The sequence below is a fragment of the Schistocerca americana genome, chromosome 4 (assembly GCF_021461395.2).
Source record: "Schistocerca americana isolate TAMUIC-IGC-003095 chromosome 4, iqSchAmer2.1, whole genome shotgun sequence".
Classification (NCBI taxonomy): domain Eukaryota; kingdom Metazoa; phylum Arthropoda; class Insecta; order Orthoptera; family Acrididae; genus Schistocerca; species Schistocerca americana.
The window spans coordinates 237,668,572-237,740,660 of record NC_060122.1 but is presented as its reverse complement, the minus strand read 5'-3'; positions in this window follow the sequence as shown (position 1 = coordinate 237,740,660).

The following is a 72,089-nucleotide window of genomic DNA, read 5'->3' as shown; positions in this document are numbered from 1 at the left end:
GGAAGCTTTTTATATAACTCCCAGATAATTTCTGAATCTGATCTTCGACCTCTTAAATGCGTTAATTTCCGGTACCAATACTCGCAGAAATCTTTCAGAGTTCCTGCCCCTGTTATCATGCTGTTTGGCCATGATGAACTCCCGCCATAAATGGTCCTGCTTTTGTTCAGACCAATATTCTTCCGTAAATTTCTGCCTAAATTCCTCGAACGTCATTCGTTCGGTATTTGAATTTATTCCCCAGCGCTTAGCATCACCCGCTAAGGCGCTAATTACAACGTTTATCTTCTCCTGATCAGACAAGTGCTCAGGAAATACTCTCTCGCAATTTTTGATAAAATCTAACGGATGCCACCCGTTATGTTTCTTGGCTGGATCGAAGCGTTCCTCGCCTTCTAACAGCTTCGTAATTGGTGTGCCATTACAGACAACACCAGGCCTATCTTTAATTTTGCTCTCCAGATCGAAAATGCTGCCTTGAATTTTCGTAGTATTTTGTTCACAATTTTGAACACATCCGGTTACTTTTTTACCTAAATCCCTTTCAGTGTCTAAAACTACCTTTTTCAATTGTGATATCCCGTGTTGACATTCGTTTACGATCTCAGTTTTAAGACCGAAAACTTTTTCGTCTGCTTTTGTTTCGACCAGAGGCTCTACTTTCTCTTGGATGTTGAGAATTTCAACATCAAATCTACTATTAATGTTGTCAATTTCCTCCTGCATAGTATCCATATTTTTGTTAATAACATCAATTTCAAATTTCAGAGTATTTACCACAGAACTTAAATTACCCACTTTTTGTTCTACCTGTTCTATTTATTTACTAATTTTGATTCCCTGTCCTTCGACCTGTGCTTTAATTTGATCCACCTGTGTTTTGAGCTGCTCGTCAACGTGTGTTTTGAGCTGATTAACCTGACTACCGACTTGTTTTTGAAGCTGATCATTCTGTGTTTTGATCTGCTCACTCTGTCCTGAAATTTGTTTGGTTAATTGTTCAATTTATGCTTAAAATTTTCACACTGTTTTGTTCTACGGAATCGATGTGTTCCGATCCTACTTCAAAAGTTTCTTTCGGTTCTTTCTTTATCTGTGGAGAATCAAACATGTCAGTGGATTCATTCACATACCCACTATCATCTACAAAGTCACCCTCTGCTTCCTGTTTTGTCCCTTGCTGTGTTCGAGGCGATCTCAACCTTTCAATCTGCTCATTGACGTGTTCGTGGTATTGTAAGCACGCCAATTGTCTTCCGCTAACGCCATCTGTTATCTGGCCGCGTAAACTCCGGCTACTGCCAGCCGCATTCTCCATTTCACTTGGCGCATCTACCCTGCCTACGTTCCTGTCCATATTGAATGCCAACTATACCACACTATTATACTTGACTCACACTGCAGTTTATTTTACTGACTTCTATTGCAATTCGTGCCACTGAACATCCACTGTTCGGTATTTACATTAATTTGTAACCGACAACAGCTGGATGTCCTGTCACCGGGAAGCCACTTGTAACGCTACCGCCCTACTCGGACGTACGTTAGCTCTATAAAGCCTGTACTGCAACAAGTTCACGGGCTTCACCTTATAAACAAGGATTTTAGTACATACGTTGACCGCGTGTACCTAATAGAAGCAAGATCGGACTTGTACTCAGTCAATAACTACAGTGATGCATCAAGCAAAAGCAAAGTATAATCACTATTTCGCATGGACAAGAAGTACACACAGTAGATGCTACCTATAATTAATAATTCGGTCGCCAGCCTACTTAGGCAATGAGTGAGTTTTTCCTTGTACAAGTGGGTGCATGTACAAGCATAGTAACACGTAGTAATGATGCGTTATATGGCAAAGTTTGGAACCGGAAAAATCCACTGAACTAAAGTTTTCTCTTTTTGTACTAATTTGGACGAGCTAAATTTGCACAACACCACACAGCAATGATTATTACGAACTGCATTTTGTATATTGATCAGACTGAAATCGGGCATAGATTGTCCTAGCATCGACAATCTTGAAAGTACACACACACAATGTCACTATTAAGGATGGAAAAACACTAATACACCTACGATTAATATAGAATTTAGCTTTACTGGTCAAATCTGATCAACACATTTCAAGGTTTGAAAGAATGGACAAGCGAAGGGGGGGGGGGGGGGCCTGAAACTGTTATGGTCGTTATACTGAAACTATTAAGTACTGAAGGCAAATTAACACTCAAAATTATCAATTTATGGATAACTAATCTTTTGTCTTACTTCTGAATAATTTACTGTCATTATTTCTGTCTCAAATTAATTAAATAACATCGCTAACTCAATTAAAAAAAAACTCTCTTCCAAATTAGTCATGCTTTTGTTCTTTACTAACATTTGCAATAACACACAGCACTTTAGATTCCTTTATGGCATAGATTAATCTGCTGATAATTTTCATTAACACTAACATTAAACTTTCAGTTTAGGATACTCGGGTTGCACAATACGAGGTAAGGATCCTGTCTAGGTCAGTGATCAGGATAAGTCATGGCTAAAGCAATTCTGGTAAAAGTCACGTTATTATTGAACAGTTAGAAACAGTTTCGACACTGGTCCACACAGATACACTTCTAAAGATGAAATAAATGTTTGACCTGTGCAAGTCGGTGCGGCGGTTGGCGGGCAGCGAGATAGCGGGCAGCACGGCACATATACAAGCACGGCTAAGGCTCACACAACATCGGCACTTTCCATCTTCTTAGCGTCGTAATCTTTCCAATTTTGTGCCTCAGAATATAGCCATGCCAAGTAGTCGTCGGAATCGGTTCATCCGAGGCTCAATGGAATCCACTTTTCCTGGGTAGCCTCCTCGGTACAGTACGTGTACTTCCGACTGTTGCTCGCCTCCGACTGTTATACTGTGCCCGTTGTGCCGAACCGCGCCAGTGTGCGTTTTCCCGCCTCGCCTGCCTCCACCTTTTCCCGCTCCCCTACAGGAATGGTATTCACCACAGATTTTCTACTACACATATCCTAATGCATTACCTACGTATGGACCAAGTGTATAAATTACAATTTTCACATCTTACAATAGTTTTAACATTAAATACACTTTCCTTTGATTATCACATTATTTGAGATCTAACATAAATAATAATATTCATTTCAAAAGTTGCTCACAGTCTCTTTAACATAACGATACGAACCGAAACATAAGTTCAAAATATTGCTTAAATTAATTTATCTAAATTCATAAAGAAAAAAAATAATATATGTACAGTTGTCGTTACAGGTCATCCACATGAGTGCTAAAAGGAACTCGTTAAACTTCGGTTACACGATAAATCAGTCTGACCTAAAAGCCGTAAATTCAACTAGATACCTAGGTATTACAATTACGAACAACTTAAATTGGAAGGAACACATAAAAAATGTTGTGGGGAAGACTAATCAACGACTGTGTTGTATTGGCAGGACTCTTAGAATATGTAACAGACCTACTAAGGAGACTGCCTACAGTACGCTTGTCCGTCCTCTTTTGGAATACTGCTACGCGGTGTGGGATCCTTACCAGATAGGACCAGCGGAGTACATCAAAGATGGCCAGCACGTTTTGTATTATCGCGAAATATTGGAGAGAGTGTCACAGTAATGATACAGGATATGGGCTGGAAATAATTAAAAGAAAGACGTTTTTCATTGCGACGGAATCTTCTCACGAAATTTCAATCACCAACTGCCTCCTCCGAATGCGGAAATATTTTGTTGACACCGACCTACATAGGGAGAAACGATCGCCACGATAAAATAAGGGAAATCAGAGCTCGTTCGGAAAGATATAGGTGTTAATTCTTTTCGCGCGGTATAGGAGATTGGAATAACAGAGAATTGGTTCCATAAACCCTCTGCTAGTCACTTGAATGTGATTTGCAGAGTATCAATGTAGATGTAGTGTCGCTAACGCTAATTTTATAAATGTTTCTCCAGTTACGAATCGACTGAAACAACGCAAGTCTTTCTGTGCATAGTTTTACATAAGAATACTTGTATAGAGCCGCGATGGACCAAATGATGTTAGCTATGATACACCCGGCCATTGGTTTTAATTTTACTTATAGAATAGAAGGTATTAGTTTTTATTATTGAATTTTAGAATAACTAACATAGTTTTTGTGTACTTTTTTATTAACTACATTGAAGTACAGAGTGCTCACATCGTACTGCCCTCTGTTTTTGAGATGGTTTGAAAAAGTGAGTCTTCCTTCTCTCAAGTCCCCAATCTCCGTTGGGTGCAGAAGGAACTAAGGTTGTTGATTAATTTTTCAGCGTTTTTCAGTATTTTCATTTTTCATTGTTGTCCGTCCAAGCGAAAATGGCTTGAGTATAAATTCATAATTACGGTACAAAGGCAGTTTCTCCGCGTTTACAAGAAAGGAGCAGCAGACGCCAAGAGGATTAAAGTATGGCATATGCAGTTTCTGAAAGCTGGCAGCATTCTGAAGCGGTATGTCAGGGTCGACATCTCTCAGAAGAACAAGTTGAGAATGCCCGCTAAGCTTTCCAACGAAGTCTATTCAGATCAGTTCGTTCTGCTTTACGGGAACTTGAGATGCCACGTGCAACTTGTGATAAGGTCCTTAAAAAGCGGTTGCGTCTGTTCGCATAGAAGGTGCTGATTTTGAAGGGCAACGGTGATTTATATTTGCATGCGACGCGTTTAACCGCATCACGGGTGAGAAGATAACTGGGCCGTTCTTATTCGCTGAGAACCTTGGCACAGGAAGAATTACCTGCACATCTCGGAGAAGTTTGCTTTACCCCAGGTTGATGAGCTGCAAAGAAACCATTGGTTTCAGCAAGATGGTGCTCCCTCTTACCGGTCGTAGCATGTTCGGACAGCTCCGAATCGAACATTGCAGGAAGCCGCATTGGACGAGATGGACCGGGGTGAGATGGCCTCTACGTTCTCCTGACATCGCACGATTAGATTTTTTTCTCTGGGGCTACGTAAAGGACACAGTATTCGCAACTGCAATGCGGAATCATAAAGACCTCCGTACTCATATTTTGTAAGTCATTCGTACCATCCCTTCGTTTGAAGCGAACCTGGATGGAAACTGAGTACAGACTGCCGTGGTCACGTGGAAGGGTTTAATGAAGTAATTTTATTTTGAAAACTTAGCTTGAAATACAACATATTTTTGAGAACACAAAAATTTATTTCGCGTAATTTTGCGTTGAGAGCAAGTTAAACATTGGACATTTCAGTGTAGACATCCCGTACTGTCAGTGTTATTTTATTAAGATGACATCCACACAGTTGGCAATTTTGTTAAGAAAGTGGCTTCACTAGAGATCTGAAATTTTTCTTCTCAACCATAGAGTAGAAAAACCTCTGGAGTGACCATTCACATGTGCAGAACAGATTTTGGTTCTCAGCATACATTGCCACCTTGGTCGCGTGATGTAGGAAAGACTTAGGTATGTCCGTAAAGCATCCTTAAGCTTTAGATTGTCATTACATCACAACTACATACAAATTCCCTCAGTAGATGCCATGAATTTTCTATAGGCATTTCGTACCCATTATAACGATTTGCATTTGGTGCCTGGAATAAATTAGTGTTTTTGCTTTGAAGGAACATTTCGTTTCTTTGCGGCAAGTGTCAAAGCTCAGATGCACCTATTTTTCGACTTCCTTAACAACCACCACAATTTTTCTGTTGTTTTCTTTTTTGCGTCATTGTATTGGCAAATCAGTTGTAGTTAATGTTCTTTCTCAAGGCATTGCAAGACGAACTGATAGTAGCCCACTACCTTAGAAACACTCTCGAGAAACACAGCATGTGTCGAACATTAAACAGCTGGTAAAAAACCTTAGCAGTGGATCCACCTTTCGTTTCTCGTACGTTTTGTTTGATACTCTTACACAATAGCCTTCAGAATACTCGTCTGAGAATTGTCTGTTATGTCCAATGTAGACCTCGGGCTACAATATAGACCAGTCTGTGACCACTACCAAGGCTTCAGGCTCACACCCCAGCCCAGCTGTCCCTTGTAACATTTATTTTAGCCCTTCAATGTTGGCCGGCCTCGGTGGCCGTGCGGTTCTAGGCGCTGCAGTCCGGGACCGCGGGACTGCTACGGTCGCAGGTTCGAATCCTGCCTCGGGCATGGATGTGTGCGATGTCCTTAGGTTAGTTAGGTTTAAGTAGTTCTAAGTTCAGGGGACTGATGACCTAAGATGTTATGTCCCATAGTGCTCAGAGCCATTTGAACCATTTGAACTCTTCAATGTTACCTGTTGTGTCGTAGATCGTTATAACGGCATTAAGTTAAGTAGGCAATACGACACACATAAAGGAGTTCACTGCCATCTTCAGTTAATCAAATGATGAAAACAATACGCTGAAAGAATTTCCAGCATAACAACTGAGTTTGTACTACAGTGAATACACTGTGTTTATTTAAAATTAAAATTACGCAGTTTGTTTACGATTACGCTTGTTTTGCTCGTCTGATTTTGTTCCCCCTTATTATTGTTATACTCATTCAATCTTTTGATATATAACTGCCTTATTTTCAAAGCAAAATATACAGCCTAGGACTGAAGTTGCAAACGTTGTCATAAAAGCAAGCACATGAAGTGTTCTGTAGCAGGAATTTGAAAAAAAATGTACTGAAGATACATGCTGAAGTTTCATCCTGTGGTGTCACCTCCAGACACCACACTTGCTAGGTGGTAGCCTTTAAATCGGCCGCGGTCCGTTAGTATACGTCGGACCCGCGTGTCGCAACTATCAGTGATTGCAGACCGAGCGCCGCCACACGGCAGGTGTAGAGAGACTTCCTAGCACTCGCCCCAGTTGTACAGCCGACTTTGCTAGCGATGGTTCACTGACAAATTACGCTCTCATTTGCCGAGACGATAGTTAGCATAGCCTCCAGCTACGTCATTTGCTACGACCTAGCAAGGCGCCATTATCATTTGCTATTTATCTTGTGATGCATGTACCGTCAGACCGATGTTCACCAATTATGGATTAAAGTTAAGTATTCCAGAAGCTACGTACTATTTTTGCTACTATAAAGACCTTGTCCTGTTCCAGACCTCACGCCATCCTGCGTGAGCTTAAACGCGTGCCTTTCGGCTACCTGTCATAGTGGATTGGCTGTCATGCCAGTCCACAACACACCCAACGCAGCATTTCATATTTTCCAATTTCTTTTGATTTCACGTTGCCAGTATCACATACTTAACTTCTTATTTACTTCCAGTTTTTGACAGTAAAGTTAATTAGCTTCCCCCCCCCCCCCCCCCTCCCCAACCACCACCGAACATGCCGATTTCTTCTATGGTGCATCATTTCAGACAAGCAGACAAGTGTGAAATATTTCCTACAACGACACGTACACGGCTACTATGCTAATCACACTTAAGTGTTCGGCGGAGGGTTCATTGAACCACCTTCACAGTAATTATCTATTATTCCACTCTCGAACAGCACACGGAAGAAACGAACTCTCATATCTTTCCGTGCGAGTTCTGATTTCCCTGATTATATTATTATGATAGTTTCTCCCAACGTAGGTCAGTGTCAACAAAATATTTTCACATTCGGAAAAGAAAGTTGGTAATTTCATGAGAAGATCCCACCGCAACAAGAAAAGCCTTTCTTTTTTTAATGATAAGAGCAGCGCCATATGTCACACTTCCTGCAGATAATTAGAAGCTCACTGGGCGCGGCAGGAAGTGAAGCCCTGATAAACCGCAATGGCGGACCGGAAGCTGATTTTTCTAGCGGATCGCGCTTAGTTAGATCTATAGCGCGATCCTCCAGGCGCCTCGTGCTGCGGCTAAGTCCCGTTCAAGGTCAACCGCGAATATGGCGGCGCATACAGCCATGCATGAACACCCACCCACCTCCCCAGGGGTCGGAACCCCTGCAACCCACAGATTGATTATAATTAATAATTAATTCATTTATAGATCTAAAAGATAAGAACTTAGAATTAAAAGAGAAGTATACTTATTAAAAAAAAATCTCACGAGATAGATAAGGATGCTTCGCAAGTTTATACTGAACAATGATATAAAAAATAATAGATAAACGAACAAAAACTGAGCCATATCTCCTCCTCCTGTACGGCATGGCTGTGTGCTTCATGCGGCCGCCTCGAGTGAAATGAGCGTGCTGCTGCCTGCATGGCGGATGTACGTCAGCGATAAGATGGGCGCGGCAGGAAGTAGCGCGCTGATAATCCAAGATGGCGGCGTGGAAGCTGATTTTTCCAGCGGATCGCGCTTAGTTAGAACTACAGCGCGATCCCCCGAGCCCTAGCGGCGGCCGAGCGAAACTCGTTCAAGGTCACCCGCCAGTATGGTGGCGCACACAGCCATGACCCATATCCTGTATCATGTCCGTGACATTCTCGCTATATTTCTCGATAATATAAACAGTGCAGCCGTTCTTTGAACTTTGTCGATTTAGTCTATTAATCCTGTCTGGTAAGGCAGCAGTACTCCAAAACAGGACGGTCATGCGCAGTCTATACAGTGGTCAAATGTCATTTGTTCAGTTTGTTTAGTACGAGAGATCTAATGCAAATTCTAATTGTTCTGCCAATAAAAAGCTCTCTTTGGTTCGCCTTCCTGGCAACATTTTCTATGTGGACTGTCCAATTTAAGTTGTTCGTAGTTGTAATTCCTAGGTATTTAGTTGAGTTTACCGTCTTTATATTTGGTTGATTTATTGTGTAACCGAAGTTTAACAGATTCCTTTTAGCACTCATGCAGATGACCTCAGACTTTTCGTCATTTACGGTCAATTTCCAATTTTCACGTCATACAGGTATTTTATCTACGTCGTTTTGCAATTGGTTTGACCTTCTGATAACTTTACAAGAAGATAAACGACAGCATCCTCTGCATACAACCTAAGACGAATGCTCAGATTGTCTCCTAAATCATTTACAAACATAGGGAACAACAGAGGGTTTATAACGGTACCCTGAGAACGCGAGAAATCAGTTCTGTTTTACTCCATAGCTTTCCGTTAATTACTACGAATTGTGACCTCTCTGACAGGGAATCAAGAATCCAGTCGCCTAGATGAGACGATTTTCCGTAAGTATGCAATTTGATTACAAAGTCCCTATGAAGTACTGTATAAAAAGTCTTGTGGAATTCTACAAATACGGAATCAATTTGAAATCCAACGTCAGCAGCACTAAACACTTCGTCTGAGTAAAGAGCTGGTTGTCTTTTACAAGCACAATGTTTTCTTTATACGTCTTGTCTGTGTGTCAATAGACCGTTCTCTTCGGGGTAATTCATGATGTTCGAACACAATGTATGTTGCAGAATCTTTCTGCATATGGACGTTAATGATATGGTCCTGTCGTTTAGAGGATTACGTTTTTTTGCCTTTCTTGAATATTGGTGTGACCTGTGCAACTGTCTAGGCTTTGGGAACAGATCTTTCGTCGAGTAAACGGCTGTATATGATTGTCGAGTATGGAGGCATTACATCAGAATAATCTGAAAGGAACTTCACTGGTATAAAACCTGGACCGGAAGAGTGATTTCTGTTTACTGATTTACACTGCTACGCTACTCCGAGGATATTCATGTTGGCAGCTGTTCTTGATAACTCAGCATTAGCAGCACTATCATCGGTAGTATTCGCATTGCTATCGTGCAGAGAAGGCTTTGATTGTATCTTGCCAGTAACATACTTTACATACGACCAGAATCTCTTTGGATTTTCTACCATATTTCGATTCAAAGCTTCGTTGTGGAAGCTATTATAAGCAACTCGCACTGAAATCCGAGCTAAGCGTCGAGCTGCTGTAAAAGATCGCCAGTCTTGGGGATTCAGCGTTCGTCTAAATTTGGCATGCTTTTTTCATTGATTCTGCAACGGTGTTCTGACTTGTTATGTATATCTTTGGGGATCAGTTCCATCTTTTGTTAATTTATTGGTATAAATCTCCTAATTGCTGTCGCCACTATTTCTTTAAATTCAAACCACATCTGGTCTTTACTTCACTGTTAATTTGGAAGGAGTGGTGTGTGTCTCTCAGGAAGGCATTAAGAGAATTTTTATCTGCTTTTTTGAATAGATATATTTCTCGTTTATTTTTGGTGGATTTAGGAGATACAGTACTTAGTCTAGCTACGACAACCCTGTGTTCGCTAATATCCATATCCTTGTTGGTACTCGTTATTAGCTCATAATTATTTACTGCTAAGAGGTCAAGTGTGTTTTCACAACCGTTTACTTTTCGAATAGTCTCACGAACTAATTGCTCGAAATAATTACCAGACAATGCGTTTAGCACAATTTCGGATGACGTTTTGTTTGTACCTCTTATTTAAACATGTAATTTCGCCAACATATCGAGGGTAAATTGAAGTCACCACCTGCTATAACCGTGTTTGAATATGACTCAAGTTTTCTTTGAATCATTCAGCAATTGCATCATCTGAGTTGGGAGTTCGGTAAAGGGATCCAGTTCTTATTTTATTCCGGTTTCCAAGAGTCACATCTACCCATACTAACTCACAGAAACTATCTACTACAATTTCGCTACAAGAGAAACTATTTCCATCAGGAACCAACATGCCATTGTCAATTACTTTTAGCCTGTCCTTTCTCAACACCGTTAGGTCAATCGCAAAAAATTCGGCTCTCTGACTTAGCCAGCTTTCAGTGCCTATAACGATTTGAGCATCAGTGCTTTCTATTAGCGCTTGGAGCTCTGGTACTTTCCCATCACAGCTACGACAAATTACAACTGTTACACCGATGGTTCCTATATCTACATTCTTCCTGTGTTCGTCCTGCACCCTTTGAGACTGATGCTCTTTTTGTGTTTCCCCGAGACCATGTAACCTAAAATATTGCCACTCAGCACCCGCTACCCGTGTAGCCGCCTCCTGCGTGTAATGGATTCCCGATCTATTTAGCGGTACCCGAAACCCCACTACCCTACGACACAAGTCGAGAAATTTGCTTCCTAAACGGCCACAGAACCGTCTGAACCTCTGGTTCAGACCCTCCACTCGATTCTGTACTGGAGATCCGCAACCGGTCCTGTCGACTACGGTGCAGATTATGAGCTCTGCTTTCATCCCGCAAGCAAGAATGGCAGCCTTTACCACTTCCGACAGCCGCTTCAAACCAGAGAGAATTTTTCCGATCCAAAGCGACACACAGGAGCCAACTCTTGCAACTGGCTGCACCCTGTGCTGCTCATGGCATGCGGAAGGACGCGTTCCGCGTTTGGAATGACTTCACCCGGGATGGAAACGGAGTTCACACTGCATTTTTCAAATATAAGAACACAAAACTGTTTCCTTATACTACAGAATACAATGCGGAAACTATATTACACTTTAAAACAGCCCTGATCTTAAATAATGCAAGTGTGTACAGCCAGAAGTATCAAGGGAGAAGATCTGGAAGTCCTACACAGTCTCGTTTTCAGTCTCACCACTGTGAGACGAAATGGGCATTTTTCAAACTGTGGATTTTGATTGCATTTCATATGTGTGCTCACCAACACGGAATTCAATATTAGAAATGACTTAGACCCAAATTACTAAATTATTTTGCATATGTAAGGACAGATTTAACGCATTTATTCAAAACGCAATCAAAATAGCACATTACATGAAAGTGGTCATACAACGCACACTACATCTCTTAGCATCCGGTAGCAGTGCCAGTAATTCACCATTGTTGCTATGAATAAATAATTAGTAAAAAAGCAGGAAATACGTCTAATGTTAATGTTTCAAACTCTGTGGAAAGAGAAGGTTAAAAGCAGTAGTATGCCGAGACTGCAAGACGTCCGTGTTGTCAGTTTATTTTGGTGATGCGGCATCACATCTTACTCCTGTCTGTCAGGTAATACCCTACGTGGCAGAACCACCCATCAGCTGCACCACTTCAAAACTATACACAATGGAGACCTGACTGTAATTAATATTTTGCCCCTAATGGTAAAACTGAAGTGGACATAATGTAAGAGACACGCAGTTAGTAGAGAGAAGTGTACTGCTCTGCATATTATCCTCAATTGTGATCAGTTAGATTAAAGAAATGCGAGTCCAAAAAACTATCTACATTTCAAGATCACGTGACACTTCCAGTTTAATGCTGACAATATGCAAAGACGAATTTCTTACCCCAGAGATATTTCTGTTCGATGTTCTACTCATAGACCATAGAAAACATAGACCGCGCACGCAACTATCTCTGCCATGCTGACGTTTTAAACCAACATCTAAGTCACGTGACTCGTGGAAGCAAGCTAAACTCGGTGCAGCAAGCCGAATCTCTGCCAGTAGGCGCTATGTTACGTGGAGCTAACAGTTTTTTCTTACTTATACCAGAAATTAAGCATTGATTTTGAAAATAAAATGACTTGTATTGCTATTCTACGTCATTTACTAGTACAGATAACCTAATTTTTTCCAAAATTCCTAATGTTAATGCGATGGTATTGACAGTTATTTTCACAAACGGCAGAATTACGGTTATTTGTTGAGTGCCTGTTTTTGTTGTACTGTCAGTCTTAATTCACTGCTTCCACATGAGTGGCAGGCGAACTATAGGTTTGACAGGCAGCATTAGTTTCCTGACGATTCCCCAATAATACGTATGAAATGCTTTATAGGAAATGAAATCCGTTTATATTCATAATGTCCTGTCTTTTTTATTTTTTCAAGATAAGCATTTATACTTTGTGACTTACACTTAATCCAGTACAGATATCAAAACAATGGACATAAAACATTAGAAAATATTGTAGAGAATTCCTGTAGTGAGTTAGAATTAACGTTCTGTCATTTTAAAACAGTCTTTCATCTAGTTTTTAGCCTAAGGATCAACATACAGTTTAACTTTGATCCGATAGAAATAACTCTGCCAGAATTTTAAAGTATTTCACTTTCAAAACTGAGATTTTCTTTGGTTTATTTAATCTGCAGGATGCAAAACGAGACTTATCTGACCATATGTGCAGGTTATTACTTCTGCTTCTAGTAAAAAGAACAACATCGAATCTGTAACAAAACTATCACAAATTGTGCCTTATAAGTGCGTAATGGCGGACTCAGCTTCATGCCCCTAGTCATGTGACGTAGATGTGACAATAAAATGACGTCATGCGCAGTTTGTGTTATCTATGGTCTATGGTTCTACCTGAGACTGCGACAACGGCGGCGAAGAAAGATGATCACTGACGTTTGATGCATCAGATGTTTTCGCTGGACCATTGCTCGGAAATAAGTAAATTAGCAGAAAAATTTTAATTATTGTAAGTGGGGCTCTGTCGCACGACCTGACGTGAAGAATTCCTTCAAGGGACTGGTTAGTGAACAAGGGGAAATATTGAGAAATTTGTCAGTTTTCTAAATAGTGTACCTCAAAAAATAATAGCTGTAATCCCATGTAATACTTATCATTCTTTAACAGATCTTTTGGGAACAGTTTGATGTACGAACCACAGCTATTGTCTCACACTTTTTTCTGAATTGTACTTTGTGCTGAAAGTGAAATAAAGCATGTTAACTATTCATCTACAGCGTAGGTACACATATCTCACAATAAAAACAGAGTACGAGCTTGATTTTTTTCTGTTAAGTTCTTTACATTATAATGTTTAAAGGAGACATATACAATATCTTGCTGTCATCAATTATGGTTCAAAATCTGTTTGATAATTAATATAAAAATATTTCTGTATTTAACTCAAAGTTTTTCTTTAAAAAGGTTTTAATTTCAAATTCAAGTCATAAGAATAGTTTAGTTAAGTAGGTTTCAAGGCAACATACAAAATTTCAGCCGTCTGTCTTTAATAGTTTCTAACAACTGTGCAACAGGACATCAAAAAAGCGAACTTCCAGGAAATTCAAGTTAAATCTAAGGCTTGGTTCTCTACCTACCGTGCATAGCACTAACGCATCCCAAATCCATATTCATCTTGTTTCTTCTCTTTTTCGGACTTCTTCTTATTCCTGCTTCTTTGTTGGCTGCCAACACAGATTTCTCTGCTTCGAAGAGCGTCCTCTGGTCAATGGCAATTAAAGTTCTTTGCCTATTTAGTTCACCATGCTTTCCAGTCGATTCCATGGCACAGCACCAGTACTGAACCGTAATTACTTCTCTAATAATCTTGTGTCACTAAGACATTAGAGACTAACAAGTCATTCAAAACAAAAAAAATGAGAACAAAAGTACATTTTGACTTGGCGGTGCTGCCATGTGTGCAGACACTTTTACATTCCTCTAATTTTGGGGCTTTCTTCGGTAGGATTACCTCGAGGTAACTGTTATATCCTAGCCAGTAATGCCACCCGAGCCCGCTGCCAAAAGGTTGGCAGCATCAAAGTCCGGACGCCGTCCGCATAAGCAGCGCCAGCGAGACAGGAAATCGCCGCAAGTCTGCGCGCGCCACCGCTGGCTTCTGGTTTCTTAAGCGCTGGAGTCGCGAGCGCTAGGACAGTTCTGTATTCGCCGCTCAGTTGTATACTCGCCACCGAATTGTGTACTTGCTAGTCAGTTGTGTGTTCATCGCAGCAGAGTTGTTGTTTGTCGTCAGCCGACGTTGACCTAGCCGCTCCGACTCGAACTAGACAGATTTCTGTAGACACGGAGTTCACTACTGTGTTTCTGTATCTTCGTTAATAAAGATAAGTACCGACTTTTATTTAATCAGAGTGTTTGGGTTTTCATCTTTCCGTTCACTGTTCCAGCGGACCGGTCGGCCCGCTATTAAAAGTGTGGCGGTGACCTCGTAAGCCGTTTCTACAGCGAATGGTTTGTCGCTACGAACGCCGCCACAAAACTGGCGACGAGGGCTTCCGAACTCGTGTGCAGGGCTGGTTCAACTTGTTTCTGGTTATACTAATTATAGCGATAAAATTTTGGGGGCTGGTTTAATTTGTGTTCACTATGTCTGCCGAATTACAACAGTTGATCTTGTTACAGAGTCAGCAAATACAAAGTCTAGTGGAAGCAATCGCCAAACAAGCGGCTAATCCTCCGACACAAAAGGAACAAGCACAGGCAGCACCACCTTTCCGCGCTTTTGATGCATCAAGAGAAGAATGGCGAGAATATTTCGCGCAGTTGCAGACGCACATGAGAGTCTACAAAATCACGGGTATTCAGCGGCAGCTTTATTTAATTTCCACTGCAGGCGTGGAAGTCTATCGACTACTTTGTAAGTTGTTCCCGGAATCCAAGCCAGAAGCTTTAGACTATGACGTTGTTGTTAACAAGCTTGCTGAGTATTTCGAGTCGCGAGTTCATGTGGCAGCAGCCAGATTCAAGTTCCTCAGATTAAAGAAACTGCCACATCAATCTAATAAACAGTGGTTAACAGATTTACGGGGCCTCACCCGTCAGTGCCGATTTAATTGTGTGTGTGGAGCTTCCTACAGTGATGTCATGTTACGAGACGCTATTACTCAAAACATTGCAGATTCTCGTATTCGTGCTGCTATCTTAAAGTTGCCTGACCCGTCATTAGAGACTGTGATGAACATCATTGAAGCCCAAGATACTTTTGACTATGCTGAGTGTGAGTTAGATCAGCCATGTATTTCTCAAATTGCCTGTGCTAAGCAAGTTATGTCACGCCCGCGGCCCCAGCGGCAGAGTCAGACTGTAAACACTAGCCGGCCGCGTCATGTTAAACACATTCGTCAGCCTCGTGTGCAAAATGATAGAGTTAAGTCTTGCCCTAAATGTGTTCTTGCTCATCCTCGTGAACGTTGCCCGTTAAGAAACGCGGTTTGTCACTTTCGTCAAAGGAAAGGACACATCCAGACTGTTTGTTTGCGTAAACGCAAGAACAATTCTAGTGCTGCCCAGCCCATGGATATTCATGTTCTTCGAAGCCAGCCCGCCCAGAAGGTAGCGTTTAAAGACTCTTCCACGGTTCGTGTGGGTAATAAACTTGTTCGCAATAAGCCACCCACCCAGCCCTCTGCTATGCGACCCAAGCGTAATTCAAACGCTGTAAAACGTAATGTACAGACTGCAAGTGAAGCGGGAGTTGAAGTTCCACCCGCCCAACCCACGAGTTGTCGTAAGCAGCGAACACGCGCTAAACGCGCTGATTTTGTGTCTTCCGCCTCCACTGCACCGATCCAGAGACAGTGTAATAAACTATTTGTGAAGCTACGCATCAAGGATAAGACCTTCAATTTTCAATTAGACACTGGTGCGTCTGTGACTCTCATAAATAGTGCTACGTATGCTGCTATCGGCCGCCCTAAACTTTCAGCGGCAAAACATTCTTTGGCTACTTATAGTGGCGAACAAATTCCTGTGTTAGGTGTATGTAGCGTGCCAGCCACATTCCGTGGCAATACAAAAACAGTTTCATTCACAGTGCTCCGCGCTACAGACAGTGTAAACATTTTCGGATTAGACTGTTTTGACTTGTTTGGCCTGTCTATCCAAGACAATGTGTTGCAAATTAATTCTGTTGTTGTTCCTCAAGACCGCATAACTGATTTGTGTAAACAATACAGTGACATATTTGAAGACGAACTAGGTTGTGCTGCGAACTTTGCCGCTCATATTACGTTAAAAGATAATGCTCAGCCTCGATTTTTTCGTGCTCGTCCAGTGCCTCACGCCCTCCGGGCACCTGTAGCAGATGAACTTCGTCGTTGGCAAAACAACGGTGTTATTCAACCCGTTTCAGCGAGCCAGTGGGCTTCTCCCTTAGTTATTATAAAGAAACCGTCTGGCAAGTTACGTTTGTGTGCTGATTTTAAGTCGACAGTTAATCCTCAGACTGTCAATGATTCTTTTCCTTTGCCTAGACTGGACGAGCTGATAGATAAGTTAGGGGAAGCTCGTTTCTTTTCCAAAATTGATCTCCGTGAAGCATATTTGCAATTGCCCCTCGACGAGCAATCACAACAGTATTTTGTCATAAACACGTCGTTGGGGTTGTTCCGTTTTCTGCGTTTGCCTTTTGGTTGTGCGTCAGCTCCAGCTGTTTTTCAGCGTTTTTTGTCACAACTTCTGGCTAATGTGCCATCGTGTTGCAACTATTTAGACGATATTGTTGTGTCCGGACGGACGCCTGCTGAACATTTCCGTAATTTGGAGTGTTTGTTTACAGTGTTGTCTTAGGCAGGCCTACGTTGCAACATCGATAAATGTTCATTTTTTCCTTACGGAGATGGAGTATCTGGGACATGTTATTAATGCTCAAGGCATTCATCCCTCCCAGTCACATTTAGCAGCTATTCGTGATTTGCCCGCCCCTCGCAATCTGCAGGAATTGCAAGCAGTTCTTGGCAAATTGACATATTATATTAGGTTTATACCTAATGCATCACAGATTGCTGCACCGTTGCATCGTCTCCGCCGTAAGAATGTTCCGTTTGTGTGGTCAGCTGATTGCCAATCGGCCTTTCAGCAGCTTAAAGAGGCTTTATTGAATGATCGTTGTCTGGTCCATTACGACCCTAACAAGCCTCTGGTGTTAGCTTGTGATGCCTCTTCTTTCGGCCTCGGTGCTGTGTTGTCTCACCGAGTCGGTAACACCGAACGTCCTATTGCGTTCGCATCTGAATTGCTAAACAAAGCTCAGTGTAATTATAGCCAATTGGACAAGGAAGCGTTGGCTATTGTGTTCGGTGTCACAAAATTCCATCACTACCTCTATGGTAGACCATTCTATTTAGTAACAGATCACAAGCCCCTGATGTCATTGTTTCATCCGTCTAAACCAGTTCCTCAGCGGACAGCTCAGAGACTACAACGTTGGGCTCTTTTGTTATCACAATACCAGTATGAGATACTGTGTCGCCCTACAGCTCAGCATGCAAACGCTGACGCGCTTTCTAGATTGCCGATGGCTGCGGATGATGTCTTCGATTCCTCTGACGACTCTTGCCATCAGATTGACGCCGATGAGCATCAATCCCTCCGGGATTTTCCGATTGATTATCGTCAGGTGGCACGTGAGACAGCTACGGATCCTCATCTGAGTTTACTATTACGTTTTGTTCAACGTGGTTGGCCGTCCAAGGCAAAGGACATATCGGATCCTGGGGTTCGTCGCTATTATCCGCAACGTCATCTGTTGTCTGTTTCGCACGGAGTTTTGCTGTTACGCACCGAGAATGACCAGCTTCGTGTAGTGGTTCCCCAAGTGCTCCAATCCAAGGTCCTCGACTTGTTGCATCAAGGTCATTGGGGAGTGGTCCGCACCAAGCAGCTTGCCCGCCGTCATTGTACATGGATCGGCATTGATAAGCAGATTACGCAGATGTCTACAGATTGTTCGACGTGTGCCGAACACCAAGCTGCTCCGCCTCAACGCTATTTTGAGTGGGCACGCCCTGCCGGTCCCTGGCAGCGAGTACATATTGATTTCGCTGGTCCATATTGGCATTCTCGTTGGCTCATCGTGATAGATGCATTTAGTAATTTTCCGTTTGTTGTGCCCATGCAGTCTACAACGTCTGCACAAACTATACAGGCGTTGACTTCAATTATTTGTATTGAAGGTCTTCCAGAAGTTTTAGCGTCTGACAATGGTCCACAATTTACCTCTGCTGAATTTGAAAGTTTTTGTTCTGCCAATGGCATTCGCCATGTTCTTACTCCGCCGTTCCACCCTCAATCGAATGGTGCCGCGGAACGTTTTGTACGCACATTCAAGGATCATATGGACCGCCTTCGTGCTACGCACTCTCGTCAGCAGGCCCTCATCACGTTCCTGTCGTCGTACCGGACCACGCCACGCGACGGCCCTTCGCCTGCGGAGCTTCTCCACGGCCGTCGTCATCGCACCCTACTACGGTTGTTGCACCCCCCGGATCGACCCGCCGCTTCTGAGCATCGCACGCGTTTTCAGCGCAACGACGCCGTTTTTTTCAGAGTTTATTACGGTCACCGTCGTTGGGAACGTGGTACCGTGATAAGTGTCCAGGGTCGCGGTTTTTATACTGTTCAAGGTGCTACTGGGGTGCACAGGAGGCATCAGAACCAGTTGCGCCGCGCTGGCCGCCCGGATTCTGCCGCTCGTTCTTTGTCCACAGATTTGGTCCGCGGCGGGTTCCAGCCGCGCCTTCCGACTTCGCTGCCGCCCCCAGGGCAGGAGCAGCAGCAGTCGCCGCTACCACGCCGACAGCCCGTCCCGTTGATGCCTCCCGCGCAGCTTCATCCGGGAGCGCCCCAGGTGGTCGCTCCGGCGCCTGCGGTCCCTCTTCAGTCGCCACCGCCTTCGGAGCTGATGGACGTCGACCCCTCAACCGGGCCGCCTTCCCAAGCGGTGGCTGTGCAGCCTGTCCTGCAGCCGCTTTCCTTGGGCACCCCCCAAGGAGTCTGACACCGCAGCGCCTTGTCCGGCGCCCACTCAGCAGCCGTCGACGCAGCGTCAGGAGACGCTGCCTCTCTTCGTGGGTCCCGACGCCCCGTCGCGTCCAGTACCAGAAGCTGCGCCCGTGGTCACAGGCGTGCACCCTGACCTCGGTTTTCAGTCGGTGTTTCCCGAGGCCCCGCGCAGCCAATGCTGGGGTGCGGACCGGGGACTGCCACCGACAACAGTCTCCGCCCCGGTCCCTTCTGCTACGCCTGCGGCCAGACCCCTCCCCCGCCGTCGACGCTCGCCACGTCATTATTTAACGACGGTACGGCGATTTGGGGGGGAGGAGTGTTATATGCTAGCCAGTAATGCCACCCGAGCCCGCTGCCAAAAGGTTGGCAGCATCAAAGTCCGGACGCCGTCCGCATAAGCAGCGCCAGCGAGACAGGAAATCGCCACAAGTCTGCGCGCGCCACCGCTGGCTTCTGGTTTCTTAAGCGCTGGAGTCGCGAGCGCTAGGACAGTTCTGTATTCGCCGCTCAGTAGTATACTCGCCACCGAATTGTGTACTTGCTAGTCAGTTGTGTGTTCATCGCAGCAGAGTTGTTGTTTGTCGTCAGCCGACGTTGACCTAGCCGCTCCGACTCGAACTAGACAGATTTCTGTAGACACGGAGTTCACTACTGTGTTTCTGTATCTTCGTTAATAAAGATAAGTACCGACTTTTATTTAATCAGAGTGTTTGGGTTTTCGTCTTTCTGTTCACTGTTCCAGCGGACCGGTCGGCCCGCTATTAAAAGTGTGGCGGTGACTTCGTAAGCCGTTTCTACAGCGAATGGTTTGTCGCTACGAACGCCGCCACAAAAGTAACCTTTTTGTTTTTCAGAAAACTGCAGAAAATTTTGTCAGACGTTAGTTAAAACATCGGTTTTTACTGATAATCACGTATTGAACACCTTAAAACGCCATAGATGGGATCTGAAGAATTTTCTGAGGTGCTTCATAATCACATGCAATTTTAATAGCAACAATGGACACCCACAGAATAATTTATATAAGTGGTTTGAGATCCATTTATTCAATGTTTTCGTTCTCGTTACAAATTTCTGACTGCCCCCACAGAAATTATTGTGACAGAAACTGCACTTATCCAAGAACGTCTTCTCGAGCACAAAAGGTCACGTAGCTGTTACTCTCTGATAACGTTATCTACTCATCCGCTGTAGTTCACTGGCTTTTTCTCTCATCAGGAAATTTAAGAGCTATTGCCTTTTCCACACACTGTCGCCGCTATTGTTCTATAAATTTGTACTTTGACGAAAAATCGCACAACTATCTTTTCTCTGATATCTTGATTTTTTCACTCTTGATGGTTTTTTGCGTCGAATCTCTCGATAATTCCATAAGTAGTGTTCCTTTTCTCTCGCGTCTACCTTACCTCTCCGTTGAGAACTCCAAAAACTCGACATTTCGTCGTAAAAGTCAATGTCTCATTGTAACACTGACACCATCACGTATCTCTGACAATGTTTCAGCCTGTCCATCGTTAAACGTCGACTCTCCTCTCCACACACTACCATCTATCACCACAAAGAAAACGACCTTTCCACAAAATTCTACTCATTTCTCTGTTAACGGACTGCCATGCTATTCCCAACTCCTACTTTCAACCGTCTGTGTCATTTATGTTAATTACAATGATATAATTTTAACCTATCGGGCCATAGAACATCTTATTTACAGTTAATATTACATACGACTTACGCACTAATTTACATGAAACACAACAACAAAAATTTTACTCGTTGTATTCCTTTATTTTTATGCTACAATTTAGAACATCTGTAGATGTAATATACAAATATTAGTGAAGTTCGAATTATATTAAATCAGTATTAATTTATCGTCCATGACTGAAACGGTGGTCTGTTAATTCATAACAGAGAAAAATCCGTCATAGAGCACCGATCAGAAATGTAACAACCAAAACAGATATGTGAAGATTTCATCTATAAAATATCAACTTCCAGGAGGGATAGTTTGGACAGACATTTAACAATGTAGTTATTCAGCCTAAATTGTATAATTGCGGTAACCAGAAACATTAGTTGATATAAATGCACTTGTTGAACACCTGTCAATTGCAAAACAGCCCCCTACTAACTCATATTAACGATAACACCGCTCAACATGTACGCCCCTGAGCAAGTTTATAGTGAATAATCACGATGAAGTCGTCTGACAGATCTCTCGCGGTTGTTTGTACACCACCTACATTCCTCATTTCATACGTTAAAACAAGCTGCTTATTTGGCAGAGCCATAGTACCACACTCGGACACATGCAACCGCGACACACACGCTGACTGTCGTTATATGCTGAGACTACAGCACACCAAGCGGCCAATGTGACACTATATTCAATAAGAGATGAGTGTGAAGATCGTCATTTTATTGATATGTAGATTCCTTGTTATGGAAGAAACGTATGTAGCTCGATAAATTGAGCTTTAAGAAAAAGAAGACACAGCGTTTGTCCTTATTTAGGTTCACAAATATATGTATCATCACATTATGGAATCGTTTAGTTACTATTCTCTTGTAATCTAGATACATTTAGTTAATATAAGACTAAAATAACAGCAAATTCTTTTACGAAGCCGTGTGATATCCTGTGCGATAAAAATTATAGTGAAAGAAGTTCTTCTTAATATTCTCCTTAATGTTTCTCCACTGATTTCTGTGTGAAATTCCTAGCCAGGACCTGTTCGGTAGACACGATGTACAGAGTTTCTGTCTTTCTACTCAGTTGTGATAGTGGATATTCAATCAATATTGTTGTCTGCTAATTTTCTAGAACTTGGGTAACCATAAATGTCTATAGGGTAGGTGTAATCATATTGCCAGGAAATTCATATGTAGACATTATTATGGCATTTGTATAAAAAAAATATATTTATTCAACATGAATCGATGCGAATGGAAGTTATATACTACAGTGACATGGAGGCAACAGTTCGAAATAACGAAGAGAAAGGAATTTCGATCTCATCATCTGTCAGAGAGACTTTTAAGCATATGTGTAGCGAACGTATAAGTGTTGGATACTTGAAGAGGATCAAACGTTGATATATACAATTTTTCACTCCTTCCTATATTCCGTCCGGTCATAGCAGTCAGAAAATCCAATATATTTCAAACATACAGCGTTGTGATTTATAGGTGGGTGAGATTTTAATCTCTACGTCCCATAACTCAACGCAGCAGTTTGCAGTATCGATGTATTCGTACAATATTCAGCGCCGTCTTCTAACATAAGTTTCTGTTACCTACGCACGCAGTTTCTCGACGACACGCTGGTATTGTATCAAACTCAAATTTTCCTTCGGATATGTTCGGCTAAGACACACTAAAACAGAGAAAAACTGCAGTTTCTGGACGATACGTTCCTTTCCCCTTTTCTGATTGAAATGTCACATTATACCCTATTACGAAGTGGAACAGTCAAGAGTGTGAAACAATGCAAAATACACCACCAGTAAGTCATAGCTGTGAGGAATTGGTACTGTAGTGTGCATTACCGTTATTTTGTTATTAATGATGGACGGCAAATATTTTATGTTGTAGACTGTGACTGTGTCTGAAATAAATATTTCCCGAGGTGGCACATTAGTTTGCCCCTCTTTAATTCAAATATGTAAAGGCTGGAAATGAAGCTTACGATCAGGACAGGTGAAATTTAGAACAAATATTCTGTGATTTCTTCTTCGTATACTATTCAGGTGACGAGAGCCTATTACTACAGTGATAAAAATCCAGTAATTATAATGGTTACTTTTCAAGAGCAGAAGGTATGGGCTGTATGAAGTAGGCTCATTTACAAGAAACAAAATACTATATGAAAGCTGGCTTATTTACAAGAAACAAAATGCTATATGACAGCGGTTTATTCAGAAGAAACGTTGTTTCATATTGTGTTACAGGGTTTTGCGTTAGTAAACAGATACAAGTCAATTCGCTAAGGCTCTTATTTTACATATGAATTTCGGGAGATGTGCGGTTTCAAATGGTTCAAATGGCTCTGAGCACTATGCGACTTAACTTCTGAGGTCATCAGTCGCCTAGAACTTAGAACTAATTAAACCTAACTAACCTAAGGACATCACACACATCCATGCCCGAGGCAGGATTCGAACCTGCGACCGTAGCGGTCGCTCGGCTCCAGACTGTAGCGCCTAGAACTGTGTGATTTCGTATTTGGAAAAATACAAGTGCATATGCTAGCGGCTGCCACATAATAAGCCTGACTGTGTTATGACTATGATATGGCATCCCCTGGAACATGCATATCTGTTTAAATTATGTTATGAAAAGTTTATAACTTTCATTTTCTTTACTCTTGTTGATGTTTTTAAGGTATGACCTAACAAAACTGCATATGAAAAACATAAGTGAATACACAGTTCACTATTATCCTCTCCACTTCGCCTATGATCGTCTTAGTACCCCCTCCATCTCCCTCCCCCGCCCCCCTCTCCGTGCCCCTGTCACCATTTCCTCTTGTCCCTCACTTCCATAAGCCTTCTATTAAGAGCACGTGGAGCAATTTTTATTTCAATCCCTATTACCACGTGAAGATATGATGCATATTTCACTCACATATTTCATGATGTTGAGAATGGATATAACATTTACATGCGAGGAGGAAAGTGTTTGTAGATTAATTATCACATCTGAAGATGGCACTATACTGCCGAAACCGGTGATGTGAATATTGTAGCAGTGAGGTGATCTTGACTTAATAAAGTATTAATAGATTAAAGTAGGTATCAAAGCTGAAGCACGTGTAAAAGGGCGTGGCATGCCGTATTTAACCAGCCTTCGGCCTAAAGACCATACTTAACAACAGTACCAAAAAAGAGAAACTTTCTTTATTTTTAGTGCAAGGAAATACTAAAATGCATACAGAGGATAAACTTTAATAGCCTTATTGGCTGTTATTCGTTAGGCACTGTTTGTCAGTAATTTCAGACACCGGTCCCCGCCGCAAGATATTTTTGTTTCCAGCATTGCATAAATGACAGCTAGTATTCTTTTCAAATAGTGACCTATCCTTAACAGCAAAATTCATAACACAAGTGATGTTTAGTCGGATTATTTTTGATATGTTTAGTGTTCATAACAGTGGTATACGCGAATTTAGAGCACGTACAAAGGTATTATTCTTACAGCACGTTTCTGTACAATGATCATTTCATGTGGAATTTTCCAGGGATATTATTTTGTATTAGATTAACAAAAGGGAGTAAGCCGAGTGGGCTAATGTTCTGGAAATACAAAAGAAATTGTTATAAGTTTCTAAGAGCAGAAGTCTTATTGTAACGTGCTGTCGCTCGGCTGGTGTCTGTGTGTAATTGTGTGTGTGTGTGTGTGTGACTTTCTTCTACTTACTTTTTGTGGTTTCCACGTTGTCATGCCTCTACGACACTGTGACCATAAACACACACCATGCCACTGATTACGAAATACTTTAACTGTGCCTCTTGCTTGGTTCGTGTATTCTGGGCGATAATTTCGAGCTTTGTAATGACAATTGGTCCTGAGTGGCGTGACTGTGTGCGTTGCTCTCCCTTCCTCCCTCCATATCTCTCTCTCTTTTTCTGAGAAACACAGTTACAAAGTCACACACACGCACACACACACAGGTATTCTGCTAGTTCTTTGAGAGCGGAAAATATGTCTCAACTGTAGAGGGCAGAGTATTTATTTCAAAGGTAGTTAAAAGTAACTGTTAAGGAGTACATTTTGTGCAATATGCTTAGGTATCGCAGAGTAAGGATTTGGTAAAAGCAGTAATACTAGTAAATGATGATAATAATAAAACATCTGTTATTTCACGTAACTCTTCCACGCTGCCGCCTTGTTCTCTTCCCCAATTCAACATCCTACTCATTAGCGATAGAGGGCGACTAAGTTTTTCAGACTAGCGTATGGGAAGTTGGGATACACAAAATGGAAGCCTAACGTCGTCAATATGATCTGGTGTCACCTGGAGTGTACATAGCGTTAAATTTTGAAATAATATGTGTATAGTGTGTGCAGTGCAGTGTGTGCAGTGGCCGGTAGCGAAAAATGTATGAAAAAAGTAGCGTTAGCCTTTTACATTATTAAGTAGCTTATATTCAAAACAGTAGTGTACCCTAGGAATAAACCGAATGAAGTAGCGCTGTTTTAAACAGGATAGTATTTGGAATCATGGTGGCTCCAGCTGTCATCTGCTCATTCTGAGTTTGGTTTTTCATGTTTCCCTTAAATTAGTTCAGGGGAAAGGCAGGATGGTTGCTACCGTAACGACATGGTTGCCTACAAGTGTTATGCCCCAGATTAGACCATTAAGTATGTAAATGCCTATGTAAGTTAATTACTTGGCTTTTGTTCTAATAAAAGCAATTCATGGATGAACAAAACAACCAGCACTACTACATCTACTACTGAAACTACTAGAAATGACCAAAACAGTCAACCGGTCACTGATCACACATTTCCTGTCTAATGGCTTCCGGGAGCAACAAAAATTTGATCTTCACAATTTCATATGTTTATTGACTTAATTAAAAAAAGTTAAACTGATGTCATAATCTACTGATCAAGAGCAGTAGATCTGCGTTACAGGTTTAACACAATAAGTCAAGTATTAAGGCTGGAAACTGTATATATGTCTTGTATCATCGCAAGTCATGAAGTGCAAATTAGTTAAAATGTTTTCATACGGTGTTTGAGACTGGGAGCGAACCCAACAGAGTGTGCACATAATTTGAAACGCTTTCAGAACGTTTTCTCACTTCCATAAGACAATGATAGGAAGAGAGTATGTCGCTTAACACGTTTTCATTCCTTGCGTACCAAAACTAAACTTTCAGGCATCACATCTTATTTACTACTAACTGTATTCGCAACATATTTTGCAGACAGCATACACAGGTCATTAGAGACGGAGCAGAAGCTCGAAATATTTCAAGGCTCGGGATGAAAATTGGCTCTGTCATTTCAGAGGAATCATCCCGACATTTGCCTGGAGCGATTTAGGGAACTCTCCGAATGTCTAAATCTTGATGGTCGGACGGGGATTTGAACCGTTGTCCTCCCGAATGCGAGTCCAGTTTACTTACCACTGGACCACATTGCTCGATAGCTGTTTTACTAATGGGTGTTCGATTCTCTAAAGAGACAGGTTGGGTTTCCTGGTAAATAGTAAATGAATACTCAGCTCTTTGCAGTGGATGGTTCAAATGGCTCTAAGCACTATGGGACTTAACATCTGCGGTCATCAGTCCCCTAGACTTAGAACTACTTAAACCTAACTAACCTAAGGACATCACGCACATCAATGCCCGAGGCAGGATTCGAACCTGCTACCGTAGCAGCAGCACAGTTCCAGACTGAAGCGCCTAGAACCCCTCGGCCACAGCGGCCGGCTCTCTGTAGTGGAACTCCATTCCCAAGTCTCAAAGCATTATTAGAAGATCCCGCTACATAATAAAAGTAAAATTCTCTATATTTTTCCCTTTCTCTTTCTCTCTCTCTCTCTCTCAAGGCACGGTGTTATTTCCGAAACAAATTGATTCAGAAACTGTGATATTCAAGGTAACTAAAAGGTAACATGAAGATATGAGGTTGAACATTTATCATTCAAGGAAGGGAATAGAGTCATCCTCTGTACAATTATTAAAGTGTAAAATTGTCTGCCTGTTTTGAACATGCGAATCCCCAAAATCAGCAGACAAATTTTCATGGGGTTTTCACAGGGAATTTGAGTGTAGCTTGGAGCAACAAACAGGCTTTATTTTATCAGCGTTGGAACATGGAGAAAAAATATATAGTAATTTAAAGTTTTAGTTGAAATTGTCTCTTCAGCTTAGTACGAAGCGTATTCAGAGAGTAATGTCCGGCTCGAAATGGAAACCACTGTGTTGGATTCGATGGAACTTTGCATGGATGTAATGAGCAGTGTCTTTAGTGTGTCTATCGATAACTTGACATCGCTCCTTTCACTTCAGAGCGCAAAGCGATTACATAGAAGTGCCTAAAACAACAGTGTATCGGCCAAGTATGTGGATCTGGCGAGAGACTTCACCTGAAGCTATGCAGCCCACATAACGTAAATGTCATGCGTTTCTTTCTTCAAGACAATTTTCAGCCGCATTCTCCAGGGGCAACGAAGACCCTCCCGCAGCGTTTTCTATGGCACGTGTTTGATCACCCACAATACAACCCTTAATTGGCTACCTCCGTTGTTTATCATAAACGTAGAGACATTGCCTTGCTTCTTTCGATAGGTTTTATTTGTATACTTTGCTATAAAAAATTAATTTATTAAGTTTGTCATTTGCGAGTGTACTTATTACATTCTGATTTCGTTTTGCTTATGAATAAAAATACCTAGAAAATTGGCGATTCTTTCTGAATTCCCGAGATAGGCTATAACACTGAGTACTATGGAGTCATAGGGTTCCAGTGAAAACCGTGAGGCGTTCGAGGAGAGCAGGCTCTACCTCGCTGTTTCGAAACTTCTTTGGAAAGCAAGACTTATCTTTTTGCTCAGAACTATTCACTTATAGAGGATTAAAGTTGCTTTTCTGTAAAGTAACACCATAGATTCAGAAATTTTGGTCCAAAGTGGCATAGGCCAGCGAGTTTTTATGTCCCGAAGCCTGCATATTATTACAAATTCACGATTTTGCATTAAACATCTACAATTCACCATGGACTTAGGTTATGCCACAGTCATAAATAAAGCACAAGATCAGACAGAGCATGTTGCAGCCGTGGATTTTAATGCCAGCTGATTTTCGCTCAACGAGCTGTACATGGCTGTCTCTAACTCTCTCACATGTCACTGTAGCAAACAAGCTCTTTCTTCATGTCTCCAATCATAGTTATTCAAACACTGTATACAAAGAACCTTATAAGTCAAAAATATATCCAAATTTTATGGTATGGATCTCCCACATAGCCTCCTAATTACACTGGACCGATTTCGATCAAACTTGGTTCATTTATCTCTTAATTTATCATTCTTCTGTTAAAATCTATTAGTCTATGAAGAGGATAGGGGTGGAGGTGAAAATGTAGTTTAGCCTATGATGCCGATTAGTAATAGTTCTTCAACAGTATTTCAATATGAATAGCAAAAAACGATTTAAAGAAAAAGGTTTAGCACTTACTACGTTTCTGCTGTTCATGCTGAAAAACTCCCGCATCAGGTATTACATTGTGATACCTCTTTAATACAGATTGTTTTCGTGACAGATTTTGTAGACAGTTTGCGGATATACTGCTGTATATACCAGGAAAATTATATAATTAGGTAATTACGTTATACACAGTTCAGAAGCTACAACATCATAAACACTAAAAATTATATACGTGAAAAACTACCGCATCATGCATGACGATTATATTTATTACATATTTCCTATTAAAACTATTCGCAACACGTTTTGCAAACAGCATCGAAATATAGCGTCCTGAAATATACCTACACGGTCCAGAAGATATGACATCATTGACACTGTGATGTGTAAAACGCAGCTACGGCCTACATGACGTTTAAACATATTACTTCTCTGCTGCCAACTCCTTTCACGAGGCATTTTTCAGAAGGGATTCACTTATGCCATTGAATTTACCTGCAAAATTGTATCATTCTGTGACTCATTGTTCAGGTGATATGACGTAATAAACACTGAGATCTATGACAAACAGCCGCATCATGCATGACGTATAAATTTATTACTTCTTTGCTACTAACAGTATTTCAGTATTCTAAGACGTTTCGGAGGCAGTATTGAAATATATCGTCAAATGTACCTACAAAATTGTATCATAATACGACACATAGTTCAGAAAATATGATGTCATAAACAACTGAAAGGAGTACAACGCTGTAGCAGTCTCCGAGACCTTTAAATTTATTGAGTGTTTCCTACTGACTATATTCGCAACACACTTCGCAGACAGTATCCGCATATGATGCCGAATGCACTTAGAAAATTGTATCATTGTGCGATTCAAAGCTCAAGAGACATGACATAATACACACTGAGCTACGTGGAAACGAAACTGTATGGCGAAATTTGCTAGAGATACACCTGTAGAAGTATGTGTGAAATATATTACATAAGCGTGGCATGTGCGCACGCGGGTAAAGCCAGGTTTAAAAAGTTCCTCTTAAACTAATGCATCGATTTCAACCAAACTTGGTACACACAGTAATTATCATCTGGACAGGAATCAGTATGGTGTAAGAACCAGTAGCCTTCTATTGCATTCGGGGTGGAATTGTCAAGGTGACGGAGAGGGGAAAGGAGCAGATGGACAGAGGTTTCGGGAGGAGGAGATAGAGGGGGGAGGAGAAAGTGGACAGAATGCGAAGAAGAGGCAATGGACAGAGGGAATGGAGATGAGGAGGTGATCACAGGGATGGGGAGACACAAATGGAAAACAGGGAGGGGGAGAAGGAGATGGACTTTGATGGAGAGAGGGGGAAGTGTTGATGAACACAGGGGAAAGAAGCAGATGGACAGTGGGGACGGAGTGGACCGACAAAGGAGAGAGGAGGAGATGGGCAAGAGGGCCAAAAAGCTAAAAGAAAGAAGAGGAGACAGACAAAGGGAGGCCACGAACAGACAAATGGAGGAGGGTGACAGACACAGGGAAAAAGTACAGAGAGAGACAGGGGTGGAAGACGTGGACTCAGAGGGGATGAATAGAAGACAGAGGGGGAGGAGTAGAGGGACAGAGGGTGTAGAGGTAGAAGATTGGACGCGTGGGTGATATACGAGGATTGAATGAAAAGTAATGTCTCCACCTTCGTTATTTGGGTATGCATGGGAATATTTTAATAAATCAAACTCAGAAATAATCCTTAGAATGTGATCCATAATAACCAATATTCACTTTTCCACATAATCACCAGCCCATTGGATACATTGCTGCCAAAGATGAACAAGTTTTCTGAAGCCGTCACGGAAGAAGTGGATACTCTGTTTCCGCAACCACAGTCTCACAGTTCTCTCAACGTGTTCATCAAAAGCATAATGATGTCCCTGCAGATCGTCTTTCATTATTGGGAACAGATGGAAGTGAGACGGTGATAAATCTGGACTGTATGGAGGATTCCGTACGGTGGTGAGATTCAGTCTCTGAAGTTCTGCTGTAGTGACACGTGAAGTGTGTGGTTTGGCATTGCCATGCTGCAGGAAAGCATTTCCCTTTTCCTTTCGGACCCTTGTTAGCCGTCGTTTCAGAGTTCGCAGCGTTGTGGTGTAACGCTCTGAATTTATTGTTGTTCCGCGATCAAGGAAATCAACATGGATAATACCATTTACGTCCCAGAACACTGTGGCCATGATTTTTCCAGCTGAGGGCTTGAATTTCTTTTTCTGTGGCGAGTCTTTGTGTCGATATCCCGCAGACTGACGTTTCGTCTCCGGGTCGTAATGGTGTACCAACGTTTCGTCTCGTGCCACAATTGGAGAAAGACGCCACTTTCATTCTCGTAATGCGAGAGGAGTTCCTGACAAAATTCAAGTCTGTGCGCTTTCATTTCAGGAGTCAGCATCCGGGGTACCCATCGTGCACAGATCTTCCGATAGCGAAGCAAAGCAATAATGTGACCCACACGTTCTTGTGAAATGCCGATTGTGCTTGCAGTTGGTCTCTGAGTGATACGACGATCGTCATGAATCAATCTTTCAAGATTTTGCTTGTGATACTTGGTGGTGGCTGTCACAGGGCGTCCAACACTTTGTTTGTCACGCAGGTCAGGTGGTCCCGCCTCAACATCTTTAAACTTACTCTCCCAAGGACGCACAGTACTCACATCAACACATTAACCATAAACTGCTTTCATTCTCTGATGAATCTCCGTTGGGGTGACACCTTCTGCTGTCAAGAATTCAATGACTGCACGTTGCGTAAGTCGCATTGACCGACCGTTCAATGCTAAGGCTTCCCTCCAATTGGAGCTGTAGAGAAGAGGCTACAGAACAAGCCAGTACCTGCCGCATACCAATGCTGCCAACTGTTGAAGAGTTACGAAGGTGGAGGCATTGCTTTTCAAGTCAACCCTCGTAAATAAAATCCTGTGTGACGGCGGGTACTCATCTGGTACTATAAATAAATACCTAAGCAGATCCGATTTTCTCAGTAAGTTATTAATATAATGTTGCTGAAATGAACAACTCTACATGTGAAACCCTAGCACGTCCTCTCCTGAGAGACTGTGTGTTCCGCCGACGGCAGGGGAGTTTCGTTTTGCTCGTGGTGCACGTAGCGGCGCTGAGCTCTGGCCTCTCCAGGGAGAAGGGCCACGTCCGGCCGGCTGCGCGCTTTTAATCCGCCGACAGCCCGCAGTCTGGAGCCTGGAGCCTGCACAGTACAGCACAGCACAGCACAGCATAGCACAACCAGCTCTGCTGGCACCCGCCTCACCCTCTAGCCGACTGCAACCTTGTTCCGGGGAAGGGACGGAGGTCAGCAGCAGCTGCAGAGTGCAGGCGTCTGCCGGTAATTCGAATCATGCTATTTGAGTGACAGAGAAAGTAAACACATTATAGGCAGATTTACCAGTCGTTGACGTAAATTATGAATACTGAATTGAGAAGTATTGCAAGACATCCGAAAAGAGGGGTTTCGAAAATCTCCCAGCCGAGAAATATTGAAAGCGCCAAAAATATGTTGCATTTTAATTTCAATAAAGTGATGGATATTTCAACTCATCGCCTATAGCGGTATGTGACGAAAGTAGAAACTACTTCTTGTTATATTCACGCAGGGATATATTTGAAGTGGGATTAAATTTTAAACAATGAAATAAGGCCTTGAAGATTGCAAATGACATTGTAATTATATCAGAATCGTCAAAGGACTTGGAAGAGCAGCTGAACAGATCTGACTTAAAATTAAGATGAACATCAGCGAAATTAAAACAAGAATAGAGGACTGTATTCGAAGTAGGCGATACATAGTGAATGGGATACTAAAGGTTGTAGATGAGTTTTGCTATTTGGGCTGAGAAATAGCTGACGATATCGGCTATAGAATACAGAATGGCAACAACAAGAAAAAAATTTCTCAAAAAGAAGAATTTCGTAACATTGAAAAAGAATTTTGGTATTACGAAGTATTTTCTGAAAGTAGCTCTCTGGAGTGTAGTTGTACACGGAACTGAAAAGTGCACAGTACACTGTTTACACAAGAAGAAAATAGAAGTGTTTTTGAAATTTAATGCTGCAGAAAAGTGCTGCTGATTAGATGGATCGATGGGATAACTAATGAGATGGTAGCGAATCGAACAGGGCAAATAAGGAACATGTACAATTTGACTAAAAGAGAGGATCAGTTGACAGGGAGCAGTCGCATTAAATAAATATTTACTGATTTATTTAGTCTTCCGATGTTAGAACCCTCAGAGCCTCTCTTACGTCCAACCGAGAATTCCACATAATTTGTATTACGTATATTACAATGAGCATGTCATTTTACATAATACAGATTAGAACAAAGATAAATTACGAGAGCACATACTAAAAGAAACTCAAAGTTTGCATTATATCAGCCATAAATAAAAGAAATGTAAAGAGGCAGCTGGAATAAGGGAAGTAAACTCTATCATTTGAAAACTAATCGCTATTACTATTAATATATTCGTCCTTTCAGAAAGCAGAAGGTCACTGCCTTCATGGGAAAATGTTTGTGGTTGCCTACGTAACAACGACAGTATTCAACAGTGCATCTCTAGGTCCGATGCAAACTCACAGCCACGAAAGTCTTTATTCAAGCATTCAAAAATATGGAAATCACTGGGGGAAAAATCGGGACTGTATGAAGGATGTGGAAGGGGTTCCTAGCGAAACTTCTGCAATGTAGTGAAAGCAACAGCCACGACAGCTACGGGAAAGTCATGACTACCTGTTACTTTAAGTGCAAGGGCCCGCTGCTCACTGACGTTCTGGAAAATTGCATAGCAATTAACACACAGCAGTAAGTGGGAACTATGCAGCAATATAAGCGCGCCATGAAGTGCAGATACCCATGAATGTTGAGGGACAGCATCGTTCTGTTGTACTATAATGCTCACCTACATGTTCCCAATGTTGTACCAACAACGCTGAAGATGCTAAACTGGAAAGCCTTTACGTATCCTCCACAGTCCCGATCGCTCCCTATGCGATTCCTATATTTTTGGAGCCCTCAAGGAAGACATTCGTGGCCGGCGATTTGCTTGGGTCGAAGAGGTGCACATCTCGGTACGATCATGGTTTCGTAGACTAACAACGCCGTTCCCTCAGTTCAATAATCACGAAGATAATAAAATGTAGATAACAGAGTCTTCTGTCAGCATAAAATGGTTCAAATGGCTCTGAGCATATGGGGCTTAACATCTGAGGTCATCGGCCCCCTAGACTTAGAACTACTTAAACCTAACTAACCTAATGACATCACACACAACCATGCCGGAGGTGGGATTCGAACCTGCGACCGTAGCAGCAGCGTGGTTCCGGACTGAAGTGCCTAAAACCGCTCGGCCACAACGGCCGGCCTTCTGTCAGCATAAGCTGAAGTATAATATTGTAAGCAGGAAAACGGAATTTTAGACAGATTATTCCTAAGTTGACAGCAGCAGTTATGAACAGTAAATAATTATACTCATCGTGGATTTTCGTATCGCTTGTCAGCGCGTCTTCCAGTAAAATTAAGAGCACGACTTCTTCAGAATCCCTGCTCTTATCAGGTTTAAGAAAAAACATTAACTCGTTGACGATGAATCATTCCAGTATGTTCTTGACCTCAACTCTGTCAATAACATGATTCTCTTCACTTACAATGCTCGTTAAAAACGATCACTTTCAAAGTAAACACTGGTGCATCACAAATATTAATATTCTTAATGTTAACGTATTTGATCGTAGTCAAATAACAAGATAAACTTCACTTAATCGAACCTGGAAGGAAGACGTAGTCGTGGGCTCCTACGACCGACCTTCTCCAACACTACATAGAAACACTCAAGACCAAAGTTATGTCACAGCAAACAGTACACTCCGTAGGCGCAAAGAATTTGTTAGGTAACATTACAGCGAGTCTAAGTTAACATTTATAAAGAAAGCAATAATCAGAACGCAAAGTATTTTATAAAGAAAAAACAATTACAGTTTCTTAAGCATAATTTTCGATACTGAAATTTCGTAATTAAGGTAGTGTTAAATATAAAATTATCTACCTGTTACTGACTATAGAGACAAATCGAATTTAATAGGATAATTACCGTTTCCATAAGTAGCACGAAAATGAAAGACATGAACTTTCAAAATATAGTACGAAAACCGTTAAAAGATAACGAAATTTCAAAAAGTAGTCGCCAAACAACAAGATAACCTCGAAACTTCCCAAGAAAGAACAGAAGGTATGCAATTTTTGAAGAAACGTTGTTAAAATATGAATGGATAGAATCGTTCATTAAAGAGAGATGTATCGTCACCTATTATTGAACAGAAGACACTATGGTACAGATTCGTTTCAGTAGGCAACAACAGACATTTTCCCATGGTAATATTAACCGTATTGTCACATAATGGGATAAATGCATTAACTGTTATGGTGTTTACTGAAATAATAAAATTTCATTACTTTTTCCATCGGCTCGTTTTCATTTCATTTGCCTCGTATAGATATTGCAGGAAGGTATGGTTTGATTCTAGATCACTAGAAGCAATTGACATTAGATAAAGTGATGGAAGAGGTAGAGAGGAAGCAACGTAGTAACATGTCGTTCACGAAGATAATGGACAAGAAAGCAGCGTGAGTCTTCGAGAAAACAAAGAGAAAAAAGTGTAACTGACAGAAGCATTGGCTTTACTCTTTGACGAAAGGAAAATTGGCCACGCACGTTAATTTTCTAAGGAGTGTTACATTGGTAACGGAAGGACGCGGTTCGGCTTAAAAGCAAGAGGGCGTTTAACTGTGTACAGAGTGTAGGGCAGTTTGCGCCAGAGAAGGAATTTGGGAATGTGTTTGTTAGGGCAAACGACCTTGCCGCAGTGATAACAATGGTTTCCGTCAGATCATCGAAATTAAGCGTTATCAGGTTGGGGACTGTCCAGTGCGCCGAGCGCTGTTGGCAAGCAAGCTAGGTGCACACAGCCCTTGTGCGGCCAACTTAAGAGCTACATGACTGAGAAGTAGCGGCTCCGGTCTCGAAAACTGGCAACGGCCAGGAGAGCAGCGTGCTGACCAAATGCCTCTTCATACCAGCATTCAATGACGCCTCTGGGCTGATGATGACACGGAGGTCGGTTGGTACCGTTGGATCTACCGTGGCCTTTGCGGACGGAGTTTACTCTGGTTTTTAGTTGGTTTTGTGAATGGGGCAGGTAGGACACTGGATAAGTCAGACTTTGTGTTTCAATTAATATAAGACGACAGACATTTAGTCTGTGCTGCGAGGTACTGAGGTGCCAGCGCATGGAGGAGACTATGAAATAGACATAACATGCGGTAGTCACCTGACTTGTCTGGCAGCAACCAACGTAACTCGGCGTGGGAAGCACTAATTTGGTCATGTAGACAAGTGTTGCAAATTTAACGTACTACCAAGAATTCATGGTTGGTGTTAGCCGTGTGGTCTCTCCATTGTGGCTGTCATGTTAGATTATATAGCTATAGAGGGTGGGGGGTGGGGGAGAGGGGTTTCTGTAGAACGATCATTGCACAACCTTACGGACATGCTGTGGAAATTTTTTGATGGCCTACAGACAAGCGGAAGTCTTTTTGAATGTGGTGACAGTATTTTTTTCACCAGTTGAGATGCTCATCCTAAGTTAGACCCAACTTATGTACCGTTTTATGATAACGTATTGGAATACCGTCGACAAGAATAGGCGGCATATGTTCACGCAATTCTGGACTTAATTTCTGATGGGACCCTAAGATTACTTGAGACATTCTCGCATTTAGTTAAAGACTCACGTTTCAGGAAAAATTTTATCACTGAAGGTAGAGCATTGTTCACCTGAACGAATGCAGATCTGGGACATGGGCAAAGTTGGAGGTCCTCGGCATGGTAATGACATTTACAGATGACAAGAATCTACGAAATATTGAAGGAAATCAAAAGTGGACACAGGGCGCAAGCTTGTGGCGCTCTTGAGAGAACACGATTCCAGTGCAACTCACCGTTTCCAAAGACAATACACTGCACTCTGTTTTCAAGTAGCTTTCAGACCACGACAGCGCACTATCTGAAAACTTTAGCAGTCACATTTTCTCTCACTAGTATCTCAAACATGACTCGATGAAATGCTCTACTGATATCTAATTGTGTCAGTTTTGTGGCCTTATGATTATCCGTGGCAAGTTTCACGACGAAAGTTACCTTCGTTAATGTAGTGGTTGTACTATGGTGTTTGGGAAACCTTGACTGATATTTGTCACGTAATTTGAGTTTGCAGAAGTGTAATGTAACTTGGTATTCAACGCTGTATTTCAAGGCCTTAGATACAGTGGATAATATGCTGATTGGCCAGTGATCGAATATGCTATCATTGTGAGGGATAGATCATTCTTTCCTACGAAGTTTGTTTTTATTTCACATAAGGAAAGTGAAATAAATCTGTTCAAATCCGTAATAGGTTAACTGCAACATTTTTGATCATAGTTATACCGTTGCCTGTAGCTTCAGAAGACCTTTTATTTTTGTGTCATATGTTTACAGAACTATAGTTTGTAAGTAAATACGTCAAACTGATACGAGATAATATTATTTTAACAGTAAAATCAGATTTACACTGAAATACGGCAGCCAATCCACCTTCCATGTGATTTTGGAGTTTTATGAAGTTCTTGAAGTTTCATAGCTGTAGTGCTGCCCGTGCTGTTGGTGGCACCGCCCCGGTGGTTGAACCCTGTCGGAGTGTTCGAAACCAAATGTGCAACTCATTTCTCACTCTCATAAGCTCCTCTGACTCGCTCACACCCACGAGTCTACCGCTGTTAAGTCAACCACACGCTCCCACTCCCACCTGCCCGTTCTCACCCACTCTTTCAGCCCGGCTCCTTGTCATTATCTCTTTGTGTTCCTGATAGTCACTGTCTCCTACCTCACAGCCACAGTCTCCTGCGTGCTGTTCTACGACCACTGTCTTCTCTCACTGTCACTGTCCTCCGTTTCCTCCTCTTACTGCTGCTCTCTGATTCACTCCTTGCCATTGCTGCTGTCTCTTCTCGCTGTATCTGTCTCTCTATTCCTCATCATTGTCATCGACTGTCTCTCATTATCAATGAAACTCACTCACTTGCGTCTCATTATTGCTCTTCCATCGGTACTGTCTCCTTCAACCTTTTGCTACCATTGTTCTGTCACTGTCAACTATGATCCACTGCCGTTGTGTCCCTCTCTTTCTCTCATTGTCTCCTACGCTCTTTCTATACCACAACCACTACTATCTTCCACTACGTATAATTTTTCAGTATCTCACTGATACTGCCTCCCCCTCTCTCAGAATAAAAAGCATGAATATGTTTGCATGCCAGTTTTTTGGGAGAAAATTTGCAAAAGAGCTGAGAAAGAAAATGAGCCAACTGGTACCGCACTTTCCAATCAGTCTTCTGGAGCTGAGAAAGATAGAATGAGGCAACTGGTACCGCACTTTTCAGTCAGTCTTCCTATCAGGACCATATTCATCTGTTTTGTGCTACGACAAGAGCATTGTGACGCTGGTCCCCTTTTTTTCCCCACTACAGTGAGGCGCGTCACTCATATGAAAAGAACTTTATGGGTCAATAAAATTTTGATAGTTTAAAGTTATTCAGAAATACCACAAGTTTTTATAAATAAAGCGTAACTAATTTTACATCGCAGACTGGATTTTACATGCTCATAAATTTTTTATGTCCTTCAGTACTACAACATTCAGTTCCCGGAAATCTTCTGATGATTACGGAGAAGTTTTATAGCATATATCTCCGTTGCTACGTCACTTTAGAAACCACTTTTTCGCCTCACACCGGATTTTACGTGCCTATTTTACTTGTACACGTAGGATAACTTTGCATTTTCTGTACATAGCCGTCTTGAATTTCACTGCTCGTTTTTAGTACCCAACTACCAATGTTTTATGGTGTCTCTCGACAACAGATAAATGTTTTTGAAAACGGGAAGATGGTACATCTACATCTACATCTATATCTATATGGATACTCTGCAAATAACATTTAAGTGCCTGGCAGAGGGTTAATCGAATCACCTTCACAATTCTCTAATATTCCAATTTTGTATAGCTCGCGGGAAGAATGAACGCCTATATCTTTTCGTACGAGCACTGATTTTCCTTATTTTATCTTGGTGATCGTTCCTCCCTATGTAAGTCGGTGTCAAAAAAATATTTTCGCATTCGGAGGAGAAAGTTGGTGATTGGAATTTCGTGAGAACATTCCGTCGCAACGTAAAACGCCTTTCTGTTGATGATGTCCATCCCAAATCCTGTATCATTTCTGTGACACTCTCTCCCATATTTAACGATAATACAAAACTTGCTGCCTTGCTTTGAACTTTTTCGAAGTACTCAGTCAGTCCTATCTAGTAAGGACCCCACACCGCTCAACACTATTGTTAAAGTGGACGGATAAGCGTAGTTTAGGCAGTCTCCTTAATAGGTCTGTTACACTTTCTAAGTGTCTTGTGAATAAAACGCAGTCTTTGGTTAGCCTTCCCCACAACATTTCCTGTGTGTTCCTTCCAATTTAAATTGTTCGTAATTGTAATACTCAGGTATTTAGTTGAATTTACGGCTTTTAGATTAGACTGATTTATCGTGTAACCGAAGTTTAACGCGTTCCTTTTAGCACTTATGTGGATGACATCACTATTTTCGTTATTTAACGTCAACTGCCACTTTTCGCACCATTCAGATATTTCTTCTAAATCGTTTGTTTTGATCTTCTGCTGACTTTATTAGTCGATAAACGACAGCGTCATCTGCAAACAACCGAAGACCGCTGCTCAGATTGTCTCCCAAATCGTTTATATAGATAAGGAACAGCAAAGGGCCTGTAACAGTACCTTGGGGAACATCAGAAATCACTTCTGTTTTACTCGATGACATTCCGTCAGTTACAACGAACTGTGACCTCTCTGGTAGGAAATTACAGATCCAGTCACATAACTGAGACGATATTACATATGCACTCAATTCCACTACGAGCCGCATGTGTGGTACAGTGTCAAAAGCCTTCTGGAAATCCAGAAACACGGAATCGATCTGAAATCCCTTGTCAATAGCACTCAGCACTTCATGTGAATAAAGAGCTAGTTGTGTTTCACAGGAACGATGTTTTCTAAGCCCATGTTGACTGTGTGTCAATAGACCATTTTCTTCGAGGTAATTCATTATGTTCGAACACAGTATATGTTCAAAAATCCTGCTGCATATCGACATTGATGATATGGGCCTGTAATTTAGTGTATTACTCCTACTACCTTTCTTTAATATTGGTGTGACCTGTTCAACTTTCCAGTCTTTGGGTACGGATCTTTCGTCGAGCGAGCAGTTGTATATGATTGTTAAGTATGCAGCTAATGCATCAGCATACTCCGAAAGGAACCTAATTGGTATACGGTCTGGACCAGAAGATTTGCTTTTATTAAGTGATTTAAGTTGCTTCACTACTCCGAGGATATTTACTTCTACGTTTCTCATGTTGGCGGCTGTTCTCGATTCTAATTCTGGAATATTTACGTCGTCTTCTTTTGTGAAGGCATTTCGGAAGGCTGTGTTTAGTAACTCTGCTTTGGCAGCACTGTCTTCGATGGTCTTCGATGGTATCTCCATTGCTATCGTGCAGACAAGGCATTAATTGTTTCTTGCCGCTAACATACTTCACATACTACCAGAATCGCTTTGGAGTTTCTGCCAGGTTTCGAGACAAAGTTTCGTTGTGGAAACTGTTATAACAATCTTCCATTGAAGTCCGTGCTAAATTTCGAGCTTCTGTAGAAGATCGCCAATCTTAGGGATTTTGCGTCTGTTTAAATTTGGTATGTTTGTTTCGTTGTTCCTGCAACAGTGTTCTAATCCGTTTTGTGTATCAAGGAGGATCAGCTCCGTCGTTTGTTAATTTATTTGGTATTAATCTCTCAATTGCTACCGATACTATTTCGTTGAATTTAAGCCACATCTGGTCTACACTTACATCATTAATTTGGAAAGAGTGGAGATTGTCTCTTAGGAAGTCGTCAAGTGAATTTTTATCTGCTTTTTTGAATAGGTATATTTTTCGCTTACTTTCGAGGGTTTGGGGATTACAATATTCAATCTTGCTTCGACAGCGCTGTGTTCACTAGTCCCTGAATCGGTTCTGATGCTCATTATTAACTGAGGATTATTTGTGGCTAAGAGCTCATGTGTGTTTTCAAAAAAATCGTTCAAATGGCTCTGAGCGCTATGGGACTTATCTTCTGAGGTCATCAGTCCCCTACAACTTAGAACTACTTAAACCTAACTAACCTAAGGACATCACACACATCCATGCCCTAGTCAGGATTCGAACTGCGACCGTAGCGGTCGCCCGGTTCCAGACTGTAGCGCCTAGAACCGCTCGGCCACTCCGGCCAGCCAAGTGTGTTTTCACAACCGTTTACTATTCGCGTGGGTTCATGAACTAATTGCTCGAGATAATTTTCAGAGAATGATGATATTTGATGGAACTTCTAGATAAATGCCTATAGAATACACCGTTAAAATGTGAGCCACTTTTTGAGGTTAATTTTTTTTGGAAATCGGCTGATGTCAGCGAATAAGTTGTGAAAAACAAGTGTTTTGGGTTTCCTCAGGAACCATCCATGGACTGAATGGTGGCTTCATAAGCCCCTTAAGGAACACCACAGACCACATCTATTGCAAAAAATACCAACCGGTTTGTTCCATTTACCTAAGCTGCAGAACATATGCAATATTCATAAATTGACACTCTACGTAGAATAGTTACAGTAAGACGATCCTTTTGCTGGATATACAAATGATCCCTAGCCCAAGTGCTATGCAAAGCCTATGACCCTACCTTTCCATCAGCAACAGAACCTGGGGTTCCGTTTTTACTCGTGGCGTTTTGGAGCGTACTGGTAGCGCATTCCATAGCATGCATAACAATTAGCACAAAAGCCAAGAGGTAAAAATAAGAACGAATAAAAAAACAAAGTACTCTGAAACTTCCTGGCAGATAAAAACAGTATGCCGTACCAAGAATCGAACTCGGGACCTTTGCCTTTCGCGGGCAAGTTCTTCCGTGAAGTTCGGAAGGAAGCAGACGAGCTACTGGCGCAAGTGAAGCTGTGTGGTCGGGTCTTGAGTCGTGCTTGGGTAGCTCAGTTCCGCTTCGAGCGCCGAGCGGGAATGTTCTTGTTTATTTCACTTGCCGCAGCGTCGCTTGTGTGGAGTTTTCCTCGTTAGTGTTGTTCTGTCTGCCGAGTGAGTCGTAGCGCCTCCTCTCCGCCTTACTGTCTATTTAGTGTTGGTCTACTTGCAGTGGCGTCGGTCACTCCGCTATGGCTACCATGGTTTCCACGTGTATTCCACGAAATGGTACTGTGAGCTTTACTTTCGATAAAACAACGCTACACGTGCAGCCCAGTTCTCTAGAAATCTATGACTGGCTTGTCGATACATTTGATGTGAACTCTGATCAGGTCTACACCGCTTATTTTGATGCAGACGAGTACGTATTTTACGTGAAATTTACGGATCCCCTTCACGTTGAACGATTACTGTACCGTTCGAGCATCGCGATAATTCTGTTAGTATGGCGTCACCTGCAGATGGTGAAATTGACTACACCAATGTTCGAGTGTTCAACATCCCGCCGGACGTATTGACTCGTTATGGCAACATGAAAAACGTCCGTCGTGAACTCTGGTCTGCTCAACACAGATTACAGTGTTGCAGTGGAATTCGTTCCATGGAAATGCATTTCAAACGCTACAGTACCACATTTACAAGTGTGTGGTTACCGCGTTCGTGTCATGCGTACTGGTCAAGAAAGAACCTGCTTCCTATGTAATGAGAGGACACGTTCGATCTAATTGCCCGCGCAGGGTTTTTGTATTAAAGACGTCATTAATACAGCGTCGCAAATTGACGGTTGCTGATATTGTTCCTTCCACTCCCGCCGTTGGTCCTACATCTACTTCGGATGATAATGAACAAAAAGTCAATTATGATAATCGTGTCAGTGAATTTTCGCCTTTATCTCTGTGACAGGCTCAGAATCCTATTGGCCCAGGACAGAACCTGTAGCTATGACAGACAAGCGACGTCGTACTCATGATGGTGATGGTGAGGATTTGGCTGTGCCTTCTGCTCCAACCTCCGGACCGATCGTGTCCCCTGCTCCTCTCGATGATACGCTACCGCCGGTGCGTGGTATGGTGAGTGCCGAAGACGTTATCTCCAGCATTCCTTCTGTTCGCGGAGTGACTCCTTCTGAGCTGCCTGTGTGTGTAGCTGAGGCCCCCATTCGTCTTTGTGTCCTCCGTTACAGTCTAAGACGATGCAATGTCTTCCTGCTCCTTCGTCTTCAGCTGCTGAATGTTTCCTAAATTTGCCGCCTACAGTAAATCCCGAGGGGAATAAAATTAGCGACCAAGTATCATCTGTTGTATTGGCAGTTTCACAGAATGTGACTGGAACTACATTAAATAACCCTTGTTCTGAGGTGCAGGAAGCTGCGCCTATGACCCTTCCCACACTTCCCTCTGCAGAGGCCGACCTGCCACGTAGCAGACAGAAACAGCGTATACAAACAGACCGTGCGGTGACACGGAAGAAATCTAAGTAAAAAGGTTGCGATGACGGGGTTTCTGGTCCCCTGATGTCTGATTCCTATGTGGATTCCGCAATGGACCTTGACTCTCAGCTGTCTACCTAGTACTGCTTGGGATTCGTACATCCCTTCTCAATGACCCAACCCCACACCTTGCTTTCCTCACATGTTAGTCGCATGGAATCAGAATTGCGATTGGCTTCACTGCGTCGTTTCATTTATGATTAATGTGCGGACATCGTTTTGTTACAGGAGGTGTTACGTAGGCATCTTTCCTTACCTTATTTTCGTCTGGTCTTTAATGTAGCATCCGAATTTTCTATGGGGAAGGCCTTATTTTTCTCGAAGGCATCCCTATTGCTGAGGTGGAAATGTTGGATTCTGGCAGGGGCATAGGTTGTCAACCTTTTAATCTTACCTTGATCCTCTTATGTGCTCCTTCTGACACTGGTTTAGCAGTGGATCGTTCGCCTTTTTATAAAGAGGATATTGTTTATCTGTTGCGCAAGAATCAAGAAAATGGTTCAAATGGCTCTGAGCACTACGGGACTTAACTTCTGAGGTCATCAGTCACATAGAACTTAGAACTACTTAAACCTAACGAACGTAAGGACATCACACACATCCATTCCCGAGGCAGGATTCGAGCCTGCCCCGAAGTGGTCGCGCTGTTCCAGACTGTAGTGCCTAGAACCGTTCGGCCACTCCGGCCAGCGCGCAAAAATCCTCCGAGTATTCTGTTGGTTAGTGGTTTTAACTGTATGTTGCGTCCTGCAGATACATCTCCAAATTTTAATTTCTGTCACGAATTACAAGAATTGGTCCGCTCCGTACGCCTGCAAGACCTCTGAATATGTAAATATCAGACTTAAGTTAAATTTACCCACTTCGTTGCAACTTCATTTATGATTAATGTGCGGACATAGTTTTGTTACAGGAGGTGTTACGTACGCATCTTTCCTTACCTTGTTTTCGTCTGATCTTTAATGTAGCATCCGAATTTTCTATGGGGATGGCCTTATTTTTCTCGAAGGCAGTGGCAGGTTAGATAGGTTTTACTTATCAGACGGCCTGCGCGATTGTATTCTTAATGTTGAAGGCCTGCCAGCTTCCTTTACGGATCATTGTGCCGCGACTACAACCCTCAGTCTAGAACGGCAACCAGTCAAATTGTTTCGCACTCCATGGACGTTAAGCGTCGCTCACCTAGCTGATCCCTCTCTCGATGACGTGATCAGAGCCGTGTGGGAGCGTACTCTACGGTTCACAGGAGAGTTCTCTTCCATCCTTGACTGGTGGACACAGCTGGCAAAACCGAGGTTCAGGCAAACTTTGATAACTTTCTGTGCTGCCAAAGCGCGAGACTTTCGGAGAACTTACGGATATTACTATTCCATCCTGTGTGAACTTTATGATGCTGCGGATCACGCCTCTATGCTAATTGCGGTTATTAGGCGTGTAAAGGCAAATGTGTTGACCTTGGAAACAATACAAATGAAAGAGTTGAAAATGCCATCCAAGCCACGATCGTTGGTGACGGAAGAACTGACCTCCTTATATCATTCGCTTCGGCATCAGACCCGTCGTCGACGCGCTTGTGTTCATTCTGCAACGGCAAATAATGGACGTATCGTATCGAAGCAAGCTGATATAATGCGTGTCTTACACCGATACTATAAAGACATCCACAACACCGATTAGTCCAGTGCAATCTCTTACGACCCACTAGTCAGCGTCTTGAATACGGCACTTACAACTGAACATCATAAACGCTCTTAGCTGCATTCCAGCCTGAGAAAGTTTACAAACTTATTATGCCATCACCTTCCCAGAAGTCTCCTGTCCTGGATCGACTTACCAAGGAATTTTACGTGCGCTTTTGGCCATTGTTAGGTGCTACCTTTACGTCTCTTTCGAAGGAAGTGTTGCAGGGTAGAGTTGTGCCGACCTCGTTCAAAGCGAGAAAATTGTTTTAATCCCAAAACCCGCTGGACCGGCTTCCCCTGATAGCTTTCACCCAATTACTTTGTTAAATTTTGATTATAAGACTGTGGGATGGCAATTCATAGTAGCATTTCGATACTGATGGAAATGTTTGCTGTAAGACATCAAAGCCGTGTACCTAGTCGCACCATTCTTACCGCTATTGTCGAGTGTCGTGACGTGCTTTCAGTTGCTGCTGTAGCGACCGTCCCTTGTGCCCTTTCTTTCTTGAACTTTGATAAGGCATTTGATAGTGTTAATCACGACGTTTTGCTTCGGATTCTGAAGGTAGTGGGTTTTATTGTTGACGCACGGCGAGTGCTCTCGAATCTGTTTACGGATATTTCAGCTTCGGTGGTTGTTAATGGCCAACTGACGCCCCCCATAAATATCCCATTGTCCTTCCAGAATGATAAGAACACCCAAGGAATACAATGAAAACATTTCCCAGACCATAACGCTCCTTCCTCTGCGCTGGTCCTTTCCACAATGGTCGCAAGATGTTTGCTTTCAGGCTTTTCATGTTGTACACGTCAACCGCCGTCTGTCCAATTGAGCATAAAACGTGATTCATCTGACGGGACCACCTGTCGTCACTCAGGGGACGTTCAGTTGCGACACCGGAGTACAAATTTTAGCCTTCTTCGCCGATGAACTGCAGTCAACGTGGGTGTGTGAACAAGGTACTTGCTGCGGAGATCCATAGGCTTCAACGTTTGCTGAATGGTCTCTGTGGAGGCACTGCTGGTTCTCCCTTGGTTCATTTGGGCCACAGTTTGGGTCACAGTTTCGATTCCCCCCGAAGGGGACGTGCTGGCAGCAGCTTAGTACACCACTCTTCAGCTTATAGAATACTTAAAACAGAAGAAGAAGATGATAAACAATAAAAGCAGCTGATAAAAACGGTGACTTTAAATTGTAAAATTGCTGAAAATTGTGGAAGTTAAAACATAAAACAAAGGGTTGGCGATGCTAATAAAATGCACAGGAAGTAGACAGGTAAAACAGTATACAGTCAATAAAAAAACATGGCCAATGTCTGGTTTCTGTTCACAAGAGATATAAAAATCACACCCTGTGACAGTATGATTTCTGTTCCCAACACTGCGGAAAAGACGCACAACAATTAACACTCACTTAAAACACTGCACTAAAAAGTTGGCATGAAGATGACACACCACAGCCAAAGGCAGATGGGGGGGGGGGGGGGACCTGAACAAATGAGGGGGCAAAGGGTGAAGGAGAGGAAAAACGAAGTGGGGGGAGGAGCTGACAGAGGGAGAGGACTCATAAGGGGGGGGGGGGGCAGGGCGGACGCGAGAGGGGGGGGGATGTGGAGGAGGGGAATGCAATAGGACTCCAGGAATAGAAGGAAGGCTGAGAGAGGGTAGATGGGGAAAAAACAGGATGGAAAGGGGGGAGAGGTAGCCTGGGAAAAGGACAAAGGAAGGGAGGGGGACGTGAGGATCACAGTTGATAGGAGGGCATTCATCTTATCACCCCTGTTATCCACAGCCCATGATGCACCACAGTTGCGTTGGTGGCAGGTTTGAATGGCGCCATTTTGCGTACACTATGTACTTCAGTCACAGTGGTACACGAACACTTTAGAATGTTAGCTGTTTCGGAAATTCTTCCATTCTTGACTTTTCAGACAAATCGTCCGTTTCTGCATTAAGACAACGACTGCACTGTTTTCTGCGTGTCCTCTATGTGCTTTATCTGCCTTCAACTGCTAGTGCTGCCAGCTGCCATCTGAGAGTGGTTATCGTACGCTGACATCGAACATAGGCAGTGGTCATCTTAATGTGACTGGACCGTGTAATAGTATGCATCTGGCAACTAACAGCTAAGCGTCAACAAACGTTCAGAGTTTAAATGCTTACTTTTCCTACTCAGTAACAAATAAAAATACCTGTACGTTAGTAACGTTTTAAGATCCGCTTAAGTTCTGTTGCCGTTGGCGAATTCAGCCTTCAGCTAAGTTTGTCGCCTGCTCAGACAAGAGGGTTAAGTATTGCGAATTTTGCCGTTTTAGTGATATGAGAAGAGCAACGATTTATTATTGATCTTCCAGTACTGACAGCTGACGTGAGCGATTCGTATTGTTCAGCCGATCAGCTGCTGTCGTATAAATTTTAACATAGAAGTAACACGGCTTCATGGGTAATCTTGAAATGTAATACTTATTTCTAGCAAGGAATGTGAAATTAAGGCCACTGCAGCAAAACAAAATGAGTAGACAATGACATTCAAAACATTTATTAAACATTTCTGATCAAGTCGCATATTGCATAATCATCTGGTCACAAAACCAACACAGCACCGTTTCGTCAGACAGTTATAGTGAGATAACTTCGAATTGCTTTATTAAAGTCGGAAACGTGATGGTACGCATTTCTCCACCTTACACGAGGTATCACATCAACGTTTTACCAGGCCAAACCGGTCTACTGCTGTTTGTGTATGAGAAATCGGTTGGAAACTTTCCTCATGTCAGCACGTTGTAGGTGTCGCCAACGGCTCCAACCTTTTGTGAATTCTCTGAAAAGCTAATCATTTGCATATCACAGCGTCTTCTTCCTGTCGGTTAAATTTCTCTTCTGTAGCACGTCATATTCGTGGTGTAGCAATTGTAATGGCCAGTAGTGTATATTACCTAGACGAATGTATTCCAGAATTTTCATTACTATACATTAATCATTTATCATGTTGCGTCTTTTTTTTCTCGGTGTAGTTGTGGACGGCTTGGTTGCACGTGCTGTTCTGAGAAGAATAGATGGGCACGGGTGAGGAAGTCGTGATGGGCAGAGTCAAGTAAGTCAGAATATCGCTGGGGGGAGAAAAAAACTATAAAACGGCGAAGCACACACGGGTACGGTGTTCTTTGACAAGGACCTCTTGTGCGCCTCGTGTGGAGAGCAGGTCGCCACCGAGTCTGAACAGGTGGGGAGTGGCTGAGGGGCCGCCAGCGCCGCGGTTCGTGTAGGCAGGCAGCCACAGCGCGGCGCCACAATTAATGGGACGCGGCGCTCATTGTCGGCGGCCGAGAAGAGGCTGCCGCAGGCCTAACGAGGCCCTCTGCCGCCGCCGCGGCCACGGCGCGCATCTTGCATCGATTTCCGATCGCGGCGGCCGCTTAAAGCCGCTGAGTTATCGTTTAGCGACCGGCAATGCAGGAGGACCCACTCGCCTCGGAGGGGCTTTCCAGCAGCTTCCGCCGCGCGGGCCACCACTACCGAAAGGATGCACCGGAAACAAAGGTTTTTCCACAGTCGACTAACCTCGTCGTTCGCAGACCAAGATCTATTAGTCTGGTTCTTACGTTCGTATCGTTTTTGTTTCTCATGTTCGTATCCCGTTTGCAATGGGTTTATTTATCGATTGTTATTTTTAATTTGTAGTCCACTGTTGCTATTTGAGTTTGCATATTGTCATTTTGTCATTTGGACGTAGTGAGTAGAGTTATAGACACTAAAAAAGTAGTGCGTATTGGAACATCCTCCTCTAGCATTACTTTGCCTCAACAGTAGTTCTCGATACGAATTTTGGACAGGTCAGTATTACCTCCGTTGCTTATCTGAAAAATTTTATACAATTTTATATACAGTATGTTATATTTCAAGCTAAAAGCCGTGAAAAGAAATCACTTTATAAAATATTCTAGTTACGATGTTATAATCGATAAGCACTAGTTCTGAATGTACTGTTAACATTATTTTTTTAGAATATTTCAAATTACGAAATATTTGAACGCTTAAAATTTCTAATATTAGTTACACAGTGCCGTACTGTTTACTATTTTTTCTTTCTGGATTCATTTCTGAAATAATAATCGAAATGAATAATGTAACGAAAGGTAGGAATTCATTTGTTAAGTGAAATTGTAAACCTTTTGGAATATTGTTCTCTCTGCGGAGTGCCAGAGTTTTAAGCTTGCCTCTGATATGATGGGAAGTATTCTTTTATAACAGGTGCAAATAATGTAATCTCGGCTTTACTAATGTGAAAAATTAAAATAATGTATGACATACTAAAGTGTGGGAAAATATATTTACTTAAAAACATTCTGCAACAACAATGTTCATAATTATTTAGTTTACATTAAGTGTGAATACCTGATGTGAGACTTTCAGCTTCAAGAATCATACCCCTAGACAAGAAGAAATACTTGAAAAAAGAGACAGCATTGGTCGTATATTTTTTACCATTGCAAAATCGATTTTCTGTCACTGAGTGACCATCTTCAGTGCTATATTGTATAACTTAAATTGGGATGCACTGTTGTCACTAAGCTTACGGCAATCACATAGACTATGTGATTGCCGTAAGCTTAGTGACAACAGTGCATCCCAATTTAAGTTATACAATATAGCACTGAAGATGGTCACTCAGTGACAGAAAATCGATTTTGCAATAGTAAAAAATATACGACCAATGCTGTCTCTTTTTTCAAGTATACCTGTTATCTGGTCGTAGTGCACAATACAACATGGAGTCGCCAATCAACAAGAAGAAATAGTGCCATCTCAGTATGACAAGCTAAGTAAACTTGAAAGTTTAATCTTCGCTCCTCTCAAAACTTCATAAAGACTTTGCTTATTAATTACTTGGTCTGTGTATTGTTTAATGTAGACAATAGTTGGAAGAAGAATCGGAATATTTCCGATATATTCTTCTGTTTCAGTTCACTAGAGGAGTGACAGCTGCAGAGGCAGCCAGAAACACTTGCGTCGTGTACCGTGATTACGCCATTGGACAAATCACAACAGAAGATTAATTTTCTAGTTTAAGAAGGATCGTTTTGACAATAGTGGCTCTCCACGTTCAGGAAGAACATCAGTGTTTGATGATGATCGTTTAAACGGATTAATCTACAATGATCCTCATCAGCGTACTCGAAAACTGGCAAATGTGATGACTGTGATCATCCCACCAGCGTGGGAAATTGAAATGTGTGTGAAATCTTACGGGACTTAACTGCTAAGGTCATCAGTCCCTAAGCTTATACACTACTTAACCTAAATTATCCTAAGGACAAACATACACACCAATGCCCGAGGGAGGACTCGAACCTCCGCCAGGACCAGCTGGACAGTCCATGACTGCAGCGCCGTAGACCGCTCGGCTAATCCCGCGCGGCCAGCATGGGACATTTGCATGCAATGGGGAAGTTAAAAAATCTGTTGTTTGGGTATCCACATGTTTAAGCCAAAATCACCAAAATTCGTGAGTGGACATATGTGTATTTGTGTTTGGTCGTCATCAATTGGAACATGAACAGCACCGACCAGTCCAGGCCTGTATCGAAACTTTGTGTTTTCTGCGTCCTAACCAACTATAGTGTCTTTGATCCTTTCTAGGCACAGTCCATCTCGATATGCTTTGTGGCTGGTTGTTACGTCTGTCTGCAGCAAGACGGAGTCTCACCACATTATCATAACCTCGCAGTACTGAGCTATACGATCATCTTCCACAGCACTGAATTGGTCGTTCTGGGTCGAATAATGTGCCATTCTTCTTGTGGCGCCCAACCTCAAGGCCCCCTCACCTTCCCCCGCTACAGGTCTACCGCCTTTACACCCATGGATTTTTTTCTATTTTGGCGAAAATGTAAAAGGATATGGTTTAAGTAACGCCAATTCCGCAGAACTTAGAGCGGCTGGAACACCAGATGATCGGGCTACGTAGAAACTGGTCTGGAAAAAAAATTCAGTACCGACCAGACATCTGAGAGGTCAGAAATGGAGACCACAAAGAACATATGTGAACGTACATATGACCTGTGCCAGTTTACCTTTCTGTCATTCTGTGTTTTTATAAAATAAAGTCATTACTGTCATTACAGCAATAATTTCTTCTTGTCCCACTCATTTTGAATCACCCTGTATATGCTCCCTCCTAAGTATAGCCGGCCGCTGTGGCCGAGCGTTTCTAGGCGCTTCAGTCTGGAACCGCGCTGCTGCTACGGTCGCAGGTTCTAGTACTGCCTCGGCCATGGATTTGTGTGATGTCCTTAGGATAGTTTTAAGTAATTCTAAGTCTAGGGGACTGATGACCTCAGATGTTAAGTCCCATAGTGCTTAGAGCCATTTGAACAATTTCCTAAATATATCTCGCGGAAAGGTCATAAAGATAAAATTATTGAGACTCGAATGTAATCCATGCAGTCGTACACAAAGTACCCTCCGCTGCACACCGTAAAGTGGTTTGCGGTGTATAGATGTAGATATAGTTGACAACGTAGTGAAGCAGGTCTGACTCCTAGCATTGACGTTATTCAATCAGCACCAGCAAAGGAAACCAAGGAGAAACGTGGAAAGTGAATTAAAGATCAGGGAGAAGAAACAAACACTTTTAGGCTTCCCGATGATATTACAATTCTGAAAGACAAAGCATGGGACTCGGAGAAAGCAGTTGAGCGAGATGGGCAGTTCCTGAAGAGAAGTTATAAGACAAACAGCAACAAAAGTAAATCAATGCCAATATAAAGTATTCGAATAAAATAGAGAGATGCTGCGGGTATCAGACGAGGAAATAAGGCACTGAAGAAGTAGTTTAATTTTGTTATTCGAGCAGCAGATAAATTTAAGCGCGGAAAACTTTTCTGGAGTTTTTTGTGTGTAGTAAAACTGTATGGAAGTGAAAAGTGGACGATAAGCAGTTCAGACAAGAAGAAAATACACTCCTGGAAATTGAAATAAGAACACCGTGAATTCATTGTCCCAGGAAGGGGAAACTTTATTGACACATTCCTGGGGTCAGATACATCACATGATCACACTGACAGAACCACAGGCACATAGACACAGGCAACAGAGCATGCACAATGTCGGCACTAGTACAGTGTGTATCCACCTTTCGCAGCAATGCAGGCTGCTATTCTCCCATGGAGACGATCGTAGAGATGCTGGATGTAGTCCTGTGGAACGGCTTGCCATGCCATTTCCACCTGGCGCCTCAGTTGGACCAGCGTTCGCGCTGGACGTGCAGACCGCGTGAGACGACGCTTCATCCAGTCCCAAACATGCTCAGTGGGGGACAGATCCGGAGATCTTGCTGGCCAGGGTAGTTGACTTACACCTTCTAGAGCACGTTGGGTGGCACGGGATACATGCGGACGTGCATTGTCCTGTTGGAACAGCAAGTTCCCTTGCCGGTCTAGGAATGGTAGAACGATGGGTTCGATGACGGTTTGGATGTACCGTGCACTATTCAGTGTCCCCTCGACGATCACCAGTGGTGTACGGCCAGTGTAGGAGATCGCTCCCCACACCATGATGCCGGGTGTTGGCCCTGTGTGCCTCGGTCGTATGCAGTCCTGATTGTGGCGCTCACCTGCACGGCGCCAAACACGCATACGACCATCATTGGCACTAAGGCAGAAGCGACTCTCATCGCTGAAGACGACACGTCTCCATTCGTCCCTCCATTCACGCCTGTCGCGACACCACTGGAGGCGGGCTGCACGATGTTGGGGCGTGAGCGGAAGACGGCCTAACGGTGTGCGGGACCGTAGCCCAGCTTCATGGAGACGGTTGCGAATGGTCCTCGCCGATACCCCAGGAGCAACAGTGTCCCTAATTTGCTGGGAAGTGGCGGTGCGGTCCCCTACGGCACTGCGTAGGATCCTACGGTCTTGGCGTGCATCCGTGCGTCGCTGCGGTCCGATCCCAGGTCGACGGGCACGTGCACCTTCCGCCGACCACTGGCGACAACATCGATGTACTGTGGAGACCTCACGCCCCACGTGTTGAGCAATTCGGCGGTACGTCCACCCGGCCTCCCGCATGCCCACTATACGCCCTCGCTCAAAGTCCGTCAACTGCACATACGGTTCACGTCCACGCTGTCGCGGCATGCTACCAGTGTTAAAGACTACGATGGAGCTCCGTATGCCACGGCAAACTGGCTGACACTGACGGCGGCGGTGCACAAATCCTGCGCAGCTAGCGCCATTCGACGGCCAACACCGCGGTTCCTGGTGTGTCCGCTGTGCCGTGCGTGTGATCATTGCTTGCACAGCCCTCTCGCAGTGTCCGGAGCAAGTATGGTGGGTCTGACACACCGGTGTCAATGTGTTCTTTTTTCCATTTCCAGGAGTGTAGATTTCGAAATGTGCTGCTACTTAAAAATTCTAAAACGTAATAGGTATATTGAGTAACTGATGAGGAGCTACTGAATCTAGCTGGAGGTTAAAGAGGTTTATGGAACATCTTCACCAAAAGAAGGGATATGTTGATACGAAACATTCAGAGACAACAAGGAAACCTCGATTTGGTAATGTAGGGAAGAATGGGCGGTAAAAGTTGCAGATAGTGACCATGGCTTGAATTGTGAAAGCAGGACCAAATGAAACGAGAAATAGAGCACCTTACACGGAACAGACTAGCGTGGAGAATCGAATCAAATCATTGATTAACTTCTCATGGTTGGGTTTCACAGTAAAACGTCATACGCGCCATTGTCTATTGAAATAATTTATTTTCACTACAGCAAATACGTCCTTTACGCCATTATCAAGTGGGGTACTGCACAGGCTAAAATTAAGAACAGAATATATAAACAGAATAGCACTAACACGCCATGTTTACGGTATTATGTCACAAAAATGGTAGAAATAACATATCACTTACATTGAGCTTCAGCACATGTTAAAATTTAAAAATCTTCCTTTATGCACACATGTCAGCGCTTTTTATGAGCTTTTAACTGTAAGAATACGGTAACGTAGGACGATCGCGAGGCTATGTACATCGTGAAAATGATATAAATTATATAAATTGTTGCCAGTGTCAAGATCCTTGGGATTTGTGATAAGGACGTTAACACTGCTAGTAGTTTATATACAGGGTGATTATAATTAAAGTTAAACTTTCAAAATGCTGTAGAAATAACACCACTGGTCAGAATGACGTCAAATTGCTACGGAATATTATCAGAGAAGGGGGAAAACATATGGCAGTAAGATAAAAAAAGTGGGGAATTGATCAATAGATGGCACAGTATGTGTCAGAATACGTAAATGAAAACACCCGTCATGAGCACGACCCACAGAAGTCGGTATAAACACGCCGGGTACACGGCTTTTCCTTCTTTCGCGTCTGCGACGTTCGCCATGACTGTCTCAATGCAGGATCGCTGGGTGTAAAGCTGTGTTACAAGAATGATGACTGTGCACACGTCACTCTGCGGAAGTTCCGGACACAGAAGGGTTTGAAAAAAGCCGTTGGTCCGATGACGCGTTCTTTTGGTGTGCAACAAGGTAGAGGGGGGGGGGGGGGATAAATTGATTCGACCTCATTGGAAGCAGTGGCCACAGTAATGCATGAGGAGACGAGTGGTGGTGTGCAAACGTGTAGTGCACGGAGAATTGCTCGAACATTGGACATACCCGTGAGCATTGTGCGTAAAATCCTACGAAACATCCTTGTTTGCTATCCATTCAGAATTATCCATGTGCTCAAGTTACTTCCTGTTGACCTGCCAGCTTTGCTTTAGAATGCCTTGCTCGCATGGAAGTGGACAATGATTGGCCGTAGAAGATTTTGTGGACAGACGAAGCCCACTTCCATCTGACAGGATATGTCAATACACAGAATTGTCGAATATGGGCAACGGAAAATCCACACGCAAATCAACCACTACCACTTCATCCTAAAAAGGTCACTGTGTGGTACGGGTTTACGGCATCATTTATCATAGGGCCATATTTTTTCAAAGAGACAGGTGCTTCCGGTCCTGTTACCTGTACCGTCACTGATAAGCGCTATGAGTGTCTTTCGCGCAACCACGTCATTCCGGCTCTCCAACATCGTGGATGTGTGAATGGTATCATTTTTTCGTAAGATGGTGCATATCCGCACATCGCAAATCCAGTTGAGCAGGTGCTGAAGCGCCATTTCCGAAATGCTAGAGTTATCAGCCGTCATTTCCCTGCAGCCTGTCCCTCCCGATCACCTGATCTTAACCCGTGTGACTTCTGGCTGTGGGGCTATCTGAAAGATCTTGTGTTCCGTGTTCTGATTGCAAACTTAGCTACAATGAAGGCACGCATTGCGTAACACATTCTGGACGTCATCCCGGAAACACTTAGATCAGTTGTGGAACATGCTGTTTCTCAGTTTCATCTTGTTGCAGAGAACGGTGGGCAGCATATTGAACATGTTTTGCGTCAGTCACACGGAAATTAATAATCCGATTTGATTTTGATTCATGCTTTTTATGCTGGTTTTGGCCTCAGGACAATTAAAAACCGATTTTTCCATCTGATATGCTATGGCCTTGCCATGTTGGATGGGCTTACGTTACTAACAGTATCACCCCTGTACACCAATGCACACTGATTAGTACAGTTCGTTTAACGTCAAACGTATACCTTAGGCATTGTTGTATGATTCTTTTGTCGTTTGTAGTCGACCACGATTAAATTACAATGTTTCAGTGCCATCTATTGCTACATTTTGTAACTATTTATTTTTCTTCTACCATACGTTTTCCCCCTTCTCCGATAATATTCGTTTGCCAGTTTGACGTCATTCTGGCAAGTGATGTTATTTCTACAGCGGTTTGAAAGTTTAACTTTAATTACAATCATCCTGTAATTTACTTCGTTTCTGCGATGAACATAGCGTCGCTCCCATTTAATGTTGCAGTGTGCTTACAGACTCCGACACGACTTTTGAGTCATCAGTCTCTTGACTGGTTTGATGTAGCCAACCACGAATTCCTCTGCTGCGCCAACCTCTTCACCTCAGAGTACGTCCTAAATAATTTGCTGGATGTATTCTATTCTCTGTCTTCCTCTATAGGTTTTGCCCTCCACATCTCCTTCTAGTACCATGGAATTCATTCTCTGATGTCTTAACAAATGTCCTATCACCCTGTCCCTTCTACATGTCTCTGTTTTGCACACATACCTTTCCTCTACACTTCTGTGCTCCGCAGTTCATGGTATAGTGGCTAGCGTTTCTGCCCCTGAATCACGCAGTGCCGTGTTCGATTCCCAGCCGAGTGGGGGATTCTCTCTGCCCAGGGACTGGGTGTTTGTGTTGTCCTCATCATTTTATCACCACCATCATCATCATTTGTGACAGTGGCTACACTGGACTGCGTAAAAAATTGGACTGTTTAAAAATTGGGACTTTGTACAGGTGCTTATGGCGGGTCAGTTGAGTGCCCCAGAAACCAAACATCATCATCATCTCTGTTACTGCGCAGAAGCTTCTCATTCTTTATCTTATCCGTCCACCTAATTTTCAACATTCGTCTGTAGCACCACATCTCAAACACGTAGATTCTCTTCTGTTCCAATTGTCCCACAGTGCTCCAAACGTACATTCTCAGAAATTTCTTCCTCAAATTAAGGCCTATTTTTGATACTAGTAGACTTCTCTTGGCCATGAATGCCCTTATTGCTACTGCTAGACTGCTTTTGATGTCGTCCTTACTCTGTCCGTCATTGGTTATTGTGCTGCCTACTTAGCAGAATTCCCTAACTTCATCTACTTCGTGACTGTCAATCCTGATATTTGTCGCTGTTTTCTGCTACTTTTCATTACTTTCGTCTTATCTAATTTACTCTCACTATCTACTTTTTACTCATTAGACTGTTCGTTCCACTCAAAAGGTCATGTAATTCTTCTTCACTTTCTCTCGGTAAAGCAGTGTATCAGCGAATCGTATCATTACTATGCATTCACTTTAAATTTTAATTCCCTTCTGAACCTTTCTTTTATTTCCATCATTGCTTCTTCAATGTAGAGATTGAACAGCAGGAGCGAAAGACTACATCTCTGTATTGCACCCTTTCTAATCCGAGCACTTCGTTCTTGGTCGCCCTCTCGAATTATTCCCTCTTGGCTCTTGTACATATTGTATATTGCCCGTCTCTACGTATAGCTTTCCCGTATTTTTCTCAGAATTTGGAACATCGTGCACCATTTTACATTGTCTAACGCTTTTTCTTGGTCGACATATCCTATGAACGTTGCATGGGGGCTTAATTAAATATTATTGAAAATACTTTTTAAATTTTTCGTAGCTGTCTGTCCGATTACGCTATTCTCGTAAACGGTTGGCCCTGACTAGAATTATTACGCAATCTGACTGCAACAAACAATGAAAGAAAATTTTCATAAACACAGTTAATTAATTAAGTCCCCAGCAACTATAAAACCTACAAAACCAATAAGCACAAGAGTAACTGTTCTGTATGTGGGAGTGTGACTCAACGTACACATCTGGCACGGTTCTTCTCCAACAAGACAAGAATTTTTAAATACCAATTATACTGACGTGATAAAAGAAAATTAGAAAAACTATAATTACGCAAGAAAACCAGAATTCACTCTAATACAAGAACACAAGCCAGATGCTTTGTTGACTGAACCTGTAATGACGCATTATTTCAGACACACAAATAATAAAAGAACATTGTGGTTTTTACCTTCATATATATTGACGAATGCACTCTGATCATTACAATAACATCTGCTATCTCTCCCATCAAATAACTGGATAAAACATGGAACAAACACTCCTTACTACAACATCTCGACAAGCCTTGCCCACTAGCACATCTCAACACGAACTGTCTTCTACGAGCTCTGCCCACTCACTGACTGCCACGAGTTCTTAACAGGCACTCTCTTCTACGAGTTCTCTCCAAGCACTGACATCTACGAGCTCTCGACAAACACTGTGGAGGCGGCTTAATAATACTCTTTGGCGCAATCTCTGGCGCAGTGGCTCAGTGTAGCCACCTTTCATATGCCCCTCCTCCACAGGCCAGAATTTGATGGTATTTTTGCCAGCATTGGTGGTGAAAATACCACCAAATTCGTCCAGAAAAAATACAGACAAAACAAAAGATAATATTAATACCTAAATATCACATAATTAGTTAAAATTTTGGCTTTGCACTGACCTTTCAATAACCTAATATATGAAATACAGTAAGCAATACAACTTCCTTTTCATACATGTGACTTTACACAAGAGTTCACACAATACACAAAAAATCAGTTTATACCAATGTTCACATAAAATGCTTTCAATGATTAGTTTACACAAAAAAAAGACACCAACAGGTGACATCTTTTCAGTAGAAGTAGTCCATCAGTTGCACCCAGCAATGTTGAGAGCAGGTGCAGACACCAACAAGTGACATCATTTCAGTAGAAGTAGTCCATCAGTTGCACCCAGCAATGTTGAGTAGGTGCAGAGAGCAGTCCATGATATTCACTATCACTGATCACACAGTTCATCAGCAGAAATTAATCATTCCTAAGTGTCACACATTACGTTGAAAAGTGCAGGTAACAGTCCATAATATTCACCTTCACTAATCTGACAGTTCAGGCATGAACAATAGTTTGAAAACACATACAAATGCTTTTACAATGCTCTTACACTAAACATACAAATTCTAATAAACACACAAAAGATGTCAGATAATTGTCATATTAACTATTACAAATACTCAAATATCAGTAAACCTATAATATTTATGGGTGTCAGTGCATGCCACTACAAACAAATAAAATAATATTTACGATATAGGTGGGTAGGATTAGGAAAGGAAAACACACAAAACACACTCATTCATCTTTCATCCACATTAAGTACTACTGTGTAATTGAATAGTGTTAACTGTGTAAATGCAATTCTGTCAAAATCTGATGTTCATCATGTGTATCAAGTAGTAATGGCAGCAATGTATAACAGTCAATAATAGTTAAGTCAACGTCATAGTCATCATGTCAAGACCAATGTTTGCCAAGCCAGATCAAAGTGTACTGTTGTTGTACAACTGTCAGTGAGCCAAGATATGCAAATACTTCCTCTCTTCAAAAAAAAGTATATACTGCTTAGTGATTTAACAAAGTGTGTGTATAGACTATCTTCCTTCTACTTTAGTGTTCTAGTCTGCTATCTTCATCCTCCTTGTTCCATTAAGACCAACAAAAAAAATATGCATCTCACTTACCTTACCTCTTATACACCAAAACTCCAATAAGCATCAGCATCACATAATCTCAATAATACCTCAATAATACCTCTTCAATACGTCGATACATATAAACCTCATCATTAATAGCATTTACCTTACCTCTTGTCCACAAAAACTCCAATAATCATCAACTTCATATAATCTCTATACCTCAATAATACCTCAATAATACCTCTTCAATACGTCGATAAATATGAACCTTATTGCCAATATCATCTCACTTCCAACACAACTCTTTCCTCTAGTCAGTCTCCTCGAACAAGTACAGATAAAATCATAGTGCAAACTTCAGTTCATCATCCCATACAATCTGAAGACACATTGTCAACACACAACCTCTGTGTAATCCATCTGACCCAAATCTTCTACTCATTATGAATTATAAACAAAGAAATGCATACATGATCTCTAACAGACTTAGTTCGAATAACTCTCAGTAATTAAGTACGATTACGGAATGTGAATGATCACAATATTTCACAGTGTGTACACCACTTCAAGAATTATGGCAAACAGAAGCAAACATGTGGAGTATTTCTTGTGTCAAGTGTCACCTCCTATATCCATTGCTCACGAAAAATGCAGTATAATAACTGTCAATGGTCTAAACCTAGTTTTGGTATGTCATGTCGTTAGCTTCCTTCCTATTAGCATAAATTTATACAGTTTCCATAAAACCTCCAGCTCATGTGACTTCTATGAAGTTCTTTGTACCAATGTCGTTCGTCGAATTATAGCAGTTCATTTTCTTATCTTAAAAATATAAGGCACTGAGCGTAAGCAAAACATGCAATAACGAGTAAATATACCAGTAGAGAACACAATGTCAACAAGTGGATGCAGCACAATCCTTACAACGAGGCTCTGCCAAGCGAACAATCTATAATTAATCCAATAGTGTGACCTAAACTCTCTGTTTGTACACAGAATATCAGCATTTCTATACACCAAATTAAAGAGTAGTTATGACAACAAAACAGAAATGTATAAATATGCAATCCATACGCAAAGCAGTAAACATGTCATTAGCATCATATCAGCATAAGCAAATACATGTTCATATGTCATCTTAATAAGCAAACATGAAGGCGCAAGCAGATAAATCACAAAGTATAACTAACATACCTAACCACATCAGCACACTTAATCAGGTTACAATTATAATTTAAATAAATAAGCACAGCAAGCATATAATAAATAAACATGACATCAGTGAAAAAGCAGTGCAGCCAAGCGATGCATAATATATACAAATTACAACCCAGTTCATTAATAATCATTGTCAAAATCAGTTAACGTACGCAAGCACGTCGCTTCACAAGTAAATTCATAGAACATGAAAGTAGCACAAAGTATGAATCACGTAATCGCGAGCAGCAAATTACGTCTAAAGTACGTACCTAAGTGGAAATATTTTACCTGGAAAATGAACTCAATTAACAGGTACTTTTTTTTAGTTTCTTCTTCGAAATTACATTCTTCCTGAACATTTCTCGATAGCAAGTCCTCTTAACGTCGGAGACACACAGAATTTACCTGAAGTTCTTAAATATTTTATAGAACCGTATCCTGAAAAATACTGAATGTTAATAACAGAATTCATCAAGTCACTATAGCTTTATACTGAATTTAATCGGAGAAATTAAACTGTGTATTTGTTTACGGCTGTCAGTGCATTCGCACTGAGCGCTCTATCAGCTGTAGGCGCGTGACGTAGGAAGCAATTGTTCGCGGTCAACGACTGCTTTGTGCGGCGCGCAGACTTGACTGTTGCTTTGAGTATGTGCCGCCGCCAAAACACAGTGCGGCATCCTTGTATTCTCTGCATGTTTACATGTATCTGTTGGTTTCTCTAAAGTATGTCATTCCACAAAAATTTTAACGTTTGATATATGATGTATTCTTTTAGAGCGTCGAGATTTAAGAGTTTCTACTTCGACAGTGTTGTCATGAATAATTTTACGAATTCTATATGGACCGTTATAAAGCAGAAAAAATTTGCGACACAAGCCTTTTCCTTTGTGAGATAAACGATGAGACTTAATTAACACTTTTTGACCAACTGACAAGATTTTTGAACGACCAGGACGCTTAGCTGATTTCTCTCTTCTAGCAGCCGCAGATGCAATATTTCGTAGAGCCAGGTTGACAACTTCAGAATGCCGCAGTTTCCGTGAAGGCGGAAAAGGAACTATTTCAGAAATGCGATTTGTCGGTGCTTTGTTTTTTAATATCTGTATAGGCGGTAAAGAAGTTGAATCATTAGGGAGTTCATTCAGAATGTTTTGAAAAATATGAAGATACTGATCCCACGTTCTGTGATTCTGATGACAATAAAGACGACACAATTTATTGATTTCCTTCATCCATCTCTCTGAAGCGTTAGATTGAGGGTGAAAAAGTGAAATGAAAATGGGTTTAATTTTGCGACGCTGTAGAGTACGAAGCCAAATTTTAGAACGAAACTGTGATCCACTATATGATATAACCTTATCAACATGACCAACTTCTTTAAGAAAATGTTTGATGAAAGCGTTAGATACTGAACGAGCTGTTGCTTTGCGTAAAGGTGTAAAACACACATATTTTGATGTCAGCTCCACTGCTACGAAAATGTACGCAAAACCATTAGTAGAACGAACCACTGGACCGAACAAATCGACTGCAGCCATCTCCTTTAATTTCGCTGGAATGATAGGAAACAACGGTGCTCTGTGAGAAACTGTTGGCGGCTTAGCCTTTTGACATAATTTGCATTTGGCCAGAACAGATCGAATACGTTTTTCCATATTACTGAAGTAACAATTTTCTCGTAATTTATGAAAGCATTTTCTGGGACCAAAGTGTGCATAACTGAAATACGTATACCAAATCAGCTTATTAACCCACTCATCAGGAATACAAACTAACCAAACAAAGTTGTCGACCGATTTTCGTTTAAAAGGAATGTCATTGCGAACTGAATAGCATCTAGTTTCTCTGGATCAGGAAGAATATCTTCTGTAGCAATAATGTGACCGAGAAATTTCACCTGAGAACGACCAAATTCAGATTTTTCTAAGTTCACTGTAATGCCAACTCTCACAAAGATACGTAATAATGAATCCAAAATTTTGTTGTGCTCACTCCAAGAACGTTTAGCAACAAGAATATCGTCAACATATGAAATAATATTGTCACGAATGTAAACAGGTAAAATTTCGTTTAGGCTACGAATGAATGCTGATGAAGGTACAGTAACTCCACATGGTAATTTCCGAAATCACTTTTGGGTAAATTAGTCAAATTCGGTTATTGTTTACTTACTCACTAGATAGATTGATAGTCGAAGAGTTGTTTTGACAGATGCAAAGAATAGTAAAAGAGTAGGCAGCGGTACAGAAAACTAAAAGAGAAATAGCACCACTACAGCTCGGGGCCCTATGCTCGCTACGGCACATATTCACTTAGAGTAGTGAATCCCCTGAGGACTTTAATAGCCGCACATAATTTCCAGTTTGTAACTTAGTGGCAAATTTGGCGGAAGTGCGCACGTAAATTGATCCAACCATGCACATGGATGTATGTCATTCCCAGAATTGCGGAAGATCTTAAATTTCCGAACAGCCAAAAAGTGTTTATAGTCAAAGTTTTCGCCTCGTGGCGACAAAGACCTACCGCGTCTGTCCCAGTCCGAATGTCCATTATTGTCAAGTTCGCGCGCCTGGCGCTCTCTTGTTGCTTCTCGTAAATGAAATAAATTACTTTCTTCATACCCCTCTGCTATCTGTGATTCTAAATTTCTTTTGCCGTCTTTTCCTACGATTTCGCCCTCAATCTGTTTGATTTGCTTTTTTAAAGCCTCAAATTCCCTTTTCACGCCTTCATTAAATTTTCCCTGATTTTCAACATGTTTATTTATGTTCTGATACTCTTCGGTTTCTGCAAATGGTAATGGAGCTGTATCATCCGAATCTCTGTCCCCATGTAAACTAAGATTTGTCAATTTGTCTGAAATCTCCTCAACTCTTTCCGATAAATCACCTATTTGTTCTTTCTGTTTATTTACGACTTCCGTAAGTGTCGCGACTCGGGTTTCAGTATTAACACATTTAGTAGTTAATTGTTCATACTGTTGTGCTAGGTTATTTAATCTGTCATTCGGTACGGATTCCTCGATTCTCTCAAATATTTCTTCCTTATCTTTTGCATGTTGTAAATTTAACTCTGAAAATTTCTGTACTATCACGCGATCTCTTTCTTCCTGTTCTCTATCCTGTTCCCTTTGTCTAATCTCTACTGCAATTAATCTATTATTGTGAGAATTCAGAATCGGTTGTACTTCTTCTCTGATTTCTTTCTTTAATTCATCTTTCATATTTTTGAAACATGTCCCAATTCGTGAATCTAACCGTGTTCCCAAAGTTCCCATCTCTGTTTTAATTGTTCCTATCTCTGTTTTTAATTCAGATCCTAACCGTGTTTCCATTGTTCCCATATCACTTTTAATTGTTCCCATCTCAGTTTTAATTGTTCCCATCTCAGTTTTAATTGTTCCTATCTCTGTTTTTAATTCAGATCCCAAATTTAATATTGCACCCATCAACTGCTCCATATTTAATGATTCAAAATTCTTTTCGCCCCGAACATTTCCCGCAAAACTAACTTCCTTCTGCATAGCCATAAAGCTATCTGTGTTCGATACTATTTCAGAATCTTCTATCGTTAATCTCGTATTCTGTGAATTTTCTGATTGCGAAAAATTTTGAAATGGTTCCGGACTATTTTCCCGACTTATTACATATTTTTCCACCTCATTATCCACCATACTGTTTTCCTCTGTTGGCGAGTTCGCCATGTCAACAATTTCGTCATTCTCACTATTCATCATTTTTGCCTCTTTCATTGATCGCGTAATCATTTACAAAACATAAAAAATTCGTCACTGTTCGAAAATCACACACAATGACTCCTTATCTCCAACAATACTATTCACACGAGATGTTTCCCTCAAACACGATTAACGAACAATTGAAATAATTGCACAAAATTGTCAAACGCGTAAACAAGACAACAAATCAAATTCTGAGAAAAAAAATACCATTAGAAGAATGACAATTACCAAATCTACACATGCAAAATAGACTACAATTACTAACTACAAATTACTACAACAATACTACCGTCTACTATTTTCACAATCAGAAGAATTCCAAGGGACGATCCGAAGCAGCGGTCGCCACGTGCATGGGGGCTTAATTAAATATTATTGAAAATACTTTTTAAATTTTTCATAGCTGTCTGTCCGATTACGCTATTCTCGTAAACGGTTGGCCCTGACTAGAATTATTACGCAATCTGACTGCAACAAACAATGAAAGAAAATTTTCATAAACACAGTTAATAAATTAAGTCCCCAGCAACTATAAAACCTACAAAACCAATAAGCACAAGAGTAACTGTTCCGTATGTGGGAGTGTGACTCAACGTACACATCTGGCACGGTTCTTCTCCAACAAGACAAGAATTTTTAAATACCAATTATACTGACGTGATAAAAGAAAATTAGAAAAACTGTAATTACGCAAGAAAACCAGAATTCACTCTAATACAAGAACACAAGCCAGATGCTTTGTTGACTGAACCTGTAATGACGCATTATTTCAGACACACAAATAATAAAAGAACATTGTGGTTTTTACCTTCATATATATTGACGAATGCACTCTGATCATTACAATAACATCTGCTATCTCTCCCATCAAATAACTGGATAAAACATGGAACAAACACTCCTTACTACAACATCTCGACAAACCTTGCCCACTAGCACATCTCAACACGAACTGTCTTCTACGAGCTCTGCCCACTCACTGACTGCCACGAGTTCTTAACAGGCACTCTCTTCTACGAGTTCTCTCCAAGCACTGACATCTACGAGCTCTCGACAAGCACTGTGGAGGCGGCTTAATAATACTCTTTGGCGCAATCTCTGGCGCAGTGGCTCAGTGTAGCCACCTTTCAACGTGTTTTGATTTTTCTTTGGTCTTGCTTCCATTATCAACTGGAACGTCAGAATTGTCGCTCTGGTGACTTTACCTTTCCTAAAGCCAAACTGATCGTCATCTAGCAGATCCTCAATTTTCTTTTCCATTCTTCTGTATACGATTCTTTTCAGCAAATTTGATGCATGAGCTGTTAAGCTGATTATGCAGTAATTCTCGCACTTTTCAGCCCTTGCAGTTTTCGGAATTGTGTGGATGATATTTTTTCCGAATGTCGGGTAGTATGTCGCCAGACTCATATGTTCCACACACCAACGTGAGTAGTCGTTTTATTGTCACTTCATTCAATGATTTTAGAAATTCTGATAGAATTTTTACCATCCCTTATGTCTTACTTGATCTTAAGTCGTCCAAAGATCTCTTAAATTTTGATTCTAGTACTGGACCCCCTATCTCATCTAAATAGACTCCTGTTTCTTCTTCTGTCACATCAGACAAATCTTCGCCCTCATAGAGGCATGGAATGTACTCTTTCCACCTATCCGCTCTCTCCTCTGCATTTAACACTCGACTTCCCCTTTCTCTCTTAATGTTACCACCTTTGCTTTTAATTTCACAAATGGTTGTTATGAGTTTCCTATATGCTGAGCCACTCCTTCCGACAGTCATTTCTTTTTTTTATTTCATTACATTTCTCAAGCAGACATTTCGTCTTAGCTTTCCTGCACTTCGTATTTACTTCATTCCTTAACGACTTGTATTTCTGTAGTCCTGAATTTCGCGGAACATTTTTTTACTTCCTTCTTTCATCAATCAGCAAAAGTATTTAATCTGTTACTCATGATTTCTTCGTAGTTATCTACTTTGTACCTACGTTTTACTTTCCAACTTCCGTGATTATCTTTTCTAGATAGTCCATTCCTCTTGAACTGTACTGCCTACTGAGCTATCCCTTATAGCTGTATCTATAACTTTATATAACTTCAAGCGTATTTCGTCATTCTTTAGCACTTCCGTATCCCATTTCTTTGCCTATTTATCCTTATTGAGTAATCTCTTCAGTCCACTCTTCGTAGCTACTACTTTGTGATCTGTATCTATGTCTACTCCTGGGTATGCCTTACAATCCAGTATCTGATTTCGGAGTCTCTGTCCGACCGTGATGTACTCTAACTTAAATCTTCCCGTATCACCCGACCTTTTCCAAGTATAGCTGCTCCTCTTGTGATTCTTGAAATTATTCTTACTCATATCTCATTCCTTGTCCCTAGCCCATATTCTTATGTCTCTTTTCTTCTACTCCTTCCCTCACAACTGCATTCCAATCCCCATGCCTACTAGATTGTCATCTCCCTTCACATATTGTACAACCATTTCAGTATCCTCTTATAATTATACTAGAGAGCCAATTCTGATGTTGCGGTTGATAATGGAAGCAAGACTAAAGAAAAATCAAAATACGTTCATAGCATCTGTCGACTTACAAAAAGCGTTCGATAATGTAAAATTGCAATTGACGATGTTGTTGTGTCAACATGTGAACACATGGGGGTGGTCTGATGCGAAGCACCATGTTCAGCGTTGTATGATGAACAGTGTTCTCCGAAATACTTTTGTGTGCACAAGTATTGTGCTCTTCCGGCAGAGATTCCACAGATCACTAACTGTCCTACTTAACAGAGCAGACAAGCCTCCGATCCCCAAGTTCTGTGAAGAGTCGTGAACGTCCAACCATTTACCGCCTAGTGGTAGTTTCACTGTCCTTGTACCTCTTTCCGTAGAAGCTCAAGAGAGTAGCATGTGAATATTCGACTAGCTTCGCCGTTTTCGAGATACTCGTTCACAGGCTCTGCGTGATAATAATCTGTACTTTGTCAAAGTCGCTCATCTCAATGGATTTCCCCATTTACAGCTCATATCTTCGTTAGGGTGACCCCCAGTACGTGTCCGCTCCGCGTACATACAGGGCTATTACAAATGATTGAAGCGATTTCATAAATTCACTGTAGCTCCATTCATTGACATATGGTCACGACACACTACAGATACGCAGAAAAACTCATAAAGTTTTGTTCGGCTGAAGCCGCACTTCAGGTTTCTGCCGCCAGAGCGCTCGAGAGCGCAGTGAGACAAAATGGCGACAGGAGCCGAGAAAGCGTATGTCGTGCTCGAAATGCACTCACATCAGTCAGTCATAACAGTGCAAGACACTTCAGGACGAAGATCAACAAAGATCCACCAACTGCTAACTCCATTCGGCGATCGTATGCGTAGTTTAAAGCTTCTGGATGCCTCTGTAAGGGGAAATCAACGGGTCGGCCTGCAGTGAGCGTGCGGGCAAGTTTCACGCGTAGCCCGCGGAAGTCGACGAATAAAGCAAGCAGGGAGCTAAACGTACCACAGCCGACGGTTTGGAAAATCTTACGGAAAAGGCTAAAGCAGAATCCTTACCGTTTACAATTGCTACAAGCCCTGACACCCGATGACAAAGTCAAACGCTTTGAATTGTCGGCGCGGTTGCAACAGCTCATGGAAGAGGTTGCGTTCAGTGCGATACTTGTTTTCAGTGATGAAGCAACATTTTTTCTTAATGGTGAAGTGAACAGACAATGTGCGAATCTGGGCGGTAGAGAATCTTCAAGCATTTGTGCAGCAAATTCGCAATTCACCAAAAGTTAACGTGTTTTGTGCAATCTCACGGTTTATAGTTTACGGCCCCTTTTTCTTCTGCGAAGAAAACGTTACAGGACACGTGTATCTGGACATGCCGGAAAATTGGCTCATGCCACAACTGGAGACCGACAGCGCCGACTTCATCTTTCAACAGGATGGTGCTCCACCGCACTTCCATCATGATGTTCGGCATTTCTTAAACAGGAGATTAGAAAACCGATGGATCAGTCGTGGTGGAGATCATGATCAGCAATTCATGTCATGGCCTCCACGCTCTCCCGACTTAACCCCATGCGATTTCTTTCTGTGGGGTTATATGAAAGATTCAGTGTTTAAACCTCCTCTACCCAGAAACGTGCCAGAACTGTGAGCTCGCATCAACGATGCTTTCGAACTCATTGATGGGGACATGCTGCGCCGAGTGTGGGAGGAACTTGATTATCGGCTTGATGTTTGCCGAATCAGTAAAGGGGCACATATCGAACATTTGTGAATGCCTAAAAAAACTTTTTGAGTTTTTGTATGTGTGTGAAAAGCATTGTGAAAATATCTCAAATAATAAAGTTATTGTAGAGCTGTGAAATCGCTTCAATCATTTGTAATAACCCTGTACTTTTGTCACCGCATCACTTGCTAGAAACGCCACCAGGAGGTATTCAACGTCGCGGTGGGCAATGGTCATAATATTTTGGCTTACCAGTGTACTTGCAGTGGTATCATTCTCAAACACTGGATGGACGTATTCTGGGCTATTTACCCGTACCAAGCTACACTTCTTCCCCCCCCCCCCCCCTCTTACCCCAACACATTCAGAAACGTAGGCCGTTCTTAATCCGGCAGTGATTTTTTTCAGTCACTTAGTAATATGTGTAACAACACTCGTTGAAACCGATGGAGTGGTTAAAGAGGAGATGTGGAACACACATACGTTAGAACGTATAAGTTACATCAAGAAGTTGTGAGTGCGTTTCCTCAGCGTATGTGCATTCCAGGGCGAATCCGAGGCTGCTATATACGAGGGTAATCCCAAAAGTAAGGTCTCCTATCTTTTTATAAGTACACAGACCAGTTTCTTCCACAATGGATTACATCAGTTTAAAGCTTGAACACTTACCTATTTTTCAACATAATCACCATTTCTGTCGATGCATTTTTGTAGACGCTGTAGCAGTTTTTGTGTGCCCATGTCATACCAGCTCGCCGCCATGCTGTTCAGAAAGTGATGAACCTCTTCTTTCACCTCGTCGTCGGAGCTGAAACGCTTTCCTGCCGAATGTTCTTTTAACCTAGGGAACAGGTGATAGTCACTGAGCGCCAAGTCAGGACTATAGGGTGGGTGGGTGATTATGTTCCACTGAAACTGTTGCAGGAGAGCAACGGTTTGCCGAGTGATGTGTGGGCTAGCGTTGTCATGGAGAATGTATACGCCCTTGCTCATCATTCCTCTTCTCCGGTTCTGAATTGCCCTTTTGAGTTTTTTCAGTCTCAGAGTCCCTGTCGGCGTTAATTGTGGTCCCAGTGGGCATAAAGTCGAGCAACAATACCCCCTTTCCGATCCCAAAAAACGGTTGTCATGACTTTACGGGCAGACTGTGTTCGTTTGAATTTCCACGGCTTTGGCGAAGAAGAATGATTGTTGCTTGGTCTGAGATGTAAAGTGGTATTGCCCAGGTTTCGTCAACCGTGGCAATTGAGTCCAGAAAGTTGTCCTGTTCGGCTGTAAGGCGGTGAAGAAATACGCGGGAAGCATCAGCTCGTTGCCGCATGTGCTCCTCAGTCAGCATGCGTGGCACCAATCTTACGCACACCTTCCGGTAGTTCAATGCTTCCGTTAAAATTCTGTGAGCGGTGCTTCGGGAAACCTCAGGAACCAACGTGCAGAGGTCATCCAGGGTGATCCGCCTATCTTCACGCATGCTTTGCTCAACCTTCGACACTGTCTCCTCAGAAACTGACGGTTTCCCGCTCCTTTGTTCGTAGTGAATTTCGGTCCGACCAGCTGCAAACTCTCTACACCACTTACGAACATTTTTGACATCCATACACGACTCACCATACACTTCCGCCAATTGGCGATGGATTTCAATCGGCGTAGTACCCTTTGCGTTCAAAAACCGAATAACTGCGCGCAATTCGCACTTGGGGGTAACATACAACGGGAGCTCCATTCTCAGCCACTGCCAAGCCAAGACTGAGGCCCTCAGCGCGGCTTGCGCATGTTTACACACAGTGCGTGAAGCACTCTTCATAACAGTGTGAGGAACTGCCACACAAACAGAGTTCTGTACTTATAAAAAAATAGGAGACCTTACTTTTGGGATTACCCTCGTAAGTAGCAACAAGTCCGCGAGGGATTAGCCGAGCGGTCCGAGGCGCTGGAGTCACGGACTGCGCGGCTGGTCCCGGCGGAGGTTCGAGTCCTCCCTCGGTCATGGGTGTGTGCGTTTGTCCTTAGGATAATTTAGGTTAAGTAGTGTGTAAGCTTAGGGACTGATGACCTTAGCAGTTAAGTCCCATAAGATTTCACACGCACTTGAGTAGGACGTCAAACGGGCCGACTTGGAGCAGGAGAGGCCTCACAGGACATTTTATTTTCAAGTGTCTACACTTTTACAAATAAATTCATAAAACTTTGTCACCATCACCAGGAAGGATTCAGGATTCATACTCATTGCAGTGGAAGTTCGATAACATAACAAAATAATTTTTTTTACGTGTGAAAATTCATCACTTTTTCACTTACTAATGGATGCATTTGTTGCTATAGGTACACTTTCCTTCATAAGTTAGAGAGATTCTTCGATGAAGTTTGCACAGCATACATACCATACTTACAGGTGTACGAAACTTGAATTTATTTAATTTATGAAAGAACGAATGATCTGTTGTATTTTAAACTTCATGTTTAGAAAAAACACAAATTTTGTAGTTAATTACCTCAATTTTTAGCACAGTTTTCAATAGATTTGGAAAATTCTATAGTTTCATACACCTTTAAGTATGGTTTGTATGCTGTGCAAAATTCATCGAAGAATCTCTCTTACTTATGAAGAAAAGTGTACCTATAGCAACAAATGCATCCATTAGTAAGTGAAAAAAATGATGAAATTTCACATATAAAAACAATTACTTCGTTATGTTTTCGAACTTCCATTGCTATGAGTGTGAATTCTGAATTCTTCCTGGTCATGGTGACAAAGTTTTATGAATTTATTTGTAAAAGTATGGACAGTGGAAATTAAAATGCCCTGTGATGCCTCTCCTGCTCCAAGTCGGTTCGTTTGACATCCTACTCCCCCTAAAAAGTATAATTTCCAGTGTCCTAGCTCGGCCATATTTCTTCCCTAACAAGTTCGTCTGGGACGAGTCGGTGTACTCTCAAGCCTTCCGTCCAGCTACTCGCGTCACTTGTTCAGTGCTTGCATCTCACACTGGCCTTTCCTTGTGGCCGTAGCAGAGCATAAGGCGGGCAGACTTAGGCGCCGGGCCTGAGGGGTGTCAGCTGTGAGAGGTAGGCCGGGCTGAGGCCGCCGTATGCCGAGACCGCAGCGATCCGTCTGCCGCCGGGCCGCTCACCCCGCAACGTCCTTCACTGTCTGTGTGCGGCGGCTCCGGAGGGGGAGGGGGAGGGGGAGGGGGAGGACGGAGCGCTTCTGTTGGCTCAGGCGCTCCAGCCCACGTGCTAGTCCGGCGCTGCGTTTAGTACAAGATGTTTCTTCTGCCACTTCTCTCTTTGGCCAACGGTTTACTAAAGACATACGATCTCAATAAATTGAAAGAATGTGAGGTTGTTGAGAGTTTCAAATGGAACATTAGGCAAAGATTTACTGAAAGGGTAGAAGGGAATACTATACAAGACAAAAGAGTAGCTTGAATACATGAAATAGTGAAGGCAGTAGAGAGCATTGGATGACATAAGAGGTTTTGAATCAAATTGACGAAAGGAGAAGCTGTACAATTCGGACGAAATGGAATACAGGCGTATAAAAACTATAGAAGTTCTTCCAGTCCAATGCCGCACAACAGCAAACCAGTGCTTAACAGTATTGGTTAAAAACAGTCTTGGTTGCAATTTTAGTTTTTTTTTTATTTTTCAACGACGCGTTTCGCCTTATTTAGGCATCTTCAGGTTAACTTTTCTAGATGGACGCGAGAGGCACCAAGATCTGCATAACGCGTTCCCGTTCACAGGAGCGAGTAATAGTAAGATGGGGGCTC